Genomic DNA, 72,089 nt, shown 5'->3' on the forward strand with positions numbered 1-72,089 from the left:
AGAAGCTCTACAAGACGAAAGGATTCGACAAAAGGGATCTAAAGAAGGCAGTAAAATCAAAGGAAGGCCCACAAAATACAAAGATGAAGTTTGAAGTTACATGCTACGGGTGTAACCAAAGAGGGCACATCAAATCCAACTGCCCTAACCTGAAGGAGGTCAAAAAGCAAAGAAGGAAAAAGGTCCTTAAGGCAACATGGGACGAATCTTCATCGGAGGACGACGACGACGAGCTCGAACAAACGAGTCTACTCGCATTAATGGCCAGGACCAAGTCGTCGAATATGGATGCGAGAGCGAGTCTGAGGTAGAGTCCGAGCAAAGCCACGGATCCGTATCCGTTTCCGAAGGACCAGACCCCGCTGTAAGTATCTCCCGGTTGAACATTTTAGTTAGCTATTTATTGCGCAAATTAGCTAAGTCAAACCTGAAAGTTAAGTCACTTCTAAAGGAAGTAAGTGTCCTTAAAGAAGTGGCTAACACCAAACCCTTATCTGACCAGAGTCAGACTGAATTTCCAACTCAAGTTCAAAAACTTGAGGAAGAAAATTCAAGTCTAACAAATCAGGTTAAAGATTTAGAAAATACCTTAGAACGGTTTACTTTGGGCTCCAAGAATTTGGACTTGATTCTTGGGACACAAAGAGCCGTCTACAACAGAACTGGGTTGGGATACAAAAGTAAATATAGATCTTATTTATCACTAATAAACAAACAAAGTATTAAATCAGTCCAAGCATGGGTCTCCAAGTCTAACTTGGTCAATCAAGTTGGACTTGGCCAATACTGGGTTCCGAAGGATCAAATATACTACCTCGATAGACCATATCGAGGCCATGATCCAGGGGGAGCAAAAAGAAAAACAATCCTAAAAATTTAAAATTCTAAATTCTAAATTAAAATTCAAAATTAAATTCAAAATTCGAAATTAAAATTAAAAATTAAAAATTAAATTCGAAATTGAAATTAAAAATTAAAGTTAAATTCAAAATTCGAAATTGAAATTAAAAATTAAAGTTAAATTCAAGATTCGAAATTGAAATTCAAAATTAAATTATAAATTCAAAACTCAAAATTAAAATCAACTTCAAAATTAAGTTATAAATTCAAGATTCGAAATTAAATTAAAATAAAGATGGAGGATCCAGACTCGCTGGCACCCCCAACTAAACTACCCGGCAGGGTAACTGAACCTAATCTACCTTAAATGGGTAAAACAAGAGTAGATTACCCGGCAGGGTAATTAAGGTTAGATTAAAACGGACTAAGGTTAACTTGAACCACAGTACTGGTGAAGTTTTTGGATGATAGTACGTTAGGGAAGCTTGGGCATCGCATGTCTAGGAAGATATGGCTTCGACCTGGTGCATTTGGCCAAGTGGAACTGACCGAAGCTACCCTTAAATGGATCCTGACTAGTTAGACCAAGGATTGGTATGAAGTTCAATGGGTAGGACTATTTGGAAAACCTCGAAGGCATGGTTACTTTAATGAGCTCCTTGTGACTCACCATAGCCCAGAAGTTTATCCAAAGAATGCTTACTTGTTGAACCCAAAGCCAAATCTGAATCTAACACAAAGTTAAACCAAACTCCTGAATTCAACAATAAATCATCTCACATCAATCATAGGATTCCCTGATTGAAAATTTAGATCGGGTGAGATGACTAAGTAATAAAATTCATTTGAAAATTATTTAAGGAAAAAAAAAATCCTTTCAAAATCATTTCAAAATTATTTTCAAAACTCAATTTCAAAATTATTTCAAAACTCAATTTCAAAATTATTTCAAAACTCAATTTCAAAATTATTTTAAAACTCAATTTCAAAACTCAATTTCAAAATTATTTTAAAACTCAATTTCAAAATTATTTCATAACTCAATTTCAAAACTCAAAATTATTTTTTTTTCTCAATTTCAAAATTATTTTAAAACTCAATTTCAAAATTATTTTAAAACTCAATTTCAAAATTATTCTTAAAACTCAATTTCAAAATTATTCTTAAAAAAAAAAAAACTTAAATTTCAAAAACTTAAAGTTCAAAATTATTTTTAAAAACTTAAATTTCAAAATTATTTTAAAAAATTCAATTTCAAAACTCTTTCAAAATTTATCTCTAACAAGTTTACTTCAATTTAACTATCATGAAATCCATTAAAACAATTCAACCACTTCCTATGTAGGAATTAGATCAATGGATGTTGGATAGTGGCTGCTCCAGACACATGACTGGAGATAAATTGAAGTTTACTAAACTCACGTACAAGAACTTAGGATCAGTTGCATTCGGTAACGAAGGTCAACTTAAGGTAATCGGAAGAGGTAATATCGAACTCAACTCCGATTTTATTATTCGAAAAGTCCTTTTAGTTGAAAATTTCAAGTTTAATTTACTAAGTATAAGTCAATTGTGTGATAGCGGATACTTAGTAACTTTTGACAAAACCAGGTGTTTAGTTAAAAACATTGAAAATCCTGAAATCTTACTTAAGGGACTTAGGATAAATAATATGTATTCAATTAATCTACCGACATCCTCAACAAAGTGTTTTCTAACACAAGAAGAGGAAACTGCTTTGTGGCACAGAAGATTGTGTCACACTCACACTAGACTCATTTCAAAAATGAGTCATAATGGTCTAGTTAAAGGTTTACCAAACCTAAAATTCATTGAAAATTCTATCTGTAATGCTTGTCAACAGGGAAAACAAACTAAGTCAACACACAAATCAACAAATCTTGAAAGAACCAGCTCCTTGCTTGAGCTCCTTCACCTTGACTTATTTGATTCACATGGAGCTAAGTCACTAAGCAAGAACCAGTATTGCTTAGTAATAATTGATGACTACTCTAGATTTTCATGGGTAAAATTCCTAAAAACTAAAGATGAAACCTATGAAATATTTAGTAACTTTTGTAAATTAATAGAAAATGAAAAGATACTAAAATTAAAAGAATAAGAAGTGATCACGGAGAATTTGAAAATCATAAATTTACCCAATTTTGTAAAATAAATGGATATCAACATGAATTTTCATGTCCTAGAACCCCCCAACAAAATGGTCTGGTGGAACGTAAAAATAGAACTCTACAAGAAGCCGCTAGAACCATGTTAAATGAATATAATTTAAATCACCAATTCTGGGCAGAAGCAATAAATACTGCAAATCATATTCAAAACCGAATTTTGATCAACAAATTTCACAAGAAAACCCCTTATGAACTATATTATCATAAAATTCCTAACTTAAATTATTTAAAAGTATTTGGATGTAAAGTTCACATTTTAAATACTAAAGATTATTTAAGAAAATTCACACCCAAATCTAACAAAGGAATATTTTTAGGATACTCCTCAAACAGTCGAGCCTATAGAGTCTACAATCAAAACACCCTAAAAGTTGAAGAAACAACTAATATAATATTTGATGAAGAAAATAATCTACCAAATATAAATGAGAATGTTGATATTGATCCAAGAAATATAGAAGATGATGAAATTCAACCAAATCTTAATAAACCAGAGGAACCAGCCCCTGACCCACTTATAAGACCAACTAGGGCCAGCACCTCTCACCCATCTGATCAAATTTTGGGTGATCCAAATCTAGGAGTCAGAACTAGATCCTCCTATAGAATCCACAGTCAGATTGCCCTAATTTCTAAAATCGAACCAAAAACAATAGAAGAAGCACTACCTGACCCGGACTGGATCATAGCTATGCAGGAAGAGTTAGCCCAATTTGAGAGAAATCAAGTCTGGGAACTTGTATCTAAACCCTCAAATAAATCAATAATCGATACAAAATGGGTATTTAGAAACAAGCTAGATGATCAAGGTGAAATAATTAGAAATAAGGCTAGGCTTGTAGCTAAAGGATTTAGCCAAGTTGAAGGTTTGGACTATGATGAAACCTATGCCCCAGTAGCTAGGCTCGAATCCATTAGAATGTTGTTAGCCTATGCAGCAAACAAAGGATTTAAACTATACCAAATGGATGTCAAGTCAGCATTCTTAAATGGATTTATTAAGGAGGAAGTATATGTAAGCCAACCCCCAGGATTTGAGGACTTAGGATATCCTAATCATGTATTTAAGTTAAAAAAGGCCTTGTACGGACTTAAACAAGCCCCTAGGGCATGGTATGAACGATTATCAAATCACTTAATATCCAAAGGTTTCAACCAAGGTCAAATAGATCCAACTCTATTTGTAAAAACTGTAGAAAAAGACATCTTCATAGCTCAAATCTATGTTGATGATATAATTTTGGATCAAATAACTCTAAATTTTTAAAAGAATTTATTAGATTAATGGAAAATGAATTTGAAATGAGTATGGTTGGTGAACTTAATTTTTTCTTAGGCTTACAAATAAAACAAACTAAAGATGGAATATACATTTATCAAACTAAATATGCAAAGGAATTAATTAAAAAATTCTGCATGGAAAATTCAAAAATAATAAATACTCCAATGGCCACCAACATTAACATAGACTCTGACCCTGAAGGAAAACCAGTAGATCCAAAGTACTATAGGAGTGCCATAGGAAGCTTGCTTTACCTAACTGCAAGCCGACCCGACATATTATTTGGTATGTGCGCAAGATACCAATCTTGTGCAAAAGAGTCACATTTAACCTATGTTAAAAGAATACTTAGGTACATTAAAGGTACTCTAAATATAGGACTCTGGTACCCTAGAACTTGCACCTTTGACCTTCTTGGCTATTCTGACTCGGATTACGCCGGATGCAAGTTAGATAGAAAAAGCACAAGTGGTAGTTGTCAATTTCTAGGACAATGCCTAGTAAGTTGGTCAAGTAGAAAGCAACATTGTGTTGCTTTATCTACCACTGAAGCTGAATATATAGCCTTAGGTGAATGCACATCTCAATTGCTTTGGATGATGCACACTCTTAAAGACTATCAACTGAACTATCATAACACAAAAATCTCAATTGATAATATAAGTTCCATAAATTTAACAAAAAACCCAATTCATCACTCAAGGACTAAACATATAGAAGTGAAGCACCATTTTGTAAGGGATCATGTAGCTAAGGGTGATATTATACTCAACTATGTTGAGTCAAAATCAAATCTAGCTGACATCTTCACAAAACCCTTACCTGAACTTGAGTTCAGCTCACTTAGAAGACAAATAGGAATGTGTTGGGTAGAATAGACAATGTTTTTTTTAAATTGGTTTATCATTTGCTTTTAAAATTCTAGGAAAATACTTATTTCAAAATTCTAATTTCTTAGAATTTTCAAAAATTCGGATTACGCCTAGGTTTTCCCCTAAATATCATGTACCCCTAGAGTAAAGCCAGAGCATCTCACAATCACCTAGGTATACCTTGCTTGTGTTTGACAAACTTAGAATGGCGTGAGATGCATAGGGTACAGCCTGGACTCAGGAATGCTTATATTTGTGCATCGATATGAGTCTGGACGTTAAACACATCATAAATAATAATCAAGTCAAGTCTTCCAGCTCTAGCCAACTCTAACTGGACCAAATGGACTTAATTTGACTAACCATGTGAAAGCTACTGCCCTCTAAGCAATAAGCAAGTAGCTAAAGGTTAGACAATTGGGAAAAGTGTGTTTCAATTTTTTTAAGCATGATTGTACTTTAAGGTTCTAATCAAATTACCTTACCTGATTATTTTAAGGCTCTGATACTTAATCAAATTAAACTCAATAATTTAATTTGACTCATGCTTGGACTAGAAAACAAACTACTGCTAAATACAAATCTACTTTCAAACTGGTTTATTTTTGATATATGGCAAAGGGGGAGAGTAGGTAAATAAAAGTTAAAGGAAAATTCAAAGCAGAGAGTAGGTAAGTTAAAGTTAAATTCAAGTATTTAATAAAAGGAGGGCTTTTATTAAGGGGGAGTCTAATATTACAAAGTACAAAGTTTCCAGCTTAACTGTTATTGCATTTGAAGTTTATTTACTTGAGCTGGGTTAACTTTATGCAGTTATTACATATGTTGTTTTTCTTAACTTTGAATTACGTGTTGCCATAATCAAAAAGGGGGAGATTGTTGGTGCGGGAAGCATCCGACGATCGAACCTAAGTTTTGATAATGGCAAAGGATTCAAAGTTAAGGTGCTTTGTTATCGGCTGCTTTTCCTTAGGTGGAGAAAGTCCTAGCTGCGGTTAGGCAAGATAAAACCCTAGGGGTGGTAACCCTAGGTCATAGGGGTGGTAACCCTATGCGGAAAGTCTTGGCGGTCGATGGCTTCAGGCAAAGTCCTAGGGGGTGGTAACCCTAGGTGGAAAGTCCCGTGTCGCGAACGGTGAAAGTCTGAGCGGGGTGACGGATGTTCGTGAGAAAGTGGAAGCATCAGTGAGCAAAAGTCCAGTCGATCCGGAGGATCGTACTGGCAACAGTAAATCTCCGAGTGGAGTAGGTGAGGACGCGTCCCGAGAGGAACAGTAGGCGTCAGGTCGACCTAGGGTTTCGGTAGGAAACCCGAAGTCAGACTCAGACGAGACCGTCAAAAATTTCAATACTTATATCACTTTTTTGTGCTAACTTTGTCTGCGAGGATATTTTGGGATTAACATATCTTGCAGGACCAAAGTGGAAAAAGACCTCGGATGAATAGTCCCGAGGCGCCTCCATGGAGCTTGGAGGCGCCTCGAGTACAAAGAAACTGGAGGCGCCTTGAATGGAGTTCAAGGCGCCTTGGACCGGAGGTTGAAGGCGCCTTGGATAGGCTGAAGGCGCCTTGAACCAGATAGAGTTCGACCAGGTCCGTGCTGATCCACGCGGGTGACTCGGCTCGTTCAAGGCGCCTTGGTGAACAGTATAAGGCGCCTTGAACCCCCTTTATAAGGGGTCTCGACCAGCAGCTTCAAGTAACAACTTCCAAGCTTCCATTCTGCTGTGTTCTGCTCAAGTGCTGCTTCCGAAGTGCTGTTGCAACATTCCGACGACCAGGAGCTCAGATTTCTTTTCTACTACTGTTGTCGGTATAATTTTAATTACAGTTACATTTTGTAATTAATCTGTAATATTCATACGAAATTATAGTTGTTGCCCACGGAAAGCGATCAAGGATCGCGGGCCTTCGAGTAGGAGTCGACCTAGGCTCCGAACGAAGTAAACAAATGTGTTCTTGTGTTTGTTTCCTTTATTCTGCTGCTTTAATTACTCTACGAACGCTTTACGATTCCGATAATCGAACAAATAGCCACGAGCGCTATTCACCCCCCCCTCTAGCGCGTCTCGATCCAACATCTTCATGACCAAGATGACTTGTATACTTCAAGTTGAAGGAAACTTGCACTTGAGTTGTAGTAAGAACTTCACAAACATATCCATATATCTAGAGAACCATATGAAGTCTTACAGTAAGTCACTCTAATGAACTAGTTACCATAACTAGCATTCTCGTTTAACTCTCGACATCCCAATGTCTCCAGCTAGTGAGAAACAACTGCTTATGTATTGCCCGAAAATTCTCAAACTTGCATTAGAATTATTCTACGATTTTTCTGGAATTTCTAGATATTTTTCCGGAATTTTCCGAGTAGCGGAAGTAGCAAAAATAAATATAAGCGTAAAATGGCCTAGGCGGGGATTGAACCCGAGACCTATGGTTTAGTGGACAAGGCTAGTAACCAGTGGACCCAGCAGAGCTGTGCTGAAAGGAAAGGGGAACAATCCTAGTTAAGTGGGATTTGGGCGGAACTTATCACTAAGTATAAATAGGAAACTTAAGTTGGGTTTGGGTTAATTTGGTTCTGCAGCCATCTCCTCATAAACCCTCACCGTGACCTATCCCTCTCCCAAAAACCGGCACCGCCGCCCACACCTCTCCCTCCTCCTCTCTCGGCGCCCAAGCCCCAAGGGCTCTCGGATCACTTTCCGGCGACGACTCCAACACGAGAAGGGTTCTTCTCCGCGAGAGGAACGCAAAGACGTGAGCGGATCGTCGAGAGGGCCATCTCCACCGGAGTTTTAGCGAATAGAATCGTAAGAAATTACGATTAGGAGGTAAGAAACCCCTCACCTGCGGTATAATAGCTTCCGTTTGAGTTTTTATGCTTTAGTTAGGATGTATGCAGATTGTTTTATCGATATCTAGGGTGTATTTAACTCTCTTTTCAGATTAGGGTCTTAGTTGAACACCTTTAGAGGGGCCGGGCATGTCTTCCCTCTTCAGATAGGAGGTTAGATGTTGTCGGGTGCCTAGAGGTGGTCTCCCTAATAGAGAGGAGAGTTAGGGCACGCTAGGTGTTCGATAAAATAGCTAGTTTAGTAAAAATGCACCCTAGGCATCTTTAACAGCTCAGTTAGATACATTAGAAGTATCTATTCAGTATACTCAATTTATTACAGCTTATATGGATTAGATATCCAATGGGTGGGCTCCCATAGTCGCCTCTAGGTTCAGATAACCTAGTTCTAGGTTCAGATAACCTAGTTTCAGCAAAACAGTATTAGCTACTTCAGTATTTTACTTTCAGTTGGCACTGTACTGGATTAGATATCCATTGGGCTGGGCTCCCATAGTCGGTCCCTAGGTTTAGATAACCTAGCTAGGTTTAGATAACCTAGTTAACCCTACTAAATTCGGGACTTGCAAACCCGGGTCTAGTTAGGGATGCGCGCATAGCAAGTACAGTTGCCAGGGCCCTACAGCAGCATGTTTAGTATTTTCACTTACTATGTATTAGTTTTCAAAACTCAAAAATCAGTTATACCAGTTGAGTTTGATTGCAGCTTCAGTTTAGTTTAGCTTAGCTCAGCATTATGCTTCAGTGTAATTTTCCATGTTAGCTCTATGTTCAGCTTATGTTATGCCATGCTTGTATGACACTATGCCATGCCATGCTTGCATATTCAGTATGTTTTCCAAAAGCATGTTTTAAAAGCATATTTGCATCGTATGCATGATTTAGTGAGGTAGATGGTTTCTTACTAAGCTTTTTAGCTTACAGATACTATTTTCCTTATACTGCAGATACAGGTAAAAGGAAAATGGATTAGCAGCGGAGGCTGGAGGACAATGCGAAGATGGTGTGTGTGTGTGGAACTGGAATCAAAGGTCCTTAGGGGACTTAGCGGGATGAACATTAGACTCTTTAGCATGTTTACCTTAGCACTTTACAGTTTATGGTTTAATACTTTCATCTTTATGCACCTTTAGTTTTGGAACGTACTAAACTATGAAAGAATGAGTTAGATTGTTAGTAGTCATTATGGGAATGCTTGTTAATGCATGTTAGAAGTAGCTTCAATTGATTTAGAACTACTGTGTGAGGTTTTGGCACGCCAAAGTGCTGAAATCAGAACTTCCGGGTGAAATCAGACTCTGATCGGTCTCCAGACCGATCAGGGTCTGAGCTGTGCCACTGGATCGGTCAGCCGACCGATCCAGCGAGATACAGTATGCTACTGTATCCTCCTGGATCGGTCAGCCGACCGATCCAGCGCGATACAGTAGCGATCCCAGGTATTCCAGGTGCCTGGATCGGTCAGCGGACCGATCCAGACATACCTGGATCGGTCTGCCGACCGATCCATCACCGGACAGCCGACCGATTCAGGCATATCTGGATCGGTCTGTCGACCGATCCAGCCTCTACTGGATCGGTCCCCAGACCGATCCAGCCAGTGTTCGCGTGGGGTGGATCGTTCCACGGACCGATCCAAAGCTCCAATTTTGCCTCCTCAGCCTAGCTATGAATATCTAGAAGGTAGTGGGACATGAAATCTCACTCTCACAGAGTTAACAAAGGCAACTACAATAGTTTAGTAAAATTTTTATTCAGCCCAGTTTTTCCGCATTAGTAATTTAGCTGCAGTTAGCAAAGAAACTGTAGCGGTCCGCCTTGCAGCCTAGCAGTAGAAGGTGGGTCGTTACAGAGTGGTATCAGAGCCGTGTTCCATACTTCCTACACACACATCAGCATTGTACCTGCAGCTTCCAAGTAAGAATACCTCTACTCTCTATATGTTCCTTGCTTTCTTATTTCAGTTCATGTTTACATATATACCTGAAGCATGCTAGTATATGATAGTTTTTAGACATGATATCAGTAGTTGTGAAACTATGAATGCTTTAGTTATGTATGTTCTCTATGTCATTAGAAATGGCACGAGGACGCTCAGCTAAGCGGGCACCAGCTACTGAGCCCCAGCAGGAGGCAGGCAGTTCAGTTCCCCCTCCAGATCTTACAGCGTTGGTGGCTCAGTTACAGCAGCAGCTAGCTGAACAGCAACAGGAAATAGCCACCTTAAAGGCTAACCAGCAGCATACCCCTACCGTCACCCCGGAACCGAACTTAGCAACCCCAGCATTTATAGAGGTTCCACCAGTTCAGCCAATAGCACCAGTACCAGCACCAACAGTCCCAGCAGCTGAGCCCAGAAAAGAAGCCTACCTGATCCAGTGGCAGAGAGTTAAGCCCGAGAACTTCTCAGGCACTAGCGAACCATGGGATGCTCAGGCATGGTTCAAAACACTGGAGAGGATAATGGAGCTTCTAGACTGGCCAGAGCAGGAGAAGGTTAAATGTGCTTCCTTCTGCCTGACAGGGGACGCCAGCATATGGTGGGAGAGAGTCAGAGCGAAGCGCCCAGTGAATCAGATGTCATGGGCTGACTTCGAGAAAGAGTTCTTCGAGGAATTCTTTCACATGCGGGTCACAGACCGCCGCTACGACGAGTTCATTGAATTTCGCCAGGGCAACCTCTCAGTGGAGGAAGCCGTGAAGAAATTCAACAGGTTGGCTCGTTTATGCCCAGAACTAGTCAGCACAGAGAAGGAGCGAATCTGGTTGATGCTCAAGATGCTGAGGCCAGAGATAGCAATGAACGTGACTGGTGGCATACATAAGTCACAAACCACGGAGGAGTTAGTGAGCAGCGCCTTGACCACAGAACATTATCAGAACAGCATAAAGCAGCAGAAGCAGGTCTCCTCAGAGTCCAAAGGCCAAGGAAGCTCTCACACTCAAAAACAGCAAGGCCACAGCTCTAACTGGAAGGGGAACTCCAACAGCAAGCGCAAATCAGGGAGTGACTCAAAAGGAGGACCATCTAGCAAGCGACCCAGTTATCCAAAGTGTGCTACTTGTGGGAAATTCCACCCTGGGGTTTGCCGCAAGGGCACGCGAGGATGCTTTGAATGTGGACAAGAAGGGCACATGGCCAAGCAGTGCCCGAACAAGACTGGTCTTCCTCAGCCACAGCAGATTCAGCATGCAGGCCAGCCAGCGCAGTTATATCAGATGCAGTCTGCTCTAGAAGGTCCCCTTATCAGCCAGGGCAGATTAGAAGCCCCTCCAGCTATGGCGAATGCGAGGATCTACTCACTCACCAGAGAGGACGTAGCCAATGCCTCGACAGTCGTCACAGGTCAGATTAGCATTTTTCAGTATAGTGCTACTGTTCTATTTGATACTGGGGCAACCCATTCATACGTAGCCAGGGTGTTCTCCGAAAGATTAGAAATACCATCAGAAGTACTCAGTGGTCAGTTTTTGACGACACTACCTTCGGGAGAAGTTATGGCATCCACGCACTGGCTCAGAGCAGTGCCAGTCATTATAGCAGACAGGGAACTCTTCTGTGATCTGATCCTGCTAGAAATGACCACGACGTCATCTCGGAATGGACTTTCGATCGATCGGTGCTTCCATAGAGTGTCAGTAAAGTCGTATTCAACCCGAAGCGGTTTGAATACATCGCGAATCAAGAGAAAAGCCAAGATTTCTCTCGAATGAAGGCCAGTTGATGGATTCGGGATGTATGGGGTACCTAGCACATGTAGTCGATACTAGTCAAGGACCAACAGCTAGCAGAGGTCCGAGTCGTATGTGACTACCCAGCAGTCTTCCCCGAGGAGGCTTAGCACCAGACAGGAGATTGAATTTGAGATAGAGCTCTTCCCGGTACTAATCCCATTTCCAGCGCCTTATCGCATGGCTCAAGCAGAATGAAGGAACTTCAGATGCTTGACAAGGGTTTCATACGCCGAGTCACTCACCATGGGAGCGCTGTATTGTTCGTGAAGAAGAAGGATGGAAGCATGCGACTGTGCATAGACTACAGATCACTGAACCAAGTCACGATCAAGAACAGGTACCCCCTTCCCAGAATCGATGACCTGTTCGACCAGCTGAAGGGAGCAGCAGTGTTCTCTAAGATAGATCTCAGATCGGGTTATCATCAAATGAAAGTCAAGGAAGGGGATGTACCTAAGACAGCATTCAGGACCAGATACGGACACTACGAGTTCGTAGTCATGCCCTTTGGCGTGACCAATGCTCCAGCTACATTCATGGACCTCATGAACAGAGTATTCAGGGAATACTTGGACAAGTTTGTCATCGTGTTCATAGATGACATCCTTATCTATTCAAGTACTCAGGAGGACCATGCAGAGCATCTGAAGACAGTTTTGCAGATCCTTCAGCAGAACCAGCTGTACGCCAAATTCACGAAATGTGAATTTTGGCTAGACCGGGTAGCCTTTCTTGGTCACATTATCTCCAAGGATGGTGTTATGGTAGATCCCAACAAGATAGAAGCAGTAAGTAACTGGAAGAGACCTAAGAACGCCAGCGAAATCAGGAGCTTTCTGGGATTAGCAGGATATTACAGGAAGTTTGTACAGGACTTCTCCAGGATAGCCTCCCCACTGACAGCTCTTACCAGGAAGAACAGGAAATTTCAGTGGATAGAGGAAGCGAGCTAAAAAGGAGGTTGACCAGTGCTCCCGTTTTGGCTCTACCAGACGACACCAGCAGCTTTGACATCTACAGTGATGCCTCTAAGTTGGGACTAGGAGCAGTACTGATGCAAAACGGCAAGGTGATCGCCTATGCCTCCAGACAACTCAAGGATTATGAGAAGAACTACCCTACTCATGACCTTGAGCTTGCAGCAGTAGTGTTCGCTCTCAAGATTTGGAGACATTACTTATATGGAGCTCAGTGCAGAGTATATACAGATCATCAGAGTCTGAAGTACTTCTTCACTCAGAAGGATCTGAATATGCGACAGCGCAGGTGGCTAGAGCTGGTCAAAGATTACGACATAGACATCCTCTACCACCCAGGGAAAGCCAACAAGGTAGCAGACGCACTCAGCAGAAAATCCAGCGCTATCTCTTACAGCCATGTCACCACCCCTACAGAAGGAGATCGCGGATTTTGGTCTCGAACTCATCGTCGGACAGCTCTCTACTATGACCTTAGAGTCTACCTTGCTTGGTGATATTCAGTCAGCTCAGGACCAGGACCCTGAAATTCAGAAAATCAAGCAAGGGCTAACAGAATCAGAAAGTAGAGAATTCAGAGTGTCCGATAGCGGGGTGTTGTATTTTGGTGATAGACTCTATATTCCAGATCAGGAGGAGCTACGGAGACAGATTTTAGATGAGGCTCACAGGACTCCCTATGCGATGCATTCAGGCTCCACCAAAATGTATCAAGACCTGAAGAAACGTTTTTGGTGGCCTGGGATGAAGCAAGACATCGCCAGATATGTTAGCGTCTGCCTCACCTGTCAGAGGGTCAAGGCGGAACATCAGCGACCAGGAGGAGTCTTGCAGCCTATACAGATTCCAGAATGGAAGTGGGAGGATATCTCTATGGATTTTATAGTGGGACTGCCCAGAACCACGAATGGGTTCGATGCCATCTGGGTAATAGTCGACAGGTTGACCAAATCAGCCCACTTTTTAGCCATCAAGATATCCTACTCCATGGAGAAGCTAGCTCAGTTGTATCTCCAGGAGATCGTCAGACTACATGGAGTCCCACGAACCATCATTTCAGACAGAGACAGCAGATTCACATCACACTTCTGGGAGTGTGTACAGTCAGCATTGGGTACAAAGCTAAAGTTCAGCACAGCATTCCATCCTCAGACAGATGGACAGACGGAGCGAGTAAATCAGGTACTCGAAGATATGCTCCGAGCTTGTGCCCTAGACTTTAAGGGAAGTTGGTGCAAATATCCGAGTTTAGCAGAATACAACAACAGCTATCGTGCCACTATCGGCATGGCACCTTACAAGGCTCTCTATGGGCGGAGGTGTAGATCTCAATCTGTTGGTATGAGTGGTGAATGAAGGAACTAGAGCTTGCAGATGATCTAGTAGCAGATACCACAGCTGACTATACTGACAGATCCGCCAGAGGATAGAGGCATTTCAGGCCGTAAGAGCTATCCTGAGAGACCCTTAGAGTTTTCGATTGGGGATTGGTGTTCCTCGGAGTAGCTCCCATGAGGGAGTAATGCGTTTTGGAACGAAGGGCAAGCTAAGTCCCAGATATGTGGGACCATACCTTATACGAAAAAGAGTGGGCAAGGTAGCATATGAGCTAGAGCTACCTCAGGAAATGTCAGTTGTCCACAATGTATTTCATGTCTCTATGCTGAAGAAGCATACCCCGGATGCCACCGGTGATTGAGCCCCAGTCGGTACAGATCCGTGAAGACCTCAGCTATGATAGTCGGCCTATTCGGATAATAGACCGAGCAGTTAAGAAATTGTGGAACAAGGAAGTACCATTAGTCAAAGTTATTTGGCACAATCACACAGCAGAAGAGGCAACTTGGGAGACAGAAGCCAGCATGAGACAGAAGTACCTTGAATTGTTCTAAGTTTGAGAAGGGATTGTAACGCCCGAAAATTCTCAAACTTGCATTAGAATTATTCTACGATTTTTCTGGAATTTCTAGATATTTTTCCGGAATTTTCCGAGTAGCGGAAGTAGCAAAAATAAATATAAGCGTAAAACGGCCTAGGCGGGGATTGAACCCGAGACCTATGGTTTAGTGGACAAGGCTAGTAACCAGTGGACCCAGCAGGGCTGTGCTGAAAGGAAAGGGGAACAATCCTAGTTAAGTGGGATTTGGGCGGAACTTATCACTAAGTATAAATAGGAAACTTAAGTTGGGTTTGGGTTAATTTGGTTCGGCAGCCATCTCCTCATAAACCCTCACCGTGACCTATCCCTCTCCCAAAAACCGGCACCGCCGCCCACACCTCTCCCTCCTCCTCTCTCGGCGCCCAAGCCCCAAGGGCTCTCGGATCACTTTCCGGCGACGACTCCAACACGAGAAGGGTTCTTCTCCGCGAGAGGAACGCAAAGACGTGAGCGGATCGTCGAGAGGACCATCTCCACCGGAGTTTTAGCGAATAGAATCGTAAGAAATTACGATTAGGAGGTAAGAAACCCCTCACCTGCGGTATAATAGCTTCCGTTTGAGTTTTTATGCTTTAGTTAGGATGTATGCAGATTGTTTTATCGATATCTAGGGTGTATTTAACTCTCTTTTCAGATTAGGGTCTTAGTTGAACACCTTTAGAGGGGCCGGGCATGTCTTCCCTCTTCAGATAGGAGGTTAGATGTTGTCGGGTGCCTAGAGGTGGTCTCCCTAATAGAGAGGAGAGTTAGGGCACGCTAGGTGTTCGATAAAATAGCTAGTTTAGTAAAAATGCACCCTAGGCATCTTTAACAGCTCAGTTAGGTACATTAGAAGTATCTATTCAGTGTACTCAGTTTATTACAGCTTATATGGATTAGATATCCAATGGGTGGGCTCCCATAGTCGCCTCTAGGTTCATATAACCTAGTTCTAGGTTCAGATAACCTAGTTTCAGCAAAACAGTATTAGCTACTTCAGTATTTTACTTTCAGTTGGCACTGTACTGGATTAGATATCCATTGGGCTGGGCTCCCATAGTCGGTCCCTAGGTTTAGATAACCTAGCTAGGTTTAGATAACCTAGTTAACCCTACTAAATTCGGGACTTGCAAACCCGGGTCTAGTTAGGGATGCGCGCATAGCAGGTACAACTTACTATGTATTAGTTTTCAAAACTCAAAAATCAGTTATACCAGTTGAGTTTGATTGCAGCTTCAGTTTAGTCTAGCTTAGCTCAGCATTATGCTTCAGTGTAATTTTCCATGTTAGCTCTATGTTCAGCTTATGTTATGCCATGCTTGTATGATACTATGCCATGCCATGCTTGCATATTCAGTATGTTTTCCAAAAGCATGTTTTAAAAGCATATTTGCATCGTATGCATGATTTAGTGAGGTAGATGGTTTCTTACTAAGCTTTTTAGCTTACAGATACTATTTTCCTTATACTGCAGATACAGGTAAAAGGAAAATGGACTAGCAGAGGAGGCTGGAGGACAATGCGAAGATGGTGTGTGTGTGTGGAACTGGAATCAAAGGTCCTTAGGGGACTTAGCAGGATGAACATTAGACTCTTTAGCATGTTTACCTTAGCACTTTACAGTTTATGGTTTAATACTTTCATCTTTATGCACCTTTAGTTTTGGAACGTACTAAACTATGAAAGAATGAGTTAGATTGTTAGTAGTCATTATGGGAATGCTTGTTAATGCATGTTAGAAGTAGCTTCAATTGATTTAGAACTACTGTGTGAGGTTTTGGCACGCCAAAGTGCTGAAATCAGAACTTCCGGGTGAAATCAGACTCTGATCGGTCTCCAGACCGATCAGGGTCTGAGCTGTGCCACTGGATCGGTCTGCGATCGGTCAGCCGACCGCTCCAGCGCGATACAGTAGCGATCTCAGGTATTCCAGGTGCCTGGTTCGGTCAGCCGACCGATCCAGACATACCTGGATCGGTCTGCCGACCGATCCATCACCGGACAGTAGCGAACCCAGGATTCTGCAGGTTCCTGGATCGGTCAGCCGACCGATCCAGCCTCTACTGGATCGGTCCCCAGACCGATCCAGCCAGTGTTCGCGTGGGGGTCAATGGATCGTTCCACGGACCGATCCAAAGCTCCAATTTTGCCTCCTCAGCCTAGCTATGAATATCTAGAAGGTAGTGGGACATGAAATCTCACTCTCACAGAGTTAACAAAGGCAACTACAATAGTTTAGTAAAATTTTTATTCAGCCCAGTTTTTCCGCATTAGTAATTTAGCTGCAGTTAGCAAAGAAACTGTAGCGGTCCGCCTTGCAGCCTAGCAGTAGAAGGTGGGTCGTTACAGCTTAGCCGAACCAAGGAATATAACTCATGCTAGTCTTACAGAATCGATGATGTCAGAATACATAAATTCAACGACTAGGAAAATTTTAATACGTTCATAATTGTACATGTAGAGATTGTTGGTGCGGGAAGCATCTTACGATCGAACCTAAGTTTTGATAATGGCAAAGGATTCAAAGTTAAGGTTATGTTGTAATCTAACAAGTCTGTTTAAGTGTTTCAGGAAAAGTCCTAGCTGTGGTTAGGCAAGTGAAAACCCTAGGGGGTGGTAACCTTAGGTCATAGGGGGTGGTAACCCTATGCGGAAAGTCTTGGTGGGTCGAGTGCTTCAGGCAAAAGTCCTAGGGGGGGTAACCCTAGGTGGAAAGTCCTGGTGTCGCGAACCAGGTGAAAGACTGGACCAGCCGGGAAGCGAAAGTCCAGCAGAAAGTTCGGAAGCATCGAGCACCGAGCAAAAGTCCAGTCGATCTAGAGGATCGCACTGGCAACAGGTAAATCTCCTGAGTGGAGTAGGTGAGGACGGGTCGACCTAGGGTTTTCGGTCGAAAATCTGAAGTCAGACTCGGACAGTCGGGAGACTGTCAAACTTTAATTCATTATTATTATTATTGTGCACTAACTCTGTGTTGCAGGTACTCTGGACTAACGCATTTTGCAGGTACCAGAAAAACACAAGCTAAGCTCGGATGTACAGTGTTTGAGGTGCCTCCATGGGGCTTGGAGGCGCGTCGGGTGCGAGCCAGCTTCTGCCAGCGCAGCTCAGTGGAGGCGCCTTGGTCCAGACCGAAGGCGCCTTGGACCGGGCTTTGAAGGTGCCTTGGAGAGTTCAGAAGGCGCCTTGAAGGGATAAGTCACGACCAGTTCAGGCTTGATCCACGCGGGCGACTCGACCATCATACAACGCAGTTAAATAAGTATCAAACACACAATTATCTACTTACTAAACTGAACCCATCCTACATGCAATCTAAACAGAATAAATCTCAAATGACATGAACTTAAAATACAACTCAAATGTTTACAATAACTAAAATGCGGAAACTAAAATTAAAACTTCTTTCCTAGTCCCAAGGCTTCCATAGTCCTGGCATCACACATCCATCGAACACCTCCTTGTCGCCTTCCTTTCTATATCTTTTCCTTTCCTGTATCTGCAGTAAGAGGAAGTGTAGTCTATAAGCAAAATTTGCTTAGTAAGCGCTATCTAACTCACAAAATCTCGATATGCATGTATATAAGTAAAAACATGCTAAAACTGAATACTCAAAAGGAAATCTACTCATGCTCATCTACTAGTGAAAGAAACATACTGAAAGGCTAAACATGTAAAGTAAATCTATACAATCATGCTAGCATAAAGAACTAAACTTACTGAATTCTAAACAACTTCTGAATCTTATTTCACTTGCTTAAAGACTTATTCTTTAATACTTTATACTTATGTAAAACTTGCTTTACTTGTTCAAAAACTTATACTTATAATACTTCAAAATAATAATCAACTTCTTCTTGGGCCCGGCAACTGTGCTTTTACTTTTGTAACGACTCGACCCATTCGGCGGCCCATTTGGCGGCCCATTTGGCGACCGTCGACCGTCGGCCGAGCCGTTACTACTAGGTTATCTAAACCTAGGGACGACTATGGGAGCCCAGCCCAAGGACAGAGAGTCCAGTACAGTGCCACTGATAAAAGTAAAATACTTGTTATCTTTTAATACTTCTATATAATGCCTCGGCATTTTCTTAAGCACCTTGTGTGCCAAAAATCCCTAAAGTCTCGACTTTGGGATCTACTTAAGGCCTCGGCCTTTTCTTTTCTTTTCTTTATCTTTCTTATATTTTTCTTATAAAAGAATGCCTCTTACAATACTGAAATGTTTAAACAAATTCTAACACTGAAATGTTTAAACAAAAATCTATATACAAAGCTTAACATAAATCTGCATGCAAAGCTTAACAAAAATCTGCATACTAAGCTTATCTAAAATCTGCATACTAAGCTTATCAAGATCATCTGGTAACATCTTTTATATATAGATCTTAGACATCATACAAGGAAGTAAAGCATTAACAATTTAATCCCCCTTTATATTCTCTTTTTCATGATTTCCATGCCGGTGCTCTCTAGTATCATGTCTGTTATGACTTCCAATCTGCACTCTTTCCTTACAAGTCCTTTTATCCAAGTCCCCATTATCACTATCACTGGAGCCTCTTCTGGCACTACATCTCTTTATCTCTAAACAATTCATACTTAAACATCCTCTAACATGAACTTCAAAGCTGTGTAAACATACCAACACTAGAATTGATCACTTTCCAAATCAGTCTAATAAACCAAAATCAAAGTTATCACAAGAATCCAGAATGCAACAATAACCAATTCAGCATCTTCCAAAAGTTAAGGAAAACTCCAAAACCCTAGCAATAACACTTGTATCTAATTTCTGCACACATGAATCATATCAATTAAAACTAATCCATACCCTCAACGAATGAAATTCCAGTACCGTCATCATCATCACTAGTTAAGCTCTTGTAAGGTTTCAGAAATCTTTAACATGCTTCAACAGATTTGCACAGAAGAAATCAAATTCTTAGATCCATTCTAATAATCTCTAATATCTTAACAAGGAACAAACCTAAATCCAAATCTGTCCTTCATGCTTCAAATTCAAGAATACATTGATACGAAACTATGAAACTCTACATGAACAGAGCATACTCATCCAGGTAACCATAGAAAAATCTATCTTAAAACCTGCAATGCCATTTTCAAAGCTTGAAGGGATCAACTCACTTGCTTAAACTTAATAAATCTTTTCTTTCTTCCTTTAACCTCACGGCAGCAAACAAAACCAAAGAAAACTTCACGGCAAAACTCGAACAAACAAGGAAATATCGAAACGAAGTCGGAATTCCTCTTACCACAGGTGAGTAGCAACTTACCTTGGGTTTCCTGGACTTACAACCGAGAAGGAGGCTTCTAGGGCTTTTGGCGAGCTCGAAATCCCGACAACTCCTCTGTCCACGCGCTCTCCTCGCCGAGGGGAGCTCGAATATGTGAAGAACCCACGGAGCCTTGCCTTGGTCGACCGCCGGAGTCGAGCCCTAGCCCCGTCGGCTTCGTCTTCCTCGAGCCGAAACGCCGTCGCGCGCCGAAGGGAGGAGGAGAGAAAGGTTTCGGTCACGGGATAATTAATCCCTAACTTATCCCTCTTTTATAACCTACAGTTTATGGCTTAAGACTATTTCTCTATAAATTTGTTCACGAATTAATCGTGGGACAGTTGGTTAGCCCGCTCCGTTTAAAGCTTCGGTTTGGCCGAGGTTGTGGGTTCGAAACTCGGCCGACTCCTATTTCTTCCTTCGTTTTTACTTATAACTTAAATATATTTCTCTGCATATTTACTCAGCACCGACTGCTAACCCACTTGGTCAGACGGCTTTTAACCGAACCCAAGGTACGGGCTTCGATTCCTCAGCTCGCCCTTTATATTTAATTTATTTTAAATGTTCCCAACTATTCTTTAAATACCATTTGTTCCATATATTAAACAAAACTTACTTAGCTCAGTTGGTTGGCTGACTTCGGTTAAGACACGGGTCAAGCCCGAGGTTTATGGTTCAAAACCCAACTTCAACAATTTTATTTCCTTTTTTTTTTTTTAAACTTCTTCCTCTTGGTAAAAATACGAACTGAACTCCAAAAATTGCATAAAAATACTCTATAAATTCCTAAGAATCTCTAGAATTTTTCCAAAGCATTTCTAGATTTTAATAAGATCTTTTAGGACTCCAAATCATGAAATTTGGGGTGTTACAATTCTCCCTCCCTTATAAAAAGTTCGTCCCCGAACTTAAAATAATTCTTGGACATTTCTGTCTCATGTTGTCTTCACATTTCCAACTAACTTCTTAGTGTCACTTCTCTGTTTCTTATTCTCTTAACTTCTTTGTCCACTATGTAGATCTGCTATCATAGCTAAGATCCTCTTGGATCTGCACTGACTGAGGCTGAACCACTTGGCTAGGTCACCTTGTCTAAATTCTATAAATTCTTCCTCACTATACTTTCTAGATATACCTTACTTAATCTTGATTCTTGACTTTAAACTTATTCAAGCAAGTACTTCTAAACATTTCTCTATATATAAGAAATAGCAAAAACTAGAACTTCTATCATACTAAAGCACGTATAAGTAGATACTCTATACTGCAATAATAAAGAAAGCATAAAAGAAAAATTAAATACTTTCTTACTTGAAGACGGCAAGGCTGGTGCTGATGTGTGATGCTGGAGAATGGGAACTGCTCTGATACCAACTGTAACGACCACCCTTCTTACTACTACTACTCTCTAAGGATGACCGTTACTTATCTACTAACTCTACTTAACCGGTATAATTAAAAATCTCTAGGCAACCCTACCGAAAAAATTCCGGCAGAGTCTCCCCTGTACCGGTGACCATGATCATTAATACATGACATAATATACACAGCCACAAGCGGCTGGAACACATATCAATCAACCACGCAGTTAAATAAGTATCAAACACACAATTATCTACTTACTAAACTGAACCCATCCTACATGCAATCTAAACAGAATAAATCTCAAATGACATGAACTTAAAATACAACTCAAATGTTTACAATAACTAAAATGCGGAAACTAAAATTAAAACTTCTTTCCTAGTCCCAAGGCTTCCATAGTCCTGGCATCACACATCCATCCGCACCTCCTTGTCGCCTTCCTTTCTATATCTTTTCCTTTCCTGTATCTGCAGTAAGAGGAAGTGTAGTCTATAAGCAAAATTTGCTTAGTAAGCGCTATCTAACTCACAAAATCTCGATATGCATGTATATAAGTAAAAACATGCTAAAACTGAATACTCAAAAGGAAATCTACTCATGCTCATCTACTAGTGAAAGAAACATACTGAAAGGCTAAACATGTAAAGTAAATCTATACAATCATGCTAGCATAAAGGACTAAACTTATTGAATTCTAAACACCTTCTGAATCTTATTTCACTTGCTTAAAGACTTATTCTTTAATACTTTATACTTATGTAAAACTTGCTTTACTTGTTCAAAAACTTATACTTATAATACTTCAAAATAATAATCAACTTCTTCTTGGGCCCGGCAACTGTGCTTTTACTTTTGTAACGACTCGACCCATTTGGCGGCCCTTTTGACGACCCTATGGTCGTCGACCGTCGGCCGAGCCGTTACTACTAGGTTATCTAAACCTAGGGACGACTATGGGAGCCCAGCCCAAGGACAGAGAGTCCAGTACAGTGCCACTGATAAAAGTAAAATACTTGTTATCTTTTAATACTTCTATATAATGCCTCGGCATTTTCTTAAGCACCTTGTGTGCCAAAAATCCCTAAAGTCTCGACTTTGGGATCTACTTAAGGCCTCGGCCTTTTCTTTTCTTTTCTTTATCTTTCTTATATTTTTCTTATAAAAGAATGCCTCTTACAATACTGAAATGTTTAAACAAATTCTAACACTGAAATGTTTAAACAAAAATCTATATACAAAGCTTAACATAAATCTGCATGCAAAGCTTAACAAAAATCTGCATACTAAGCTTATCTAAAATCTGCATACTAAGCTTATCAAGATCATCTGGTAACATCTTTTATATATAGATCTTAGACATCATACAAGGAAGTAAAGCATTAACAATTTAATCCCCCTTTATATTCTCTTTTTCATGATTTCCATGCCGGTGCTCTCTAGTATCATGTCTGTTATGACTTCCAATCTGCACTCTTTCCTTACAAGTCCTTTTATCCAAGTCCCCATTATCACTATCACTGGAGCCTCTTCTGGCACTACATCTCTTTATCTCTAAACAATTCATACTTAAACATCCTCTAACATGAACTTCAAAGCTGTGTAAACATACCAACACTAGAATTGATCACTTTCCAAATCAGTCTAATAAACCAAAATCAAAGTTATCACAAGAATCCAGAATGCAACAATAACCAATTCAGCATCTTCCAAAAGTTAAGGAAAACTCCAAAACCCTAGCAATAACACTTGTATCTAATTTCTGCACACATGAATCATATCAATTAAAACTAATCCATACCCTCAACGAATGAAATTCCAGTACCGTCATCATCATCACTAGTTAAGCTCTTGTAAGGTTTCAGAAATCTTTAACATGCTTCAACAGATTTGCACAGAAGAAATCAAATTCTTAGATCCATTCTAATAATCTCTAATATCTTAACAAGGAACAAACCTAAATCCAAATCTGTCCTTCATGCTTCAAATTCAAGAATACATTGATACGAAACTATGAAACTCTACATGAACAGAGCATACTCATCCAGGTAACCATAGAAAAATCTATCTTAAAACCTGCAATGCCATTTTCAAAGCTTGAAGGGATCAACTCACTTGCTTAAACTTAATAAATCTTTTCTTTCTTCCTTTAACCTCACGGCAGCAAACAAAACCAAAGAAAACTTCACGGCAAAACTCGAACAAACAAGGAAATATCGAAACGAAGTCGGAATTCCTCTTACCACAGGTGAGTAGCAACTTACCTTGGGTTTCCTGGACTTACAACCGAGAAGGAGGCTTCTAGGGCTTTTGGCGAGCTCGAAATCCCGACAACTCCTCTGTCCACGCGCTCTCCTCGCCGAGGGGAGCTCGAATATGTGAAGAACCCACGGAGCCTTGCCTTGGTCGACCGCCGGAGTCGAGCCCTAGCTCCGTCGGCTTCGTCTTCCTCGAGCCGAAACGCCGTCGCGCGCAGAAGGGAGGAGGAGAGAAAGGTTTCGGTCACGGGATAATTAATCCCTAACTTATCCCTCTTTTATAACCTACAGTTTATGGCTTAAGACTATTTCTCTATAAATTTGTTCACGAATTAATCGTGGGACAGTTGGTTAGCCCGCTCCGTTTAAAGCTTCGGTTTGGCCGAGGTTGTGGGTTCGAAACTCGGCCGACTCCTATTTCTTCCTTCGTTTCTACTTATAACTTAAATATATTTCTCTGCATATTTACTCAGCACCGACTGCTAGCCCACTTGGTCAGCCGGCTTTTAACCGAACCCAAGGTCCGGGCTTCGATTCCTCAGCTCGCCCTTTATATTTAATTTATTTTAAATGTTCTCAACTATTCTTTAAATACCATTTGTTCCATATATTAAACAAAACTTACTTAGCTCAGTTGGTTGGCTGACTTCGGTTAAGACACGGGTCAAGCCCGAGGTTTAGGGTTCAAAACCCAACTTCAACAATTTTATTTCCTTCTTTTTTTTTTTAACTTCTTCCTCTTGGTAAAAATACGAACCGAACTCCAAAAATTGCATAAAAATACTCTATAAATTCCTAAAAATCTCTAGAATTTTTCCAAAGCATTTCTAGATTTTAATAAGATCTTTTAGGACTCCAAATCATGAAATTTGGGGTGTTACAATTCTCCCTCCCTTATAAAAAGTTCGTCCCCGAACTTAAAATAATTCTTGGACATTTCTGTCTCATGTTGTCTTCACATTTCCAACTAACTTCCTAGTGTCACTTCTCTGTTTCTTAGTCTCTTAACTTCTTTGTCCACTATCTATGTAGATCTGCTCTCATAGCTAAGATCCTCTTGGATCTGCACTGACTGAGGCTGAACCACTTGGCCAGGTCACCTTGTCTAAATTCTATAAATTCTTCCTCACTATACTTTCTAGATATACCTTACTTAATCCTGATTCTTGACTTTAAACTTATTCAAGCAAGTACTTCTAAACATTTCTCTATATATAAGAAATAGCAAAAACTAGAACTTCTATCTTACTAAAGCACGTATAAGTATATACTCTATACTGCAATAATAAAGAAAGCATAAAAGAAAAATTAAATACTTTCTTACTTGAAGACGGCAAGGATGGTGCTGATGTGTGATGCTGGAGAATGGGAACTGCTCTGATACCAACTGTAACGACCACCCTTCTTACTACTACTACTCTCTAAGGATGACCGTTACTTATCTACTAACTCTACTTAACCGGTATAATTAAAAATCTCTAGGCAACCCTACCGAAAAAATTCCGGCAGAGTCTCCCCTGTACCGGTGACCATGATCATTAATACATGACATAATATACACAGCCACAAGCGGCTGGAACACATATCAATCAACCACGCAGTTAAATAAGTATCAAACACACAATTATCTACTTACTAAACTGAACCCATCCTACATGCAATCTAAACAGAATAAATCTCAAATGACATGAACTTAAAATACAACTCAAATGTTTACAATAACTAAAATGCGGAAACTAAAATTAAAACTTCTTTCCTAGTCCCAAGGCTTCCATAGTCCTGGCATCACACATCCATCCGCACCTCCTTGTCGCCTTCCTTTCTATATCTTTTCCTTTCCTGTATCTGCAGTAAGAGGAAGTGTAGTCTATAAGCAAAATTTGCTTAGTAAGCGCTATCTAACTCACAAAATCTCGATATGCATGAGGATATACTGAAATCTAAAACTGAATGCTCAAAAGGAAATCTACTCATGCTCATCTACTAGTGAAAGAAACATACTGAAAGGCTAAACATGTAAAGTAAATCTATACAATCATGCTAGCATAAAGAACTAAACTTACTGAATTCTAAACACCTTCTGAATCTTATTTCACTTGCTTAAAGACTTATTCTTTAATACTTTATACTTATGTAAAACTTGCTTTACTTGTTCAAAAACTTATACTTATAATACTTCAAAATAATAATCAACTTCTTCTTGGGCCCGGCAACTGTGCTTTTACTTTTGTAACGACTCGACCCATTCGGCGGCCCATTTGGCGGCCCATTTGGCGACCCTATGGTCGTCGGCCGAGCCGTTACTACTAGGTTATCTAAACCTAGGGATGAATATGGGAGAAAAGCCCAAGAACAGAGAGTCCAGTACAGTGCCACTGATAAAAGTAAAATACTTGTTATCTTTTAATACTTCTATATAATGCCTCGGCATTTTCTTAAGCACCTTGTGTGCCAAAAATCCCTAAAGTCTCGACTTTGGGATCTACTTAAGGCCTCGGCCTTTTCTTTTCTTTTCTTTATCTTTCTTATATTTTTCTTATAAAAGAATGCCTCTTACAATACTGAAATGTTTAAACAAATTCTAACACTGAAATGTTTAAACAAAAATCTATATACAAAGCTTAACATAAATCTGCATGCAAAGCTTAACAAAAATCTGCATACTAAGCTTATCTAAAATCTGCATACTAAGCTTATCAAGATCATCTGGTAACATCTTTTATATATAGATCTTAGACATCATACAAGGAAGTAAAGCATTAACAATTTAATCCCCCTTTATATTCTCTTTTTCATGATTTCCATGCCGGTGCTCTCTAGTATCATGTCTGTTATGACTTCCAATCTGCACTCTTTCCTTACAAGTCCTTTTATCCAAGTCCCCATTATCACTATCACTGGAGCCTCTTCTGGCACTACATCTCTTTATCTCTAAACAATTCATACTTAAACATCCTCTAACATGAACTTCAAAGCTGTGTAAACATACCAACACTAGAATTGATCACTTTCCAAATCAGTCTAATAAACCAAAATCAAAGTTATCACAAGAATCCAGAATGCAACAATAACCAATTCAGCATCTTCCAAAAGTTAAGGAAAACTCCAAAACCCTAGCAATAACACTTGTATCTAATTTCTGCACACATGAATCATATCAATTAAAACTAATCCATACCCTCAACGAATGAAATTCCAGTACCGTCATCATCATCACTAGTTAAGCTCTTGTAAGGTTTCAGAAATCTTTAACATGCTTCAACAGATTTGCACAGAAGAAATCAAATTCTTAGATCCATTCTAATAATCTCTAATATCTTAACAAGGAACAAACCTAAATCCAAATCTGTCCTTCATGCTTCAAATTCAAGAATACATTGATACGAAACTATGAAACTCTACATGAACAGAGCATACTCATCCAGGTAACCATAGAAAAATCTATCTTAAAACCTGCAATGCCATTTTCAAAGCTTGAAGGGATCAACTCACTTGCTTAAACTTAATAAATCTTTTCTTTCTTCCTTTAACCTCACGGCAGCAAACAAAACCAAAGAAAACTTCACGGCAAAACTCGAACAAACAAGGAAATATCGAAACGAAGTCGGAATTCCTCTTACCACAGGTGAGTAGCAACTTACCTTGGGTTTCCTGGACTTACAACCGAGAAGGAGGCTTCTAGGGCTTTTGGCGAGCTCGAAATCCCGACAACTCCTCTGTCCACGCGCTCTCCTCGCCGAGGGGAGCTCGAATATGTGAAGAACCCACGGAGCCTTGCCTTGGTCGACCGCCGGAGTCGAGCCCTAGCTCCGTCGGCTTCGTCTTCCTCGAGCCGAAACGCCGTCGCGCGCAGAAGGGAGGAGGAGAGAAAGGTTTCGGTCACGGGATAATTAATCCCTAACTTATCCCTCTTTTATAACCTACAGTTTATGGCTTAAGACTATTTCTCTATAAATTTGTTCACGAATTAATCGTGGGACAGTTGGTTAGCCCGCTCCGTTTAAAGCTTCGGTTTGGCCGAGGTTGTGGGTTCGAAACTCGGCCGACTCCTATTTCTTCCTTCGTTTCTACTTATAACTTAAATATATTTCTCTGCATATTTACTCAGCACCGACTGCTAGCCCACTTGGTCAGCCGGCTTTTAACCGAACCCAAGGTCCGGGCTTCGATTCCTCAGCTCGCCCTTTATATTTAATTTATTTTAAATGTTCTCAACTATTCTTTAAATACCATTTGTTCCATATATTAAACAAAACTTACTTAGCTCAGTTGGTTGGCTGACTTCGGTTAAGACACGGGTCAAGCCCGAGGTTTAGGGTTCAAAACCCAACTTCAACAATTTTATTTCCTTCTTTTTTTTTTTAACTTCTTCCTCTTGGTAAAAATACGAACCGAACTCCAAAAATTGCATAAAAATACTCTATAAATTCCTAAAAATCTCTAGAATTTTTCCAAAGCATTTCTAGATTTTAATAAGATCTTTTAGGACTCCAAATCATGAAATTTGGGGTGTTACAATTCTCCCTCCCTTATAAAAAGTTCGTCCCCGAACTTAAAATAATTCTTGGACATTTCTGTCTCATGTTGTCTTCACATTTCCAACTAACTTCCTAGTGTCACTTCTCTGTTTCTTAGTCTCTTAACTTCTTTGTCCACTATCTATGTAGATCTGCTCTCATAGCTAAGATCCTCTTGGATCTGCACTGACTGAGGCTGAACCACTTGGCCAGGTCACCTTGTCTAAATTCTATAAATTCTTCCTCACTATACTTTCTAGATATACCTTACTTAATCCTGATTCTTGACTTTAAACTTATTCAAGCAAGTACTTCTAAACATTTCTCTATATATAAGAAATAGCAAAAACTAGAACTTCTATCTTACTAAAGCACGTATAAGTATATACTCTATACTGCAATAATAAAGAAAGCATAAAAGAAAAATTAAATACTTTCTTACTTGAAGACGGCAAGGATGGTGCTGATGTGTGATGCTGGAGAATGGGAACTGCTCTGATACCAACTGTAACGACCACCCTTCTTACTACTACTACTCTCTAAGGATGACCGTTACTTATCTACTAACTCTACTTAACCGGTATAATTAAAATCTCTAGGCAACCCTACCGAAAAATTTCGACAGAGTCTCCCCTGTACCGGTGACCATGATCATTAATACATGCAATATATACTCAGCCACAAGCGGCTGGAACACATATCAATCAACCACGCAGTTAAATAAGTATCAAACACACAATTATCTACTTACTAAACTGAACCCATCCTACATGCAATCTAAACAGAATAATCTCAAATGACATGAACTTAAAATACAACTCAAATGTTTACAATAACTAAAATGCGGAAACTAAAATTAAAACTTCTTTCCTAGTCCCAAGGCTTCCATAGTCCTGGCATCACACATCCATCCGCACCTCCTTGTCGCCTTCCTTTCTATATCTTTTCCTTTCCTGTATCTGCAGTAAGAGGAAGTGTAGTCTATAAGCAAAATTTGCTTAGTAAGCGCTATCTAACTCACAAAATCTCGATATGCATGTATATAAGTAAAAACATGCTAAAACTGAATACTCAAAAGGAAATCTACTCATGCTCATCTACTAGTGAAAGAAACATACTGAAAGGCTAAACATGTAAAGTAAATCTATACAATCATGCTAGCATAAAGAACTAAACTTACTGAATTCTAAACAACTTCTGAATCTTATTTCACTTGCTTAAAGACTTATTCTTTAATACTTTATACTTATGTAAAACTTGCTTTACTTGTTCAAAAACTTATACTTATAATACTTCAAAATAATAATCAACTTCTTCTTGGGCCCGGCAACTGTGCTTTTACTTTTGTAACGACTCGACCCATTCGGCGGCCCATTTGGCGGCCCATTTGGCGACCCTATGGTCGTCGACCGTCGACCGTCGGCCGAGCCGTTACTACTAGGTTATCTAAACCTAGGGACGACTATGGGAGCCCAGCCCAAGGACAGAGAGTCCAGTACAGTGCCACTGATAAAAGTAAAATACTTGTTATCTTTTAATACTTCTATATAATGCCTCGGCATTTTCTTAAGCACCTTGTGTGCCAAAAATCCCTAAAGTCTCGACTTTGGGATCTACTTAAGGCCTCGGCCTTTTCTTTTCTTTTCTTTATCTTTCTTATATTTTTCTTATAAAAGAATGCCTCTTACAATACTGAAATGTTTAAACAAATTCTAACACTGAAATGTTTAAACAAAAATCTATATACAAAGCTTAACATAAATCTGCATGCAAAGCTTAACAAAAATCTGCATACTAAGCTTATCTAAAATCTGCATACTAAGCTTATCAAGATCATCTGGTAACATCTTTTATATATAGATCTTAGACATCATACAAGGAAGTAAAGCATTAACAATTTAATCCCCCTTTATATTCTCTTTTTCATGATTTCCATGCCGGTGCTCTCTAGTATCATGTCTGTTATGACTTCCAATCTGCACTCTTTCCTTACAAGTCCTTTTATCCAAGTCCCCATTATCACTATCACTGGAGCCTCTTCTGGCACTACATCTCTTTATCTCTAAACAATTCATACTTAAACATCCTCTAACATGAACTTCAAAGCTGTGTAAACATACCAACACTAGAATTGATCACTTTCCAAATCAGTCTAATAAACCAAAATCAAAGTTATCACAAGAATCCAGAATGCAACAATAACCAATTCAGCATCTTCCAAAAGTTAAGGAAAACTCCAAAACCCTAGCAATAACACTTGTATCTAATTTCTGCACACATGAATCATATCAATTAAAACTAATCCATACCCTCAACGAATGAAATTCCAGTACCGTCATCATCATCACTAGTTAAGCTCTTGTAAGGTTTCAGAAATCTTTAACATGCTTCAACAGATTTGCACAGAAGAAATCAAATTCTTAGATCCATTCTAATAATCTCTAATATCTTAACAAGGAACAAACCTAAATCCAAATCTGTCCTTCATGCTTCAAATTCAAGAATACATTGATACGAAACTATGAAACTCTACATGAACAGAGCATACTCATCCAGGTAACCATAGAAAAATCTATCTTAAAACCTGCAATGCCATTTTCAAAGCTTGAAGGGATCAACTCACTTGCTTAAACTTAATAAATCTTTTCTTTCTTCCTTTAACCTCACGGCAGCAAACAAAACCAAAGAAAACTTCACGGCAAAACTCGAACAAACAAGGAAATATCGAAACGAAGTCGGAATTCCTCTTACCACAGGTGAGTAGCAACTTACCTTGGGTTTCCTGGACTTACAACCGAGAAGGAGGCTTCTAGGGCTTTTGGCGAGCTCGAAATCCCGACAACTCCTCTGTCCACGCGCTCTCCTCGCCGAGGGGAGCTCGAATACGTGAAGAACCCACGGAGCCTTGCCTTGGTCGACCGCCGGAGTCGAGCCCTAGCTCCGTCGGCTTCGTCTTCCTCGAGCCGAAACGCCGTCGCGCGCAGAAGGGAGGAGGAGAGAAAGGTTTCGGTCACGGGATAATTAATCCCTAACTTATCCCTCTTTTATAACCTACAGTTTATGGCTTAAGACTATTTCTCTATAAATTTGTTCACGAATTAATCCTGGGACAGTTGGTTAGCTCGCTCCGTTTAAAGCTTCGGTTTGGCCGAGGTTGTGGGTTCGAAACTCGGCCGACTCCTATTTCTTCCTTCGTTTCTACTTATAACTTAAATATATTTCTCTGCATATTTACTCAGCACCGACTGCTAGCCCACTTGGTCAGCCGGCTTTTAACCGAACCCAAGGTCCGGGCTTCGATTCCTCAGCTCGCCCTTTATATTTAATTTATTTTAAATGTTCTCAACTATTCTTTAAATACCATTTGTTCCATATATTAAACAAAACTTACTTAGCTCAGTTGGTTGGCTGACTTCGGTTAAGACACGGGTCAAGCCCGAGGTTTAGGGTTCAAAACCCAACTTCAACAATTTTATTTCCTTCTTTTTTTTTTTAACTTCTTCCTCTTGGTAAAAATACGAACCGAACTCCAAAAATTGCATAAAAATACTCTATAAATTCCTAAAAATCTCTAGAATTTTTCCAAAGCATTTCTAGATTTTAATAAGATCTTTTAGGACTCCAAATCATGAAATTTGGGGTGTTACAGGCACCTTGGTCCAGACCGGAGGCACCTTGGACCGGACTTTGAAGGCGCCTTGGAGAGCACAGAAGGTGCCTTGAAGGGATAAGTCACGACCAGTTCAGGCTTGATCCACGCGGGCGACTCGGCCATCCTAGGGGCGCCTTGGATGGCTTTCAAGGCACCTTGAACACCGTTTATAAGCAGCACTCAACCAACATCTCATAACAACTGCTCCTAAGCGACTCTCTTACGACAAGCTACAAACTCAACGACCCCGAAGTGCTGTAGCAACATCCCGACAACCCGGAGCTCCGAATTCGCTATTTTTAAGTGTTGTCGGTATACTTTAACTTCTGTTTGTTGTACTTAATCTGTAGTATTTTTGAACTTATAGTTGTTGCCCACCGAAAGCAGTCAACGACCACGGCCCTTCGAGTAGGAGTCGAAATAGGCTCCGAACGAAGTAACCTCTCGTGTCTTTTGCGTGTTTGTGCATTTTTATTTCCGCTGCTTTATAACTCGATAATTTTACGAATTCGAATCAATGAAAGCCACGAGCGCTATTCACCCCCCCCCCCCTCTAGCGCTTCTCAATCCAACAATTGGTATCAGAGCGGGGTCGTTTTAAATCAGTGCAACCACTATTCAAAAAAAAAATTTCGTGGTATTTTCAGATTTTTCGAAGTCAAATTAGAATTAGCTTAATAGCTACATTCTAATTGTTTTATCGAATCGGTTTTGCTCGAGGTTGGTACAATACCACTCGAGCTCGTTTTCCCTTCTTTCTCTCGCACTACTAATCCAAGACCCAGTCTTAGAACTGGTTTTATTGTTTTTGTCATTCAAGATTTTAAATGGCCCAACAAGAAGGTTTCAGCACCGTTCGCCCCCCACTTTTTTCCGGAGAAGACTTCAGATATTGGAAGGGGTGAATGGAAACCTTCCTCAAGACACAATTCGACACGTGGATGATAATCAAGACCGGACTACAACTGCCATCCGACGAAGACGGCAAGCCAACACCTTGCGAAAAATGGGAACCGTCTATAATCAAGAAGGTGGAAGCTGATGCCAGAGCAACCTGCACCCTCCAATGCGGACTGACCAAGGAGGAACTCAACAGAGTTGGACCATTCTCCATCGCAAAAGAGCTTTGGGAGAAGCTGATCGAACTCTATGAGGGAACCTCTGACATAAAAGTAAGTAAACGTGACTTGTTGCTTAATAAATTGTATAACCTAAAAATGCAGGAAGATGAGACGGCCTTGTTGGTTGCTACTCGGAAAGCCTAACGGTTCCACTGTACAAAAATTTTGTACAAAGGTCTGAACATTTTCATAGCTACCATGTGTTCTTTTAAATTAAACTTGGATCGCCTGCGGAACTTTACACGTTTGATCCTAAGTTTAACTTATTTGTTCTTTTAGGTTTAGACTTGGATCTCCTGCGGAACTTAACACGTTTGATCCAAATCACCTAGGTTATTAATTTCATTAAATATTAATTTCCAAAATTAGCTTCCAGGACTGCATGGCGAGGCACATGGCCTTCTTGGATATGGGAGCAACCACCACCGCCTAGACAAAGCCTTTTAAGGAAGGCTAATATTTAATTTCCTTAAATAACTTTAGGTTAACCAAAAAGAACAATCGAAGCACAAGTTCGAAAAGAAAATAAAAAAACACAACATCGAAAACTAATTCGAAACCTAGAATCACATGCCTCTTGTGTTTGGTATTTTTACAAAGAAATAAAACTAGTATGATGCGGAAAATAATTACTAGTTATACCTTTCTTTGTGAACTTTTAATGACCTCTTGATCTTCTACCGTATTCCTCTTCTAACCTCGGACATTATGTGGGCAATGATCTTCCGAGATGAGAACCACCAAGGCACCTTCTTCTACCTTTCTTCAAGTTTCGGCCAAGCATATCTTCTAAAGGATGAAGAACTTTTTTCACCAACCAAGCTCCAAGGGATGCAAGCTTTCTCTCCTTCTTCCTCAAGCTAGATCCGGCCACCTCCTCCAAGCTCCAAGAGATAAAGGATTTTGGCCACACAAGAGGAAGAGAGAAAAGGAGAAGGGTCGGCCAAACCAAGGAAGAAAAAGAGGGAGAAAATAGAATAGAGTCGTTAGCCATGAAGCCTCCTCTACCCCTTCTTTTATAATCCTTGGTCTTGGCAAATAAGGAAAATTTAATAAAAACTTCCTTAATTCTTTTGCCATTGAAAAGGAAAATTTATTTAATTAAAAACAATTTTCTTCTCATCAATTATAATGGTCGGCCATATTAAAGCTACAAACAAGGAGAGTTTTAATTAATTAAAACTTCCTAATTTGTCTCCAGAAATTTAAAAAATTTCTCCAATAATTTTCATCCCTTCATGATTGGTTAAAAAGGAAATTTTATAAATTAAAATCTTTCTTTTAAACATGTGGATAAAAAGAAAGTTATCTCTAAAAATTAAAATCTCTTTTAATCTACAAATAAGGAAAGGTATCAAATCTTTTCTTAATCTCTTGTAGAAACTTATAAAAGAGAATATTTAATTTTTAAACTCTCTTTTAAATCATGAACATGGTTAAAAAGGAAAGTTTTCTTAAAATTTAAAATCCACCTTTTAATCAACAAATAAGGAAAGATTTCAAATTTTAAACTCTCTTTTAAACATGTAGATGATTTACAAATAAGAAAAGTTTTTGACAAAAATTAAAACCATCCTTTTAATCTACAAATAAGGAAAGAGATTAATCTCTTCTCTTAATCTTTTGTAGAAAGCTATAAAAGGAAATTTTTAATTTTTAAACTCTCAATGATATCCACATAAGAAATAATTTTAATAAAAATCTTTTTTAATATTTTAGTGGTCGGCCACCTAAGCTTGGGACCCAAGCTTTGGTCGGCCACCAACTTGGCTCATCCATTTGGTCTTGGTCGGCCCTAGCTTGGGTTCCAAGCTAGCTTGGCCGGCCCCATTGGATGGGTAAGAAAGTGGGTATGTGGTGGGTATAAATCTCTATATACAAGAGGCTACGATAGGGACCGAGAGGAGGAATTGGTTTTGGTCTCCCGATAAAATTAAGCATCCCATGTTCGCCCTGAACACACAACTTAATTTTATCAATAATAATTCATTCCACTAGAGAACTATTATTGAACTACCGCACCAATCCCAAATTACATTTTGGGCTCCTTCTTATTATGAGTGTGTTAGTCTCCCTGTGTTTAAGATGTTGAATGTCCACTAATTAAGTGAGTTACTGACAACTCATTTAATTAATATCTTAGTCCAAGAGTAGTATCACTCAACCTTATCGTCATGTCGGACTAAGTCCACCTGCAGGGTTTAACATGACAATCCTTATGAGCTCCTCTTGGGGACATTCTCAACCTAGATTACTAGGACACAGTTTCCTTCTATAATCAAAAACACACACTATAAGTGATATCATTTCCCAACTTATCGGGCTTATTGATTTATCGAACTAAATCTCACCCATTGATAAATTAAAGAAATAAATATCAAATATATGTGTTTGTTATTATATTAGGATTAAGAGCACACACTTCCATAATAACTGAGGTCTTTGTTCCTTTATAAAGTTAGTATAAAAGAAACGACATCTAATGGTCCTACTCAATACACTCTAAGTGTACTAGTGTAATTATATAGTTAAGATAAACTAATACCTAATTACACTACGACCTTCCAATGGTTTGTTCCTTTCCATTTTGATCGTGAGCTACTGTTTATAATTTATAAGGTACTGATAACATGATCCTCTGTGTGTGACACGACACACCATGTTATCTACAATATAAATTAATTGAACAACTACATTTATCATAAATGTAGACATTTGACCAATGTGATTTTTATTTCTAGATAAATGTTTATACCAAAAACTAGGCTTTTAGTATACATCCTAACAATCTCCCACTTATACTAAAAGACTAAGCTGCCATATCTACTATCATACATCTGAATCTCAACCCTTCAACATGTCCATCAAAAGCTCTTGCCTTAAGGGCCTTAGTGAAAAGATCTATAGGTCATCATCTGATGCAATCTAGGCAGCAACAATTTCTCCTTGTTTATACGATTTCTCGTATTGGGTGGTACTTGCGCTCTATTGTGTTTACTTGCCTTATAGACTCATGGTTTCTTCGAGTTTGCTACTGCACCACTATTATTACAATAAATTGTAATAATCTTTGGACAAACCAGAAATCATATCTAAGTCTATCTTGAGGTTATTAAGTCATTCAGCTTTTATGACTACCTCAGAGGTTTGTCATATACTAAGCTTCTATGGTGGAGTCCAGAAAAACACCTATGCTTATCACTCTTCCATAGTTATGACTTTACCTCCTAAAGTAAACACAAAACCCCGAGGTTGACTTACTATTGTCCCTATCCGATTAGAAGTCAAAATCTGTGCAACTCACAGGGACCAAATTAACTGCCTTGTAAGCTAGCATATAATCTCTAGTGCCTCTAAGGTACTTCAATATATGCTTTATTGCAGTCCAGGGTTACTTTGATATCTGCTAACTATGCCCTTGGCAAAACAGATTTCTGATCTCGTGTATAGCATACATTAGGCTTCCGACAGCCGAAGCATAAAGAACTGCCTTCATTTCCTCTATCTACTTTGATGTCTACGGAGACATCTATTTAGATAAAGTTACTCCATCCTAAAAAGGTAAGAAACCTTTCTTGGAGTTTTGCATGCTTAAAACGAGCAAGGATTTTTTCGATATATGAAGCTTGGGATAAGTAAAATATTCTTTTTTTGCAATCCCTTATTACTTTGATCCCAAGAATATATACATTCTCCCAAGTCCTTCATATCGAATTGTTTGGACAACCATACCCTTACTTCTGACAACACTTTGATATTGTTTCCAACTACCAAAAATGTTATCTACGTATAGTACAAGAAATACCACCACGTTTCCATCACACTTTTTGTATATACAAGACTTATCCGGTTACTAAATAAATCCATAGGTCTGGATTACTTTGATAAACCGGATGTTCCAAGACCTTAAAGCTTTGCCTCAGTCCATAGACTGATTGAGCTCACACAAGATGCTCTTTGCCCTTTGCAATGATCCCTTCTGGTTGCTTTATATGGATGCTTTCTTCAAGACTTCCATTAAGGAATGTTGTCTTGACATCCACTTGCCAAATAGATAAAAGAATCTGGATAGACTTAAGCATGGCTACCAGTGAAAAAGTTTCCTTTTTCATCAAGCCTTGCTTTGAAAGTTTCCACCTTTCTATCTATCCATCTTTTCCTATTTTAGACCTATTTTCACCCAATGGCTTTTACACCATCTGGTGGTTCTACAAGCTTCCAGATTTTATTAGAATACATATATTCTAATTCTGTATTCATTTCTCTTTGCCAAGATGTTGCATCTTTATCTTGGAGTGCTTCATCATATGTCCGGGATCAGGCTCATGTTCATTTGGGATCAAGTCCAAAGATTTTTCCAAAACATGAATCTTTTAGGTTGTTTGACAACCCTCCCACTACGATGATGCACTGTCTATAATTGTGTATCAATTGTGATACGTGTTACAGTTTCTTGTGATATTTCATCTTGTACAATTGTACTAGATTAGACGTGTCTTTTATTAAGAACAAATTTACTTATGGGCTTATGGTTCATTATATAGTCCTCTTCTAAAAATCAGTAATTGATGCTAACAATGACCTTCTGATTTTTAAGACTATAAACCTACTTTCGTTTCTCTAGGATAACCCATAAACAAGTGAATTCCTATCCAACTTATCATTGTCTCTCTTCAGCATATGTGTTGGACTACCCGAATCCGAATATACTTCAAAATAGGCTTACGCCTATTCAGCAATTCTATATGAGTAGAGAGTTCTGACTTTGGAAGGTACTATGTTCACTTTCTTTTTCAGAGTATATCCTTAAAACGATCTTGGTAATTTTATGAATAACTCATCATTAATCTAATTATTTCCATAAGAGTCCTATACCTTCTTTCTACTACACCATTCTGTTGGGGTGTACCAGGTGCAGTTAGTTGGGATTAAATTCCTACTTTTGATAAGTGACTCCTAAATCGTCCCAAGAGGTACTTGCCACTACGATCTTACCATAGTGACTTGATACTTTTACTTTAACGTTTCTCCGCATCAGCCTTGTACTCTTTGAACTAATCAAATCACTTAGTCTTGCGGCACATTAAGTAAATGTATTTGTATCTTGAATAGTTGTCTATAAAATAGACGAAATATTCGATACTACCTCTTGTCTGGATAGTCATAAGATCGCACAAATCAGAATGAACTAATTCCAATGTATCTTTGGCTCCATACCCCTTATACTTAAAAGCTTCTCGGTTATTTTTCCTTCTAAGTAAGACTCGCAGGTTGGAAAGATTTCCACTACCAATGAACCCAAAAGTTCATCAGCTACCAATGAATCCTACTCAAATTAATATAACCTAGCCTTAGATGCCAAAGATATAATTGGTTCATTTCCGAAGGTTGCTTTCTCTTAAAGTTAGAAGATGTGTTACTAAATTCTATTTGTTGCATCGTGAGAGTTATTAGATTTATAAATTATCAACCAACGTACCAGAACAGATAACTTCCCTCCTTTTAAAAGAGGCAGAATATCAAGAATAGTTTAGAAACTGAAAACTAGTTCTTTCTAAACTTGGTACGTAAAGACAATTACTCAAAATCCATGTTTTATTCTTATCAAAGGATAAACATCTCCCACTGCAACAGCTGCCACTTTTACAGTAGTGCCCATGTGGATGGTGTTTTTATTTTCATTTAGTTGTCGGGTTTCCTGAACCCTGCAATGAATTGCGGACATGATTAATGACATCTGTATCTACACTCCAGGTTCTGGTAGATAACACCACTAAACATGTTTCAACTAATGAATTAAATACACCTATATTGTTCTTAGTTCTAAGAAGACAGTCTACCTTAATGTCCAAGTCCTATTTCCAATCATTACAATTGGGACTACTAAGTCTTTTCTATAGTATAACAACTCGGGGATTGACAAACATTTTAAATCCTAAGAATCACAAAAATATTTGGTCAAGATCAATTCTTTAAAATCCCCATGAATTTTGTATGCCACGATAGTGTGGACGTATACAAAATCAAAGAGGAGATTTTATGCATTAATTTTATTATCTCGTCAACTTTACTTTATGACGAATAAAATTAATAGTTGATCTGTCTTTGATGAAATATTTGGTCAAAACTTTTTGAATTTAAAATAACATTGATTCCTCAAACAATATTATTTAAATTCACCAACACCTCAAACACCGTGAATTTTGCATGCCACGATAGTGTGGACGTATACAAAATTTAAACATTTGTAAGAGGAGGGTTTTACCCATTAATTATCTTGTCAATAAATCTTTATGACAAAATAAAATTACCTCAAACACCGTTGAATTTTGTATGCCACGATAGTGTGGACGTATACAAAATCAAACATTTGTAAGAGGAGGGTTTTACCCATTAATTATCTTGTCAATAAATATTTATGACAAAATAAAATTACCTCAAACACCGTGAATTTTGTATGCCACGATAGTGTGGACGTATACAAAATCAAACATTTGTAAGAGGAGTTTTTAATTTTATTATCTTGTCACCCTATTTATTTGACAAATTAATAGTTGGTTTTCTTCGGTCACACAAATAATAGCAGTGACTACGATGGGGTGGATACTATTAGACGTGCCTAAGTGTATACCATTACTTGACACTAAGTCCATTAATAAGATTGTGCCCCTTCCGATGGGGAAGATCACACGCTCTTAATTAACTTCCTATAGTCATCCAAAATGGAAGTTTAATCTAGTGATCCGCAAACAAGCTCATCCGATATGGAGGAAGGCACTCAGAGCCAACGCGCAAGCTTGTTGCATCACTTATAAACCAATAATGGAGATTGTGGAATTTATTTAAAAAATAAATCTCTCTCCCACTTAGTTATTTAAAGTGAGGAATTTTGACTATGCTAGCCTACATAACATGCATACTAACAAGCACACACAGCACAGCATAAAAACAATAAATAGAAAAACTAATTTTCATCTATTATGGCTTTTATCTATTGTTGTCCTTCGTGTGTCGCCAACCCTAGCTGCTGCCATCTTTGGCAACCGCCACCAGGTCTAGTTGTCACATCCATCTTGCTCCTTGTTCCGCTGCGCCTCTGGTCCTCAAAAGGTTCCACGCCTTTCAAGATTCGATCCGCGACATAAATAGAATTTTACATTTTTCGATCTTATATTCCTCGAAGGAATGTACATGTATCTAGATCAAAAATTAAAATCCTAATAAAACTAAATACAGCTCCTGCTGTATTTTATAATACAATCATGCACACACAATAAAATGCCCTTGATATATCCAAGGGTCCAATCACACACACAATATCTATAAGTCATAATAGTTGGATCCTGCATCCACAAAGTTAGCACATCCTACTATTATCCTGCCTAAATTATGTATGACATGAGCATAATTAAACTAATACCAAATACACAGTAGCAAAACCCTAGCTCTGATACCAATTGTTGGTTGCTATTCGGAAAGCCTAACGGTTCCACTGTACAAAAATTTTGTACAAAGGTCTGAACCTTTTCCTAGCTACCATGTGTTCTTTTAAATTAAACTTGGATTGCCTGCGGAACTTTACACGTTTGATCCTAAGTTTAACTTATTTGTTCTTTTAGGTTTAGACTTGGATCTCCTGCGGAACTTAACACGTTTGATCCAAATCACCTAGGTTATTAATTCCATTAAATATTAATTTCCAAAATTGGCTTCCAGGACTGCATGGCGAGGCACATGACCTTCTTGGATATGGGAGCAACCACCACCGCCTAGACAAAGCCTTTTAAGGAAGGCTAATATTTAATTTCCTTAAATAACTCTGGGTTAACCAAAAAGAACAATCGAAGAACAAGTTCAAAAAGAAAACAAAAGAACACAACATCGAAAACTAATTCGAAACCTAGAATCACATGCCTCTTGTGTTTGGTATTTTTACAAAGAAATAAAACTAGTATGATGCGGAAAATAATTACTAGTTATACCTTTCTTTGTGAACTTTTAATGACCTCTTGATCTTCTACCGTATTCCTCTTCTAACCTCGGACATTGTGTGGGCAATGATCTTCCGAGATGAGAACCACCAAGGCACCTTCTTCTACCTTCCTTCAAGTTTCGGCCAAGCATATCTTCTAAAGGATGAAGAACTTTTTTCACCAACCAAGCTCCAAGGGATGCAAGCTTTCTCTCCTTCTTCCTCAAGCTAGATCCAGCCACCTCCTCCAAGCTCCAAGAGATAAAGGATTTCGGCCACACAAGAGGAAGAGAGAAAAGGAGAAGGGCCGGCCACACCAAGGAAGAAAAAAGAGGGAGAAAATAAAATAGAGTCGTTAGCCATGAAGCCTCCTCTACCCCCTCTTTTATAATCCTTGGTCTTGGCAAATAAGGAAAATTTAATAAAAACTTCCTTAATTCTTTTGCCATTGAAAAGGAAAATTTATTTAATTAAAAACAATTTTCTTCTCATCAATTATAATGGCCGGCCATATTAAAGCTACAAACAAGGAGAGTTTTAATTAATTAAAACTTCCTAATTTGTCTCCAGAAATTTAAAAAATTTCTCCAATAATTTTCATCCCTTCATGATTGGTTAAAAAGGAAATTTTATAAATTAAAATCTTTCTTTTAAACATGTGGATAAAAAGAAAGTTATCTCTTAAAATTAAAATCTCTTTTAATTTACAAATAAGGAAAGGTATCAAATCTTTTCTTAATATCTTGTAGAAACTTATAAAAGAGAATATTTAATTTTTAAACTCTCTTTTAAATCATGAACATGGTTAAAAAGGAAAGTTTTCTTAAAATTTAAAATCCACCTTTTAATCAACAAATAAGGAAAGATTTCAAATTTTAAACTCTCTTTTAAACATGTAGATGATTTACAAATAAGAAAAGTTTTTGACAAAAATTAAAACCATCCTTTTAATCTACAAATAAGGAAAGAGATTAATCTCTTCTCTTAATCTTTTGTAGAAAGTTATAAAAGGAAATTTTTAATTTTTAAACTCTCAATGATATCCACATAAGAAATAATTTTAATAAAAATCTTTTTTAATATTTTAGTGGTCGGCCACCTAAGCTTGGGACCCAAGCTTTGGTCGGCCACCAACTGGCTCATCCATTTGGTCTTGGCCGGCCCTAGCTTGGGTTCCAAGCTAGCTTGGCCGGCCCCATTGGATGGGTAAGAAGGTGGGTATGTGGTGGATATAAATCTCTATATACAAGAGGCTACGATAGGGACCGAGAGGAGGAATTGGTTTTGGTCTCCCGATAAAATTAAGCATCCCGTGTTCGCCCCGAACATACAACTTAATTTTATCAATAATAATTCATTCCACTAGAGAACTATTATTGAACTACCGTACAAATACCAAATTACATTTTGGGCTCCTTCTTATTATGAGTGTGTTAGTCTCCCTGTGTTTAAGATGTCGAATATCCACTAATTAAGTGAGTTACTGACAACTTATTTAATTAATATCTTAGTCCAAGAGTAGTATCACTCAACCTTATCGTCATGTCGGACTAAGTCCACCTGCAGGGTTTAACATGACAATCCTTATGAGCTCCTCTTGGGGACATTCTCAACCTAGATTACTAGGACACAGTTTCCTTCTATAATCAACAACACACACTATAAGTGATATCATTTCCCAACTTATCGGGCTTATTGATTTATCGAACTAAATCTCACCCATTGATAAATTAAAGAAATAAATATCAAATATATGTGCTTGTTATTATATTAGGATTAAGAGCACACACTTCCATAATAACTGAGGTCTTTGTTCCTTTATAAAGTTAGTATAAAAGAAACGACATCTAATGGTCCTACTCAATACACTCTAAGTGTACTAGTGTAATTATATAGTTAAGATAAACTAATACCTAATTACACTACGACCTTCCAATGGTTTGTTTCTTTCCATTTTGATCGTGAGCTACTGTTTATAATTTATAAGGTACTGATAACATGATCCTCTGTGTGTAACACCACACACCATGTTATCTACAATATAAATTAATTGAACAACTACATTTATCATAAATGTAGACATTTGACCAATGTGATTTTTATTTCTAGATAAATGTTTATACCTAAAGCTAGGCTTTTAGTATACATCCTAACAGGCCTGTCAACTCCATGCACGTATACAAGACAGCCTCAACTCCCTCCACGCAATCGGTCAAAAGGTCGAGAATAGGGACATCATAAGGTATGCACTCAACGCTTTCCCTAGGAGTACTGTAACGGCCGCCCCTTTACTACACTCCTGCCTAGTGAGGGCGGGGTTACTCACTTACCCTTAGACTTAGTAAACTTAAACATTCATACATACATACATACAGCGGAAGCATATCTATGTTTCTAAGCATAGAGTAACATACTAAACATATGAGTATGAAATAACATGGTTCAACTTAAATAGTCATAGTATTCATTTCTAACACATGCATACGAAATCATGAAAGACATCAACATAACATAACATTTTATTCATAAGTTCACTTAAGCAGGTTATTTTATTCCTTTAGCCAAGTCACCATCACACATCTCTTGCCCCTTCCTCCTGCTCCTCTAGTTTATCCATCCTTTACCTTTATCTGTGGTACAAGGAAAAGTATCTGTAAGCACTCAAGGCTTAGTGAGATCCTTTCCTACTCACAAAACCAATATATCATTCAATATCATCATATCATGGTATAAGTAACATCATATCATAGCATAAATCATGTCATAACATAAGTAATCATCATAACATGGTATAAGTAACATCATATCATAGCATAAATCATGTCATAACATAAGTAATCATCATAACATGGCATAGGTCATATCATAACATGGGAAATCATCATATCATGGTATAGATCATATTATAACATAAGTGTACATCATAGCATAAGTGAAAACATCATGACATTTCTTTCATAACATCAAGACATCATATCATAGCATAACAGTAAGCATCCTTTCACATCATTTCGTAAGCATGGATTGCAAGATGTCCTTTAAAACATGGGTAATGTCATGTGCAATATGCCTTTTAAAACATGGTTTATGTCATGGGTGAGATGTCTTAAAACAATATCATATAGTACTTGAAAATAATCTCAACATGAAGGGGCCCAGCTTAGTACCACATACATATATAATGCGCGCATCCTAAATAGACCCAAGGTAGCTAGTCTTGAACCTACTAGGAAACTAGGCCCGTAGCTCGGCCTAGGGGCACGTAAGGAGCCCACCCTTTACTAGGCCCGTAATTCGACCTAGGGGCGCATAAGGAGCCCACCCTTTTGGTACAAGCCATTCAAAGTAAAATACATGTCATATCATATCTCTATCTTTTCATAACATATTCATGTCATTCATAGCATATCTCATTCATGTCATTCATAGCATATCAAGTTCATGTCATTCATAGCATATCATGTTCATGTCCTTCATGTCATTTATAAGGTATGCATAAATGGGCACATAGCCATGCATACTTGGGCACATAGCCATCATACTTGTCTTTGGGCACATAGCCACCATATTTGGGCACATAGCCATCATATTTGGGCACATAGCCATTTTAGGTATCATTCTCATGCATGGTTCATAAGCATATGTAAACGAGTAACATAATATATCATGGAAGGAAAAGAAACATAATCATGCATGGATCACAAGTTAACTTCTCCTAATTCATATCATGGCAAGGGAAGTACATATTGAGTCATAACTTAGTCTAAATTCTCAACCCACTAAGGGTGGCCGAAACATGCATAGGTTCATTTAGGTTTCATGAAATCATACAAGCATATGAACCCACATTCATTTCTATAACATTTAACATAAGGAACATCATAAGCATATTTGATTTAGGTTCTATGCTTCCTAGGTTTTTAAATCCATCTTGGCCGAAACATACATGGTCCAAAACTTGGTTACAATTGCATGTAAATATGTGAATCTTAATCAATTTCCATGTATTTATCATAGTCATTCACATGAGCATATTAGGTTAAAGTTCAAGCTCCCTAAGTTCACCAAGTGTAAGTGACCGAAAGCTACAAAAGCATAGATTCTAAGCATATGAGTACCCTATAAATTTCATAGCATATCATAGAGAAAAACATAAACATGTTAGGGTTGAATTTAGGCTTGCCTAAGCCCTACTTTTCATGGTGGCCGAATGTTCAACATGTGTAAACATAACCCTAAGCGACATGAAATCTCAAGTGCATTATGTTATCTTCATATCTTTTCATAGGGTGAAACATAAGCAAGCTAGATTTGAGGTTGAGCTTCCTTAAGGTATTAAATCCCTTAATGGCCGAAACCTTAAGGTATGATACTACTAGTTCTAAGCAACATACAAGTATAAAACATCAATAGTACATTCATAACATATTATGGAAAAACTTCATACTTGATACCTCTTCTAGAAATTACAAGCATGTGAGTACCTTATGAATTTCATGGCATATCATGGGGAGGAACGTAAACATGTTAGGGTTGAATTTAGGCTTGCCTAAGCCTTACATTTTAGGTTGGTCGAAAGGTTATCATATGAAAACCTAACCCTAAGCAACATGAATCTCAAGGGCTTTATGTTACTTTCCATATCTTTTCATAAGGTAAAACATACGCAAGCTAGATTTGAGGTTGAGCCTCCTTAGGGTATTAAATCCCTTCATGGCCGAACCCTTAAGGTAGGGTCCTACTAGTTCTAAACAACATACAAGTAAAAAACATCAAGGAAAATATTCATATAGCATCATAGAAGTGATCATAGGCATGTTAGTTTTTAAATTGAGCTTCCCTAGGTTTTAGGCCTCTTCATGGCCGGACCCTAAGGTAGAGTATCACCTAACTCCAAGCCTTATACAAGCATGAAACATCAAGGTCATATTCATAACATATCATGAGGAAAAACTTAAACATATTGGTTTTGGTTTTTAAGCTTCCATGAACCTTACAAGTATCCTAACCGAAATTTCTAAAGGAAACTCTAGGTTATAATTTCATATAAACTCGAACAAAAATCATATAACCACTTGTACCACAGGTGAGGGGATACTCACATCCTCTTGCTTGGTCTTTTCCTAAGAGAAGGTACCCTTTGTGAAGAGAAAGAAGAGAGTTTCTCCTCCTAGTGCTCTTTTGTGCTTCTCTTGCTTGTGAGAGGTAGATCTTGAGGGTTCATTCTTGTGGTTTGGTTTCCTTAGGTAGAAAACCTTAGTTGGATTTTCGGGAAAGAAGAGAGGATGCTCTAGGTCACGGCAAGGTGAGGGAAGGGAAGAAAAAATGAAGTCCCTTCTTGATTTTCCCTCTTATGCTAGGTGGAAGTAAGAAGCAAAAAGAGGCTTTGCTTTCCCCTCTTCTTAACTCATCTTTTATTCTCTTAATGATGAAGAAATGTCTTCATTCATCCCCCTACTTCCTCTCCTCTCCTTCTCTCTTGTCATCCACGAAAATGAAGAAGAAGACAATTTGTCTTTTTCTTGTTTTCTTCTTAATCAAGAGAAGGAGGAAAAAGCTACTTGATATTTTCTTGCTTCCTTCTCTTAATCATGGTTTTATCTTTATCTATAATATCCATTCTCTATTTAACAATAACTCATGATGGTCTAGTGGTAATTCCATAATCCTTAGCTTAAGAAGGTTCAAGGTTCAATCCTTGATCAATTCTTTTTTATATACATATATATATATATATATATATATATTTTTTCCCATCTTATCTTCTTTTATTCTTAAGAGAAAATCTTCACATACTTAGCCTAAGAAGTTCGTGGGTGTTACAAGTACATTTGGGCATCAATGGTAGATGCCTACAAAGTCTCCAAAGATTTATCTTCAATTAGATTAGACGAGCTATTTTCAGAATTCGAACTTCATGAGCAGACTAATACACAGTCTTCCGAGAAAGGAATTGCTTTGCTTCCAGGTTCTGGTGGAGCTCGCGAATCAAGATCACGTCGAAGAACCGAACAGGAGCCGGAAGCAAAAACTGACTCAGAAGAAGAAGACAATACTAACCATTGAACTCATGAACCTTGTGAAAAGACTCTACAAGAAGAAGAAAGGCTTCAACAAGAGGGACCTAAAGAAGGCAATCCAATCCAAGGAGGCCCAACCGAATTCTAAGGTAAAATTTGAGGTGATCTGCTACGGATGCAACCAGAAGGGGCACATCAAGGCCAACTGCCCCAACCAAAAGGAAGCCAAGAAGCAGAGAAGGAAGAAGGCCCTGAAGACGACATGGGATGAATCTTCCTCAGAAGAGGACGACGACGAACTCGATCAGACGATTTTACTTGCGCTGATGGCCCGGGACCAAATCAACCTGTCCGAGAGTGAGAGCGAGTCGGAGGCCGAGTCCGAACAAAGCCACGGATCTGTATCTGTTTCCGAATGGCCCGATCCCTTCGTAAGTATCTCTCGACTCAATAATTTAGTTAATTATCTGTTACGAAAGTTAGCTAAATCAAACCTTAGAGTCAAGTCACTTCTAAAGTAAGTAGAAGTCCTTAAAGAAGTGACTAACTCCGAATCTTTGACTGAACTAGTTCAGACTGGAAACTCAACCCAAGTCCAACAACTTGTAGAAGAGAATTCCAGCCTGAAAATTCAAGTCAAGGATCTGGAGAAAACACTAGAATGGTTTTCTTTAGGTTCCAAGAATCTTGACCTAATTCTTGGGACACAAAGAGCCGTTTACAATAGAACTGGTCTAGGATTTAAACCAAAGAAAAAATATAAATCTTATTTATCTCTTGTACAAAGAGCAAATAGAAAAATAGTCCAAGCATGGGTCTCCAAGTCCAAATTGATTAATCAAGTTGGACTTGGTCAATATTGGATCCCGAAGGATCAAATACACTACCTCGATAAACCATATCGAGGCTATGATCCAGGGAGAGCAAAAAGAAAGACGATATTAATAAAAACGAACATAATTCAAAATTCAAAATTCAAAATTCAATTTGAAATTAAATTAAAAATTCGAAATTAAAATTTAAAATTTAATTAAATTAAATTAAAAACTCAAAATTCAAAAATTTAATTCGAAATTAACTTAAAATTAAAAGTAAAATTCAACTTAAATCAAAATAGAAGGAGGATCCAGAATAGCTGGCACCTCCAACTTAATCTACCCGACAGGGTAACCAAACTTTACCTACCTGGCAGGGTAAATAGGGTTAGAATAAAAAGGGCTAGGTTTAACTTGACCCACGGTACTGGTGAAGTATTAGATGATAGTACGTTGGGAAAACTTAGTCATCGCATGTCTAGGAAGATATGGCTTCGACCTGGTACATTTGGCTAAGTGGAACTGACCGAAGCTACCCTTTATGGATCCTAACCAGTTAGACTAAGGTTTTGTATTAAGTTCAATGGGTAAGACTATTTGGAAAACCTCGAAGGCATGGTTACTTTAATGATGTCCTTGTGACTCACCATAGCCCAGAAGTTTATCCAAAGAACACCTACTTGTTGAACCCAAAGCTAAACCTGAATCTAACATAAAGTTAAACTAAAACCCTAAAATTGAACTTAATTCATCTCGCATATATTGTAGGATTACCTGATTGAAAATTTAGATCGGGTGAGATGACTAAGAAATAAAAAATTAATCCAAAATTAAATTCCTAATTAAAATTAATCCAAAATTAAATTCATAATTAAAATTAATCCAAAATTAAATTTGTAATTAATCCAAAATTAAATTTGTAACAAAAATTAATTTAAACTTAAATTCAAAATCAGAATTAAAATTTGAAATTCGATGTTAAAATTCTTAATTAACTTAAATTATTTTTAAACTTAATTAACTTAAATTATTTTTCAAAACTTAATTAACTTAAAAAAAAATTCAAAACTTAATTAACTTAAAATTATTTTTTCAAAACTTAATTAACTTATTTTGTCAAAACTTAATTAACTTAAAATTATTTTTTTTAAAACTTAATTAACTTAAAATTATTTTTTTAAAAAACTTAATTAACTTAAAATTATTTTTTCAAAACTTAATTAACTTAAAACTATTTTTCAATACTTAATTAACTTAAAATTATTTTTTCAAAAAATTAATTAATTTAAATTTTTTTTCAAATTAATTAACTTAAAATTTCAAATTAATTAACTTAAAACTAATTAAAATTATCTTTCAAAATCAATCAAATGGAAATTATTTTTTAAAAAAAACTAAAATTAATAAAATAAAATAAAATAAAATATAAACGCAGGGGACACGTAGGCCCCCAGCGGAGGCACCTCCCACAAGAGGGAGGCGCCCTTATTCACGGCGGGAATTTTCCCGCCGCCTTAACCAAAGGTGCCTCGGATGATCTCTGAGGCGCCTCTAACTTCCCCTTGGAGGCGCCTTAAGCACCTCATAAGGCACCTCCAACACGAAATATCAGAAACGAACAAAAGCTTCTCTGTTCGTTCTGTCTCGCAGCGTTTTTCCTCTTCACTTTTCGTGCGATTTCTTTCTTAAGGCGCCTTCAATCCCTTCTAACACCTCCATCCCGCTACAATGCCTCCTAGGTATATTTTTCACCTTCCTATTGTCCTTATTTGTAGTCACTATGTTTTTTTATATATATATTGTCAAAAATAGGAAGCGTCGCATTGTGGATCCTACACCGGCTAGGGCCCCTTCCACGGACCCTAGATTCCCCTCGAAGCAACATAGGAGAGATTTTGCTAGGTTTACTTTTGAATCCATTAAACCTAGATATATTGGTAGGGAATTTTTATCCCAATTTTGTCTACCCGCTATCCAGATGATAGACTACTATCATCTAAGTAAACTGGTTGACTGTACCACTACAGTAAATCAAGACTTGTGTGCCCAGTTCTATCACAACCTTGAAAAGGTTGATGATAGCACCTATTCCACCAGAGTTGGTGGCACTGACATTCAGTTTACTCCCTCCCTGCTTCGCACTAGCTTAAAGCTTAGGGAGTCTGAGTGTACATTTTTTTGTTACCCGAGTAGGGAGCTACCTTTCGGTGCTCCCTATTCCCACATTACCTTAGATGACATCTACATGCATTTCTTTGGGGAGGAGAGACCCTTTGGCCTGACTGAGTTCAGGTCAACTCTTCTTCGAGTTCAGGACTATGTTATGTACAGAGTCCTGACAGCATGCATACTACCCATCACATCTCGAGACGTCTCGAAGATGCGATCATCCCACTCATTCTTTTTGTACGCTCTTAGCCAGCGCCTCGATATAGACATTGCACTACATATGTTTCATAACATCATTCAGGCATCCAGTACAGTCACGACTGGAGTGATCCATATGCCCTACTGCCATATCCTAACCCAGATTTTCTCCTCCTCTAGGATAGACACTACCAGAGGGACTCTCATACCACTTACTATATATGATGAGTTAGGTCAGCGTAGTCTTAGATTAGCAGGTGTAGAGGTCACTGCCGAGGAGATTCTGGCCTGGAAGGGCTGGCCACCACCAGTCATTGCTCCTAGTGCGCCAGAGGCTGCGAACGTACCAGGTGAGGGTGAGGAGTGGCCTGACTTCCTGGCAGAGGAGTTTTTCGCAGATCCTTCCTCCTCTGTCGGACCCTCCACATCAGTCGGGCCTTCGACTTCAGCTCCTCCTTCCGTCAAGGACAGACTTACTCGGCTCGAGATCCAGCCCATTCAGACGCGACGAGCTGTGCTAGACAGCCATCACTTCCTCCGATCTCTCCGATCCGAGATAGCTGCAGGGTTCGTGTCTCTCCGAGGTGAGATACGGCGCCAGGGATAGCCTCAGCCGGCACCCGAGCAGCCTCTTGCACCACCTCCAGTTGATGACCCTCCAGCTGATGATCCCGCTCTTGATGATCCTGCCTTCTGAGACTATCACTTGATGTATCCTGGGCAGACGTCTATTTGTCTTCGTTGATTGTACTAGTATTATGGTTGACTTTTACTTATGTTTATGAGTTTTAGCTGCTTACCATCTACAAAATAGGACTGTGTTGGGTAGAATAGCTTTGATCTTTTAATCAGTTTCCTACATTTTTCTTTTCTTGTCTTTTAAATTCTAGGAAAATATTGGTTTTAAAATTTCAACTTTACTAGATTTTCAAAATATGGATTTAGCCTAGGCTCTACCTTAGAAATCATGCTCCCCTAGAATTCAGCCAAAGCATCTCACAAACACCTAAGATTAACCTTGTGTGTGTTTGAAAAACATAGAATGGAGTGAGATGCATAGGGTACAGCCTGGACTCAAGTATGCTTATATCTGTGCATCAATATGAGTCTGGGCGTTAAATATCTTATTAACAGTAATCAGATTAAGTCATCCAGCCTTAGTCAAATCTAACTGGACCAAATGACTTAACTTGACTAACCAAATGAAAGCTATTGCCCTCTAGGCAATAAGCAAGTAGCTAAAGATTAGACAGTTGGTGAAGGAAATGGAGATTGTAAGATTGAGCATGCGTGTACTTTAGGGCTCTGATACCTGATCAAAACAATTTGGATAACTTAACATCTATTTAACTTAACCCATGCTTGGACTTAAGGACCAACTAAATTTAAATAAATAACCTAAATTAAATAGTTACTCCCTCTTCGTCCTAAAATTTAACAAGTTCTTACTCTTATTTTTCAAAATTAAGTTTTTTTAAAAAATTAAGCTAAGTACCTTCTTAAACTGAAGTTACATTTTCAAAATTCAATGTTTGCAAAAGGCTTAGCTAAGTGATTCATATAGCAACTTTCTAACTTTCTCAAACTTAGCCAACCTTGAAATCTAACTTTATAACTTTTTGCTAAAATATTTTTCTAAGTTACCTCTCAGATTCATTCGTTACTTAGCTAAAAGTATTAAAAGCATATCCTTGCAAAATTTAACTCATTGCTTTCAAAATATTTCTGCTAAGTAAAAAGAGACTTCAAATTTTTTTTGGCTCCAAAAATTCTTTAAAATCTAGCTAAGTTTTTCTTCTAACAGATTTTTAAAATTTAGCTAAGTATCTTTCAAAAAAAAACAACTAAGTTTCAAAAGAAATCAACCATATATTAGCCTTTTAAACTTAGGTGAAAAATATTCCTTTTAAGTCCTCTTTCTCCCTTAGCTAATAATTTTTTCAGTTATAAGCTAAGTGTTACACAAGCATTTTTCCCCCTTCTTTCAAAGCCTAATCTGTTAAAACTTGTTTTAGACTGGCTTATTTTTGATAAATGGCAAAGGGGGAGAGTTGGGAAATTTAAAAGTAAAAGAAAGTCTGATTCAAAAAAAAAGTCCTGTATTAAGGGGGAGCTTCACAAAGTTTAAGTGTTAGCTTAAGTTATGCGTGAATTTGAATTTATATACTTAAGTTTGCTCACTTAAACCTTTTAAATATATTTATGCATTTGTTTTACTTAACTTTGAATTTAGGTTGCCATAATCAAAAAGGGGAAGATTGTTGGTGCGGGAAGCATCCGACGATCGAACCTAAGTTTTGATAATGGCAAAGGATTCAAAGTTAAGGTTATGTTGTAATCTAACAAGTCTGTTTAAGTGTTTCAAGAAAAGTCCTAGCTGTGGTTAGGCAAATGAAAACCCTAGGGGGTGGTAACCCTGTTGCGTTCTTCGGGCCACGAAAACCGCTTTTTCGCGTTGCGGAAACCCCGAAGGACCCAAAGTCGTAGATCCGTGCAAAGATTCGTATACAAAATTCGAAAAACTATTTCTTGTACGAGTTCAAAAACTGATCTACTACTTAGATCTACGAGAAAAATGTTTACCCTTGTAGCGATGCCCTTCGCGTTCCCGCTCGTCCAAATGATGCCGGATCTCAAGACCGTCAAGCGCCGGTCCTCTAGAAGTATCCACACGGACACACTAGATGGAGATGACCAAAAACCAAGGTGTGCTAGCACCTATGTGGTTCGGCCAAGGGAGGAGGAGAGGGAGAGGGAGAGCTTGAGAGGAAGAACACAAGGAAGAAGAAGAAGTTACACCACTTGAATGGAAAAAATGAAATTCACACCCAAAAACCAAGTGGCCGGCCACTTTCAAAAACTCTCCAATTAATTGCATTAATTGCAATTAATATGAAACCATTACCAATTAATTGCATTAATTGCAATTAATATGAAACCATTAAGAGAGTGGCTTTGTAACTTCCATGAGGTGGCACCCATGATGATGTGGAACATCATTATTGGTCCACCTAATGCCAACTCACCAATGAGGTGGCAAAAGGTCAAGTCAAAATTGACCTTTGGTCTTCCTTCTCAAGTCAAGTCAAACTTGACTCAATCTCTACCATGGTGGATCTAATCCAACCATTTGATTCGAGCCAACTTAATATAATGAATCTAATTCATTAAATTGAATTGATTCAATGAGTCAAAATCTAAATTAGACTCATTTAACACATGAATCAACTTGAGTCGAACTCAAGTTAGCCCAATTAGGATTACTCTTAATCCAATTTGATTCATCAAATGAATCTAATCCTCTTGGTTCATCAAATGAACCTAATCTCCACCTAATTGTCCTAAGTGTGTGACCCTATAGGTTCTTGTAACGTTGGCAATGCCCTAAACCCATTTAGGAGCATAAGTAATGAGCGGTATCTAGCAACACATCATTACTACCAAGTTACAAGAATGTCGAGATCCGACATCACCTTGTGACTACCAATTGTGACTACTCACAAAATAATGACAAGTGTCCTTCTATCCTAGACATCTAGATTGATCAATGTGAGGCATAGACCGTGTCATCCTCTAATCAATCTAAATCTTGAACTCCAAGTAGACTCACTCGATCAAATGAGCTCAACATCTAATGTTGACTCATTTGGGCATGGCCATGCACTTAGTGGTCTCACTCTATCAAGAATACCGATGTCGCTCCCGTCATATGGGAGGGATAGATCCCATCTACATCACTCACATCCTCTACATAATTCGTTATATACCCAGTAATCGCCTTTATAGTCCACCCAATTACGGGTGACGTTTGATGAAACTAAAGTACATAACTCCTTATGTAGGGATCCATGGTGACTTCGGTCTAAGGACTAATAGTCATACTAATAGCCACATGAGAAAGTATATGACACTCATATAACGATCCATGATACTTTCTCATGGCGGGTCATTCAGTATACATTCTCTAATGCATACCCATGTGTCAGCTTGATATCTCTATATCCATGACTTGTGAGATCAAGTCATCGAGCTGACCTACATGCTAGTCTTATTGTATTAACATTGTCCCTGAATGCTAATACTCGACTAGGAATGATTTAGAGTAGTGTTCCCTATATCATCTCACTATCGATTCAACTAATCGATTGATATAGGTATGAACCTTCTACTCAAGGACGCTATTATACTTAGTCTATTTGGCACTAATATAAATAAGTATAATAACCAAACAAAAGCCTTTATTAATATACAAGAATATGATATACATGAGTCCATACAATCATCAAATGATTGGCTCTAGGGCTCTAACTAACAAACCCTAGGTCATAGGGGGTGGTAACCCTATGCGGAAAGTCTTGGTGGGTCGAGTGCTTCAGGCAAAAGTCCTAGGGGGTAACCCTAGGTGGAAAGTCCTGGTGTCGCAAACCAGGTGAAAGACTGGACCAGCCGGGAAGCGGAAGTCCAGCAGAAAGTCCGGAAGCATCGAGCACCGAGCAAAAGTCCAGTCGATCTGGAGGATCGCACTGGCAATAGGTAAATCTCCTGAGTGGAGTAGGTGAGGACGCGTTCCCCGTAGAGGGAACAGTAGGCGTCGGGTCAACCTAGGGTTTCCGGTCAGAAATCTAAAGTTAGACTCGGACAGTCGAGAGACTGTCAAACTTTAATTCATTATTATTATTGTGCACTAACTCTGTGTTGCAGGTACTCTGGACTAACGCATTTTGCAGGTACCAAAAAAACACAAGCTAAGCTCGGATGTACAGTGTCCGAGGCGCCTCCATGGGGCTTGGAGGCACCTCGGGTGCGAGCCAGCTTCTGCCAGCGTAGCTTAGTGGAGGCGCCTTGGTCCAGACTGGAGGCACCTTGGACCGGGCTTTGAAGGCACCTTGGAGAGCACAGAAGGCGCCTTGAAGGGATAAGTCACGACCAGTTCAGGCTTGATCCACGCGGGTGACTCGGCCATCCTGGAGGCGCCTTGGATGGCTTTTAAGGAGCCTTGAACACCCTTTATAAGCAGCACTCGAACAGCAGCTCATAACAACTGCTCCTAAGCGATTCTCTTACGACAAGCTGCAAACTCAACGACCCCGAAGTGCTGTAGCAACATCACGACAACCCGGAGCTCCGAATTCGCTATTTTTAAGTGTTGTCGGTATACTTTAACTTCTGTTTGTTGTACTTAATCTGTAGTATTTTCAAACTTATAGTTGTTGCCCACCGAAAGCAGTCAACGACCGCGGGCCTTCGAGTAGGAGTCGAAATAGGCTCCGAACGAAGTAACCTCTCGTGTCTTTTACGTGTTTGTGCATTTTTATTTTCGTTGCTTTATAACTCGATAGTTTTACGAATTCGAATCAGTGAAAGCCACGAGCGCTATTCACCCCCTAGCTTCTCGATCCAACAGAGATAATCACAAGTTATGATCCAATCATAAATTCTCTCATGTTATGAATTATATTATGGGTATTCAATAAATGAGTTTAAGACTATTCAAACATATAATATGCACTCAAATAGTGAATTTATATTTATTAAATAAATAGCAAAACCTTAAGATGATTGCCTTAGGACATCCTTCAAAATCTAACAAAAGGAGCAGACGGGCTCGGTGCATCCAAGGGACGAGGAGCTACAGAAGAGTACACCGGTGGAGCGAGAAGGATGCATGCGATGCATCTAAGGGATGAGAAGCCAAGAGGAAGTCTGCTCGAGGAGAAGGTTGAAATTGGGTTCAGGTGAACTCAACTCCATATGACCGGAGCATCACCCAAATGAGCAGAACGAAGAATGGTCAATGCTAAAATTGACCATTCAAAGAGCCTCATATTAGACTAGAGGCGCATCTCATGAACAATACTCAAGGCACCTCAGTTGGGACTAGAGGCACCTTTGATGCCCAAGAGATGTTGCAACGCAGATAAGAGCAGGAATCCAACTTAGCCTAACTGAGGCGCCTCCGATGAACCAAGGTACTTCGGTTGCCGCCAAATCAAAAAACATCATTGTGCGTGGACCAAATTTCAACTAGTTGGAGGCACCTCCAAGTGTTCGAGGCACCTCTGATGTGTCATGTCAATAAATGATTACTTTGACCAGTGGACTATAAATAGTGCTCCAAAGCTAGAAGTTCAAATCACACTTTATAATCAACTTCTGTAATCAAGTTTTGATCTTATAACTACTATAAGGGGACTTCTCCACCTCCGACATTATCAAAGGAGTTATATTAGTGTGTTATATTTTATCATGAATTAACAACCACCCAAGTTGTAATCAAGTAAATCTTGAGTCCTACTTTCTTTTTATGTTATTTATTTTGATTAATTAATGTGTGCATCCTTGCTAAACTAGAAGCAAGAAAAATGTCCAATTGATTTGTAGGCTATTCACCTCCCCCCACCCACCTTTTAACTAGTCCACCCAATCCAACAAGTGGTATCAAAGTTCAATCATCTTAGAATGACTAACTACCAACTAAAGCAACAAGAAGATGGCTGGACCAAGCATTCACCCATCAAAATTAGAGGGGGAGTTTGTGCTTTGGAAGTGCTGAATGAAAGTATATTTTAAAACAGATTTTGATATATTACTAATGATTAAATATAGTTTTGAATCACCTAGGGATGAGAATGAAGAAGAAAATGAAAGCACCAATGAAACAAGAAGCAGTAAACCAACTTTGTGGCTAATGGCAAGGTAAAGTTCCATCTGCTAAGCTTACTAATGCCCTAAGAAGTCAACCACCTACAATTCTGTCAAAGAACTCTGGGAGAAGTTCCTAGAGTTTCATGAAGGTACCTCGGAAGCCAAACTAAGTAAAACAAGATCTGTTTCAAAATCAACTAACCAACCTCCCTGTAATGACCCGGCCCCTTGGGCGGCCCAACTGGAGGCTCATTTGGCGGCCCAACTGGCGACCCCTTATGTCGTCGACCGACGACCCTCGGCCGTGCGTTACTCACTAGGTCTTCCCACCCTTGGCCAATGGATTTTTGCCTTCCCCGGGATTCAAACTCTAGACCTCCAGGCTAAGTACTAGAGTTTATGAATCTTGGTAGCCAAGTGAACGCCTACTCAACTACACTCATAATGTAACGACCCCGCTCCTCGGCCCCTTGGGCAGCCCAACTGGCAGCCCATTTTGGCAGCCCCTTGGCGATCCCTTAGGCGGCCCAACTAGCGGCCCAAATTGGCGACCCCTTATGTCGTCGACCGACAACCCTCGGTCGTGTCGTTACTCACTAGGTCTTCCCACCCCTGGCCAGTGGAGTTTTGCCTTCCCCAGGATTCGAACTCTAGACCTCCAGGCTAAGTATTAGAGTTTATGAATCCTGGTAGCCAAGTGAGCGCCTGTCACGCCCCAGTTAGTCCCTGCCCGAATAAAATTTTGGCAGCATCTCCCCTGTACAGGTGACAATCTGAAACTTATACATTGCCCTCAGGGCCACATATACCTCGGCCAACACGACCAGAACAATAACAATAATAAAAATACAACAACCAAGCATTCACGTAGTTTAATAGTAAACAAACTAAAGAAGTGATAAGAAAACTCAAAACCAACCCTACACAATTACACCCATAAAGCTCAAAACATGACGAACCAGAATCCACTCACCTCTTCTGCCATCCAGGTAGGCATGTAGTAAAACAAATCCAAATAAAACTCATCGACAACATCCATAAAGTAAACTAATACAAGTTCAGATAGTGTAATAAGAAAATAAGAACCAAAAGTCCGAAACAACACATCCTCGCGACCTGCAGGGGACTAGCGACTGGAACCCTCCGGACAGCCTCAACCTGAAATGTAATAATAACCACGGGGTTAGTCAACTCCACAGCGGGTAACAACTGATATGCATAATAAAGAAAATAACAACTAGCACTAATCATACGTACAGTCTCCTGATATAAGAATGATAAATGCAACTGAAATCAACAGGAGAGAACTGTACTAACCAGGACCTGAGTATAAGTAAAGCAATCCAAGAGGTATAGAAATCCTGTATGCATGTCAAACAAATGCATCTATCCAATATGCAACAAATAAATGCAGCAAACACAAGCAATATATGCATCAATGCGTATGATGCCAATGACATGTCCTGGTCACCCCTGATGCCAGTCAACCATCTCACACACAATGGTGAGACCGAGTGGGTAGGGCTATGACAACCGTGCACTCTGTCATCACTGCTCCTGATGAGTGACCGAGTGGACGGGATGCTGTCGGAGTACACCTATCCTCCTATCCCAAATCATAAGTGGGGGAGCTCAATGCTCTCATCTCCCTGAGCCAGTCCAGAGGAGGAATCCCTGACGTGCTGCCACGCTGCGTCACGCTACCCATGAGTGGACCAGCGGAGCACCGACAGAGAACCTGCTGCAACACACCCTACCTGATAAAAACCACTAACCCATGAGTGGTTGTGTGTGCAAATCCATGTAACTGGCAATGTGCTCAACAATAATGTAGTCGACTATCGCACAGCATGCAATCATGCGAGATGGTGCATGACACTAAACATAGAAAATATCCTGAACCTATCTATATATATAATGTGTACCCTAAAACAAATTGACCAAATCAATGGTCAAGGTACACAGGTCAGATAAGGTATCAAAACCTAGGTCCTGAACATAATAAAAATATGGTTATGTCACTACCCCTATAAGCATGTATAATCAGGTAGGTACTAACATGAAGTGCATAACAAATAAATAAAACAAGCATGTAACAGATCGAGTAGTGACCAACCGAAGCAGATAAGAAACATAATCATTGCTATTTGTTAAAAATACTACTATGCATATCAAATGACATAAAGTCAAAGTACCCGCCTCCAATAGAAAAGTCCAAACCAGTCCAAATCCGATGTCGAGATGCTCGTCTCGCGTCAAGGTCCTGTGTCACCAATATACATACATTTTATTTAGCTACAACTCAAATGCATAGCCAAATAAAATCCTTAAGGCTAAATTAGGGTAAAATCCTAATAAATCTAACCATCTAGTAATCCAATTTATCCCTATGATCTACCACAAAGATCCATTACCTACTCCTTACCTCAATTCATAGCCCCCTTGTTGATGTCGGATCAAAGGAAGCTGTTGGTTGTATGCTGCCGGAACCAGAAATAGTTAGCACATACCAATCCCAAATCCATCTAGTTAAGGATTCTAGCACTAATTTACCTAAATCCACATCTCTGGTGGAAGTGAACAAGAGTCTTTACCTACTTCCTCTTCTCCGATGATGGCAGCAAGTAAATCAAAGGCTGGTGAGGGTACTAGGTCAATGTGGGAGGCTCGGCAGAAACCCGGGGCAACAAGCAGTGATTTGGGCACGGCTCGGAGACAGCAATGACGGTGATCCAACACCAGGTCATGACCAAATGGAAGATGAACGCTCGACTCACGCTCCCGGCTCCCGCCGATCTAGGGCACAGGTCCGCAAGAAGAAGGCTCGGATGATAGATTCCCGGCAATCTCCAATGCCCGCAACCAGGAGAGGAGAGGGAGGATTTGACGCTAGGGTTCTTATGGCTAGTGGCAGCGCTGGGTCGGTGTCGGCGCACAGAGGAGAAGAGAATCAACGGAGGAAGATCCGTGGAGAAGTCGGGCATGGCGTCGAGGCTTAGGGGAAGAAGAGGATCGGCGTCGAAAGGAAATAGGCACGAGTAAGGACTAGGGCACGCGACGAGGAGAAGGAAATGAGAACTCGGCCACGGCTTATACGCAAGGGAGAAGGAAACCACCGCCGGTTAGGGCAAGGATCAGGCGCGCGGGAGAGAAAGAAACAGCGAGTAAGGAAGACGAAATAAAGAAAAAAGGAATTAAGAAAATAGACATTTCCTCGCTTAAATGGGGTAGCCTAAATAGGCTTTCCCGGGCCCCATATTTATCCCCGTAAGCTCATCTATACGAGCTCCGAAAAATTCCCGAAAAATTTCTAAAAATTCCAAAAAATTCCCTTATGGTTATTCACCCATTTTCGATATTTTACATTCTCCCCCACTAATAAAAAGTTGGCCCCCAAATTTCATTATCTACCATCAGCAAGTACTAACAACAAATAGAAAGTATAAATGTTGAACAAAAAATAACTCACACACCTCAAGTGAAAAGATGGGGGTATCGAGCTCGGACAGTATCCTCGAGCTCCCAGGTAGCCTCCTCGTCCGAATGATGCTGTCATCTGACTTTAACCAGCCGGATAGTCTTGTTCCTGTTAAAACTTTCGAGCCGCGAAAATCGCTTTTTGCGTTGCGGAAACCCCGAAGTTCTTAGCCATTGGATCCATGCGAAGATAAAATTTTACATGTACTTAGTTTTTCTACTCTAGATTTACTTTAGATCTACATGTCAAGGGATATACCTTTGAAGCGAAGCCCTTCACAAATCCCGCTCGTCCAAGGTTCTTCGGATCTCAAGTGTGTTCAATTGGACACACCTCTAGTAGTATCCACACGAACAAGAAGTGATTCTCAAACCACTCTAGATGGAGAAGAGAGCACCACAAGTGTGCTAGCACTCCCTAGGGCTCTCGGGAAGGATTGAAAAAGGGTGAGAAAAGAGAGAACGTAAGAAGAAGCAATGAATCTCATACACTCCTCTAAGTACTCTCCTTGTGACTTTCACTCCACCCTATTTTCTTGGAACTAAACTCACCTTCACCTTGCTTTGGAACTCACGGCCAACTCAAGAGAAGGAGGAAGAAGAAAACCAAGGAAGAAGATGCAACTCAAAAATTCACATTCAATGTCAATGAATCTTGCATTCATATGGCCGGCCACACATGGAATGCCAAGGGTCTATGACTCTTGGCATTCCATGCCTCTTGCTCTCCCTTGATGATGTGGAGCTGATGTGGCAAGAATGTATTTGTTGCCCATGTCATGTAGGATGAGTCATCCTTCATGAAGTGGCATTTAGTCAAGTCAAACTTTATGTTTCAACTTCCCATTTGGTCAAGTCAAACTTGACCACACATCTTCTTTGTTGAGTTAAATCCAATCTTTGATTCAAGTCAAGTTCAATTTAATGAATCTCAATTCATTAATATAAATTGACTCAATGAATCAACTCTAAATTAGACTCATTCAACAATTGAATCCAATTGAGTTTAACTCAATAAGTCTAATTTGGATTACTCTTAATCCAATTTTGGTTCATCATATGAACCTAATCCAATTGGTTCATCATATGAACCTAATCTCCATCCACTTGTTCTTTGTGTGTGACCCAATAGGTTCTTGCAACATTGGCAATGTTTCTAAACCTATTTAGAAACATAAGCAATGAGCAGCATCTAGCAATACATCATTGCTACCCAAGTTACAAGAATGTTGAGATCCAACATCACCTTTGTGACTACTAATTGTGACACTCACAATATATGACAATGTCCTTCTATCCTTGACATCTAAATTGATCAAATGAGGCATAGACCGCGTCATCCTCTAATCAATTTATATCTTGAACTCCAAGTAGACTCACTCTAATCAAACGAGCTCAACATCTCATATTGACTCATTTGGGCATGGTCATGCACTTAGTGGTCTCACTCTATCAAGAATCATGATGTCACTCCCGTCATATAGGAGGGATAGATCCCATCTACATCACTCACATCCTTCTGCATAATTTGTTATATACCTAGTAATCGCCTTTATAGTCCACCCAATTACGGGTGACGTTTGACGAAGCCAAAGTATGCAACTCCTTATGTAGGGAACCATGGTAACTTCAGGTCCAAGGATTAATAGTCATACTAATAGTCACATGAGAAAGTATATGACATTCATATAACGATCCATGATACATTCTCATGGCGGGTCATTCAGTATACATTCTCTAATGCATACCCATGTGTCAACTTGATATCTCTATATCCATGACTTGTGAGATCAAGTCGTCGAGTTGACCTACATGCTAGTCTCAGCGCATTAACATTGTCCCTGAATGTTAATACTTGACTAGGAATGATTAAGAGTAGTGTTCTCTATATCATCTCACTATCGATTCAACCAATCGATTGATATAGATAAGAACCTTCTACTCAAGGATGCTATTATACTTAGTTATTTGACACCAATACAAGTAAGTATAATAACCATAAAGAAATGTCTTTATAAGTATATAGGAATATGATACATCGAGTCCATACAACAATCATCATATGATTGTCTCTAGGGCTCTAACTAACAGTTCCGCAACTGACGCTCTTTCCGGTCCAGAATCCGTACCGGAACCTCCTCATAAGTGACGTCAGGCTGAACGGGAACTGAGATATCTGTCAGCACATGTGTCAGGTCGGGTACGTATCTCCTCAGCATAGATACGTGGAATACGTTGTGAACGTTTGCTAGGGACGGTGGTAGTGCCAGACGATAAGCTACTACTCCAATCCTCTCCATGATCTGGAAAGGGCCAATGTACTGCGGAGCTAGCTTACCTCTGAGGCTAAATCTCTTCACCCCTTTTTGGGGTGAAAATCACATAAATACATGGTCGCCAGTAGAGAACTCCAGGGGTCTGCGTCTCCGATCAGCATAACTCTTCTGGCGGTCCTGCGCCTCTGACATCCTCCGTCTGATAGTACGGACCAACTCTGCCTCATGCTGAGCTCTATGAGGTCACAACAGCTGGGCCTCCCCAACCTCATCCAAGAGGGTGGGTGTCCGACAAGGCCTACCATACAACGCTTCAAACTGTATCATCTGGATAGCTGAATGAAAGTTGTTGTTGTAGGCGAACTCTACCAATGGCAAATGGTTCTCCCAACTGCCTCCAAAATCCAATACACATGACCTCAGTAAGTCCTCTAGAGTCTGAATGGTCCGCTCTGACTGTCCATCTCTCTGCGGATGGAAAGCTGTACTGAAACGGAGCTGAGTGCCCAAGGCCTGCTGCAGACTCTGCCAGAAACGAGATGTGAACCGAGGGTCTCTATCCGAAATAATATTCAAAGGAATACCATGTAATCTGATGATCTCCTTGCAATACAAATCTGCCAATCGATCCAGAGAATCAGTCTTCCAAATCGCTAAGAAGTGCGTGGATTTGGTTAATCGATCAACGATTTCCCAAATCGCATCATGGCCTCATCGTGTCCTCAACAAACCCACAACAAAGTCCATGATAATGTGTTCCCATTTTCACTCAGGAATAGGAATCCACTGAAGTAATCCTGCTGGTCTCTGGTGCTCGGCCTTCACCTGCTGACAGACCAGACATCTCGCTACAAATTCCGCGATGTCTTTCTTCATACCGTTCCACCAGTAGGAACGCCTCAAATCTCGATACATACGGATCCCACCTGGATGGATCGTAAATCGAGAGCGATGAGCCTCCTGAAGTAGCTCCTGTAAGACCGGGTGAGACTGAGGTACGCATAATCTTCCTCGGAAGTATATAATACCCTCCTCATCTCGTGTGAACTCAGTCTGCTACCCGGAAGCTATCTGGCTGCCAATAAACTACAAATGCTGATCACCGGCCTGGGCCTCTCGGATCCTCGTCCTGATCGACGACAGAGCAACCATGGTAACCAGAATACCCTGCTCTGTTTGTCCCTGCTCCTGAAGGCCCAACTCGGAGAAACCCTGAACCAAGTCTATGACTGAAACTCGGTGGCAAGCCAAAGTCCCTCTAGACTTCCTGCTGAGTGCATCGGCAACCACATTAGCTTTCCCCAGATGGTAGCTAATGGTACAATCATAATCCTTCAGGAACTCCATCCATCTCCTCTGTCGGAGATTAAACTCCTTCTGGGTGAAAATATATTTGAGACTCTTATGATCAGTGGGAATCTCAAATGTAATGTCGTACAGATGATGTCGCCAAATCTTCAAAGCAAAGATGATGGCGGCTAGTTCCAAATCATGTACTGGGTAGTTCTTCTCATGCTCCTTCAATTGACGAGAAGCATAGGAGACTACCCTGCCGTGATGCATCAGAACAGCGCCCAAACCCTAAAGAGACGCATCGGTGTAGAGTACAAATCCGTCCTCTCCGGAGGGTAAAACTAAAACCGGAGCCAACACTAATCTCCGCTTCAGCTCCTGGAAGCTAGTCTCGTAGTCCTCGGTCCAAGTGAACTTCACGCCTTTCCTGGTCAGGCGTGTCAGGGGCATAGCAATCTGGGAGAAACCCTCGACGAACCGTCTGTAATATCCTGCTAGTCCTAGAAAATTGTGAATCTCTTGAACTGATTTCGGCTGCTCCCAACTGGTGACAGCCTCGATCTTCTGAGGGTTTACTGAAATACCTCTGCTAGAGACCACATGTCCCAGAAAATCGACTGAGGATAGCCAGAAAGCACACTTACTGAACTTCGCGTACAGCTGATGTCGTCGAAGAGTCTTCAAGACTGTGCGAAGATGCTGTGCATGTTCCTCCTCGAAACGCGAGTAGACCAATATGTCATCGATGAACACGATAACAAACTGATCAAGGTACTCCAAGAAGATGCAGTTCATCAAATCCATAAACACCGCTGGAGCATTGGTAAGCCCAAATGGCATTACCAAAAACTCATAATGGTCGTATCTGGTACGGAATGTTGTCTTCTGAATATCCGATTCTCTAACTCTCAACTGAGATATCCGGATCGCAGATCAATCTTAAAATACACTGATGTACCTCCGAGCTGATCAAATAAATCCTTGATCCGTGATAAAGGATACTTATTTCTGACGGTCACTACATTCAGCTGTCTGTAGTCAATACATAACCTCAGTGTACCATCCTTTTTCTTAAAAAATAATACCGGAGAACCTCATGAAGAAGCACTAAAGTGTATAAATCCCATGTCTAAAAGCTCCTGGAGTTGAACCTTCAGTTCGTTCAACTCTTTTGGTGTCATACGATAAGGAGCTTTCAATGTCGGCGCGATCCCCGGAATCAATTCAATAGCAAACTCCACTTACCTTCTGGGAGGTAAACCTGGTAGCTCCTCTGGAAATACATCTAGATACTCTCGGACTACTGGAACGTCGGAGAGTTGAGAACTACTGCCGTCTTCAGTATGAATCAAGGATAATAAAAAACCCTGATAGCCATGTGACAGCAGCTTCTGCGCCTGAATCGCCGAAATGGTCGATATGTCGTCGTCTCTGATGACAGTGAAATCCCATAAGGGTTGGTTCAGAGGTCGAAATGTGACCACCCTCGTCTGGCAATCAACAGTGGCATGATATGCTGACAAACAGTCCATGCCAAGAATAATATCAAAGTCGATCATTTTCAATACTAAAAGATCTACCGTAAGTATCATGTTACCAATGTGTAACGGGCAACCTCTGACCTCATGGGTGACTTCCAAGGTATCACCGGACGATAGAGAGACGGTCAGTTGCTGTGGTCTGAAAGTGGGTAATTTACTAATCTCCTGCATACTTACTCGCTGCTCCAACCAACTGAGCTAATAGGCCATCCTCTGGCCTACCATGCTCAGTGAATTAAATGTTGGTGTCGAAATTTAACTTGGAAAGGGTTTGCTCCATAGTCTCTATCCAAGACTGGGCCACACTCGGATCGGTCTCTCCGCGGAATACTGTGAATAGACTTTTCATCGACTTCGCCAAAGCCGGGATCCGAGCTTGTGCCGCGACAATATCTGGGAGGTGGGTAGGGACAGCTGCTGGAACTGGCGGAAACACTGGAGCTGGCGCTACAGGGGGTACCGCTAAATAGACCGAGGGAGGTACTCCCGGTGTTGCTGCATAAACTAGGGCATAGGCCACCGGTGGCACTGCAGGGTTAGCATAGGTGGCCACGACTGGAAGTCTGGTGGGTGGTACCGAATGTGGAGCAACCGGTACCGCCGGTGCAGGTGCTCCTGGATACACTGTAGGCACTGGGGGCACGGGCGCTGTTGGTGTCGGGTACACGGTAGGTCCAGGTGGTGGTGGTGCTGGGTACACCGCAGGCTCTGCTGGAGCAGGTGTCGGGTATGCCAGTGGTACCCCTGGTGGTATCGTAAATACGGTAGGGGTGGGTACAGCCGGTGCAGCCGAGGTAGGTACCTCTAAAGGAGCCATCGGGGTCTGAGAGCTCGACGTGCCCGCAATATCCTGAGTCTGTCCCTAACTGATAGGCTCAACCCCAGTAGGCATCTCTGGCAAGTCCAGAGATCCCAAAGTCCTCGTACGTGGCCGTCCAGCATCACGTCTCGTAGCTATACGTGTAGATCTCCTCATATCTGTTAAGTTATAACACAAATATCACTACAAATATAAAAACTATAAAATTACCTTTATACCTATTTGCCGTCTGGAGATGCTCTGTCGTTATCCAGTCCCCCTTTATGACCTCGGAATTCCGTACGAGAAAACCAACGGAAATCCATACAAAAACCGAAAATAAATATCAAGTTAACTAGCAAACTTGGGCTAACCCTAAAATCCAGAACACCAAAAGTAGGTATCGTAACCCGCTCCAATACCAATAAATTGGTATCAGATTAATCTCGAAAATTCGTAACACGAAAAACAAACAAACAAGCATCGCCAACCTGGCTCTGATATCAATAAATTGTCACGCCCCCGGTAGTCCCTGCCCGAATAAAATTTCGACAGCATCTCCCCTGTACGGGTGACAATCTGAAACTTATACATTGCCCTCAGGGCCACATATACCTTGGCCAACACGACCAGAACAATAACAATAATAAAAATGCAACAACCAAGCATTCACACAGTTTAATAGTAAACAAACTAAAGTAGTGATAAGAAAACTCAAAACCAACCCTACTCAACTACACCCATAAAGCTCAAAACATGACGAACCAGAATCCACTCACCTCTTCTGCCATTCAGGTAGGCATGTAGTAAAACAAATCCAAATAAAACTCATCGACAACATCCATAAAGTAAACTAATACAAGTCCAGATAGTGTAATAAGAAAATAAGAACCAAAAGTCTGAAACAACACATCCTCGCGACCTGCAGGGGACTAGCGACTGGAACTCTCCGGACAGCCTCAACCTGAAATGTAATAATAACCACGGGGTTAGTCAACTCCTCAGCGGGTAACAACTGATATGCATAATAAAGAAAATAACAACTAGCACTAATCATGCGTACAATCTCCTGATATAAGAATGATAAATGCAACCGAAATAAACAGGAGAGAATTGTACTAACCAGGACCTGGGTATAAGTATAACAATCCAAGAGGTATAGAAATCTTGTATGCATGTCAAACAAATGCATCCATCCAATATGCAACAAATAAATGCAACAAACACAAGCAATATATGCATCAATGCGTATAATACCAATGACATGTCCTGGTCACCCCTGACGCTAGTCAGCCATCTCACACACGATGGTGAGACCGAGTGGGTAGGGTTGTGACAACCGTGCACTCTACCGTCACTGCTCCTGATGAGTGACCTAGTGGACGGGATGCTGTCGGAGTACACCTATCCTCCTACCCCAAATCATAAGTGGGGGAGCTCAATGCTCTCATCTCCCTGAGCCAGTCCAGAGGAGGGATCTCTGACGAGCTACCACACTGCATCACGCTACCCATGAGTGGACCAGCGGAGCACTGACAGAGCACCTGCTGCAACACACCCTGCCTGATAAAAACCACTAACCCATGAGTGGTTGTGTGTGCAAATCTATATAACTGGCGATGTACTCAACAATAATGGAGTCGACTATCGCACAGCATGCAATCATGCGAGATGGTGCATGACACTAAACATAGAAAATATCCTGAACCTATCCATATATATAATGTGTACCCTAAAACAAATTGACCAAATCAATGGTCAAGGTACACAGGTCAGATAAGGTATCAAAACCTAGGTCCTGAACATAATAAAAATATGGTTGTGTCACTACCCCTATAAGCATGTATAATCAGGTAGGTACTAACATGAAGTGCATAACAAATAAACAAAACAAACATGTAACAGATCGGGTAGTGACCAACCGAAGCAGATAAGAAATATAATCATTGCTATTTGTTAAAAACACTACTATGCATATCAAATGACATAAAGTCAAAGTACCCGCCTCCAATAGAAAAGTCCAAACCAGTACAAATCCGATGTCGAGATGCTCGTCTCACGTCAAGGTCCTGTGTCACCAATATACATACATTTTATTTAGCTACAACTCAAATGCATAGTCAAATAAAATCCTTAAGGCTAAATTAGGGTAAAACCCTAATAAATCTAACCATCTAGTAATCTAATTTATCCCTATGATCTACCACAAAGATCCATTACCTACTCCTTACCTCAATTCATAGCCCCCTTGTTGATGTCGGATCAAAGGAAGCTGTTGGTTGTATCGCTACCGGAACCAGAAATAGTTAGCACATACCAATCCCAAATCCATCTAGTTAAGGATTCTAGCACTAATTTACCTAAATCCACATCTCTGGTGGAAGTGAACAAGAGTCTTTACCTACTTCCTCTTCTTCGATGATGGCAGCAAGTAAATCAAAGGCTGGTGAGGGCACTAGGTCAAAGTGGGAGGCTCGGCAGAAACTCGGGGCAACAAGCAGTGATTTGGGCACGGCTCGGAGACAACGACGATGGTGGATCCAACACCAGGTCATGACCAAATGGAAGATGAACGCTCGACTCACGCTCCCGGCTCCCGGCGATATAGGGCATGGGTCCGCAAGAAGAAGGCTCGGATGACAGATTCTCGGCGATCTCCAATGCCCGCGACCAGGAGAGGAGAGGGAGGATTCGACGCTAGGGTTCTTGTGGCCGGCGACAGTGCTGGGTCAGTGTCGGCGCGCAGAGGAGAAGAGAATCAGCGAAGGAAGATCCGTGGAGAAGTAGGGTACGGCATCGAGGCTTAGGGGAAGAAGAGGATCGGCGCCGAAAGGAAATAGGCACGGGTAAGGACTAGGGCACGCGACGAGGAGAAGTAAATGAGAACTCGGCCACGGCTTATACGCGAGGGAGCAGGAAACCGCCACTAGTTAGGGCAAGGATCGGGCACGCGGGAGAGAAAGAAACGGTGATTAAGGAAGAGGAAAATAAAGAAAAAAGGAATTAAGAAAATAGACATTTCCTTGCTTAAATGGGGTTGCCTAAATAGGCTTTCCCGAGCCCCATATTTATCCCCGTAAGCTCATCCATACGAGCTCCGAAAAATTCTTGAAAAAATTCTAAAAATTTTAAAAAATTTCCTTATGGTTATTCGCCCATTTTCGGTATTTTACACTCCCGATGGAAAAGGATGAAAAGGTGGCTCAACTGCACGCAAAGTTTAAGGAGTTGATGAATGGACTCACCAGTCTCAGAGAAACAGTAACGAATCGAGATTCACTCAAATACTCACTAAATGCTTTTCCAAGAATCCAAGAGTGAACATCAATAGTAGATTCTTACTACATCTCAAAGGATTTGGCGGTAAGTACTTTAGAAGAGCTATTTTTACTTTAAAATTACACAAATCTCGATGTACTAGATGTAAAGACATAGAAAAGTAAAACAACAATATCATTTTAAAATCCAAGAAGAATGAATCAAATTCAGAGTCATCCCTCAACGAAGATGAAGAAGCATATATAGTAAGAAAATTCAATAAAGTCTTTAGAGCTAACAATTTTGATAAGCGACAAGTTTTGAAATTTCTTCAAAGAAAAGAGAGTAGAAAAGTAAAATGCTACAACTATGACGAAGAATGTCACATCAAAGATCAATGCCCCCCCCCCCGCCCCCCCCCCCCCCCCCCCCCCCAAAAAAAAAAAAAAAATTAAAGGAGAAGGCAAATTCAAAATCAAACAACCAAAGATAACAAGCCAGAAGAATCTAAAAGCAACATCGAGTGAATCATCTTCAGAAGAGTCTATGATTGAGGAATATGCTAAACTAGCACTAACAACCAACCACCTACTTAAAGATGACAAAAGCTCTTTGAAAGAGAGCAATGATAAAGGGGGAGCCTTAACCTAGGAATTTGACACGGTAAGTGAGGTACGTAAATTTCCCTCTGATCAAATTTATGATGCTATAAAAATGTTGTCTAGAACCTTATGTAAATTACAAACCAAGTATATAGATCTAAAAAGGATTAACACTGACTTAGAAAATAGGATAAAAAATACATGCTTAAAGGAAGAATTTGATAAAGTTAAAATTGAAAATACAAAATAAAAAAAACAAATAGAAATACTAGAAAAGAATCATTCATGCTAAATTCAAATTTCTTACAAGTTTTAAATTTTAGAAATTATGAAAGACTTAGTTGGTATGTTAAAAATTATAGGGACCATGTTGTAAAAATTATAAAAAATAATATTCTAAGAAAATACTTGATAAATTCATAGGCAAAAATCTATTTTAGATTTCAAAATTTGATCTAACCTATTAAATAATTTATATATGCGTGTTAGAAATAAATTTGAGATAATTATTAACATTAGTGATAAAATTATTTTTCAAAAATCTTACATTTAGTTGTTTTTTGTTTAAATTTTTCCCTTCATAGAAAAACATGTTATTGGTAAAATTTCGATAATTTTCTATAAATTTTTTAATGAAAAATAAATTTTTTTAATTATAATTTTTTGGAGATAGATTTTTGATAAACCTAATTTTTTGATAGATATTTGTTAGATTTTACATAATTAGAAAAATTAGTAAATGTTTTTACAATGAAATATGTTTTAAGTATTTAATTTAAAAAAATAACTATATTTCTGCACAAGAATATTTATTTTGGCTATAAAACAAATAGTTCTCTTGTGAAATTTTTTTTATGGTCAGATTAATTCTGTTTCACATTGACAAAAAATTTTAGGAGTTTTCAAAAATTAAAAATAATTTTAATTTTTTAAAAAAAAATTGAGGTTTAAGTTTTTAAAATTATTTTATTTGTAAAATAATTTCAGTAAAAATACAAAACCTTGAATCATCTTAGTACTACCCCTATAAAAAAAATTAAATTTTTCCTCTGCTATTTTTCATTTTTAATAATTTTTTATGTGATCAAAGGGGAGAATAATGTTAAATTAAGGGGGAGGACTTAATTGTAAAACTTTATTGTTATGATTGTAAATTTCAATTTTTTTATTATTTTCTATATATAATTTTTTGTGTGTTTACCCTAACATTAACTCGGATTGATGCATATCAAAAAGGGAGAGATTGTAAGTACTCCGGATTAATTTTGATATTAATCAACTAAGTTAAGTTAGGTCTTATGTGTATTTGATATCTTGTGTCTAAGTGTACAGGAACTTAGGAGTACAAGAAGTCAAGCAAAAGACACAGCGAGCAAGAAGGATAACATAGGAAAGGAGTCGATGGGCTCGATGCATCCGAGGGATGAGGAACTACTAAAGAGCACATAAATGGAGCGAGAAGGATGCGCATGGTGCACCCGAGAGACAAGAAGCCGGGAGGAAGTCTACTAGAGGAGAAGGTCAAAATTAGATTCGGGTAAGCTCAACTTTGAATGACTAGAACATCACCCAATTGAGCGGAATGAATAATGGTCAATGTTGAAATTGACCATTCAAGGCACCTCAGATTGGATTGGACGCACCTCTCATGAACAATACTCGAGGTACCTTAGTTGGAACTAGAGGCACTAGGAGACGTTGTGGCGTGGGTAAGAGCGGTAATCCGGCTCAACCTAACCAAGGCACCTCTGATGAATCGAGGTGCCTCGATTGCCGCCAAAACAAAAAAATGTCGTTGTGAGTGGATCAAATTTTAATTAGTTGGAGGTGATTCCAAGTGTTCAAGGTGCCTTCGATGTGCCACGTTAGCAAACGGTCACTTCTACCAGTGGGCTATAAATAATGCCCCAAAGCTAGGAGTTCAAATCACACTTTGTAATCAACTTCTATAATCAAGTTTTGGGCTTCCAACTATTATAAGGGGGCTTCTTTGCCTCTGACATTGTCAAAGAACGAGTTATATTAGTGCACTACATTTTGTCTTAGATTAACAACTACACATATTGTAACAAAGTAAATCTTGAGTTCCTACTTTCTTTTTATATTATTTATTTTGATTAATTAATGTGTGTAT

The 72,089-nt window shown here is 39.5% G+C and overlaps 2 protein-coding genes across 2 annotated transcripts; both read right to left on the bottom strand.

The window, feature by feature from the left end:
* Nucleotides 1-22,542: 22,542 nt before the first annotated feature.
* Nucleotides 22,543-26,360, bottom strand: LOC121990870. The gene is made up of 3 exons (XM_042544926.1): nt 26,346-26,360; nt 23,607-23,875; nt 22,543-22,940 (listed from the first exon to the last, which is right to left on the bottom strand). The coding sequence occupies exons 1-3, from the start codon at nt 26,358-26,360 to the stop codon at nt 22,733-22,735; spliced, it is 492 nt and encodes a 163-aa protein (XP_042400860.1). The 3' UTR covers nt 22,543-22,732.
* On the bottom strand, nt 26,178-50,562 carry LOC121990871. Its single transcript, XM_042544927.1, has 3 exons — nt 50,353-50,562; nt 27,242-27,510; nt 26,178-26,575 (listed from the first exon to the last, which is right to left on the bottom strand). The coding sequence occupies exons 1-3, from the start codon at nt 50,560-50,562 to the stop codon at nt 26,368-26,370; spliced, it is 687 nt and encodes a 228-aa protein (XP_042400861.1). The 3' UTR covers nt 26,178-26,367.
* Nucleotides 50,563-72,089: the final 21,527 nt, after the last annotated feature.

This window comes from Zingiber officinale, chromosome 6B (assembly GCF_018446385.1).
Source record: "Zingiber officinale cultivar Zhangliang chromosome 6B, Zo_v1.1, whole genome shotgun sequence".
Taxonomy (NCBI): domain Eukaryota; kingdom Viridiplantae; phylum Streptophyta; class Magnoliopsida; order Zingiberales; family Zingiberaceae; genus Zingiber; species Zingiber officinale.

Bases quoted from the DNA above. Each gene is read 5' to 3' on its own strand.
- LOC121990870 (XM_042544926.1), bottom strand. The intron at 22,941-23,606 runs GTAAGTTGCTAC...ATGTTTACACAG, and splicing joins GTAAGTCCAGGAAACCCAAG to CTTTGAAGTTCATGTTAGAG.
- LOC121990871 (XM_042544927.1), bottom strand. From the start codon at position 50,562: ATGGGCTGGATCTCGAGCCGAGTAAGTCTGTCCTTGACGGAAGGAGGA. The intron at 27,511-50,352 runs GCCAGAATCTCC...AGGTTATAAAAG, and splicing joins GTGGTGGCCAGCCCTTCCAG to AGGGATAAGTTAGGGATTAA. The intron at 26,576-27,241 runs GTAAGTTGCTAC...ATGTTTACACAG, and splicing joins GTAAGTCCAGGAAACCCAAG to CTTTGAAGTTCATGTTAGAG.